This window comes from Quercus lobata, chromosome 10, assembly GCF_001633185.2.
Source record: "Quercus lobata isolate SW786 chromosome 10, ValleyOak3.0 Primary Assembly, whole genome shotgun sequence".
NCBI lineage: Eukaryota > Viridiplantae > Streptophyta > Magnoliopsida > Fagales > Fagaceae > Quercus > Quercus lobata.
In genome coordinates, this window is record NC_044913.1 from 65000640 (window position 1) to 65069422 (window position 68783).

The following is a 68783-nucleotide window of genomic DNA, read 5'->3' on the forward strand; positions in this document are numbered from 1 at the left end:
TCAACCTCTGAAAGCTTGGTTTCAGATTCATCTGTAGGTTTTTTATCCACAGATGGTTCTTCTTGTTTTAGTGGCTCCGCTGCTGGATTACCATCTCCCGTTGAGTCCTTCCCTTCCTCATCCTACAAACAAGGTAATTAAAAAAAAACTCTTTACATTTCAGAGTTTTGATTAAAAAAAGTTTTTCTCATTACATTTCTCATAGTGAGTTTCTTTCCTTTTATCCTTCACCTTCCTCTCTTTTTTTCATCCTTATCCTTTATTGTATTTGCTCCTTTTTCTTCTCCAGCATGAACCGTCCTTATTCAGTTGGATAGCCCTCTGTCCTATTGGGTACTTTCCTCATGAATAGAGACTTTAAAGGCTTTTTGTCTTATCCTAATCAGTTATTCAGCATTGAATGCAAGTTTATTAGACAAATTACAGTAGATTTATCTGGAAGTTTTTAAAAAGTGTCATCGGATAATCCCATTGGTTCTGAGATTATTCCTCAGATGCTCGAAGCTTAAGCTGACACACGGCTCGACAGAGGTATTTTACCATATGTGACTTATTGTCAGGCTCATAATGAGGCACCTCTTTAATCCGTGGTCCAAAGTATATGCCTTTTTAGAGGCTTTCGTTACGGTATCTCTTTAATCCATGTTCCAAGGTATATGCCTTTGTGGGGGCTTTCATTTGGGGATTGCATATTGAGTTTGTTCTTGCCTATGGCCCAATATTATTTAGGCCTCCCTAAATTTGTTATTTGGGTTTTCATAATCCATCTCCCTATAGTTGTCCTTGTCCAAATTTTAAATTTTTTTCTTTAAATTTTTTAAATTTTTAAAAATCCATTTAATGATTGAAAAATATTTTCCAATTTTTTTATAAAAAATTTAATGGAAGTTGAATAATAATATATATTATTTAATTTTTTTAAAATAATATATATATTATTTGGCTTTTAGTACATATTAATTAAAACCAATTAGAACTCATTGTTTACATGTTAGAAATTTAGAATAAAGCAACCCTGCACTACTGAAGTTTTAGTTTAATTACTTTTGGTCTTTTCTAAATAAACTCTAATTTAAATACATTACACATTCTTACAAATTCTTTTTGCTTACAATTACTTTTCGATAAATTTCTCATGCATTATTTATTAAAGAAAGCTTCTGGAAACTATTTTGAGAGAAAAATCTATTCTTGAATTGATTAGAATGAGAAAAATGAATTAATTAGTTTTACACTGATGCTCTGCCTTTATATACGAGTTAACAGAGCTAAAAGGGAAAACCAATAATCTAACTAACTCTTAACAGACTAACTAACTCTAATAATACAGCTGTACACTTCTTAATCTTCTCACGTGTTTGTTGTCCCACGTGCCAATCACTTAAGCCAAGTGATGTCGTTTTTCTTTCATCTTTCCTTTCTTCTTTTTCTTGTGCACTCTGTCGTTTAGATCATCACTACAGCTGTGTCGTTCTTCTTTCTTTGTCTTCATGCCTTCTTTCTCAATTACATATTCAACACTCCCCCTCAAGTCATGATTTACAGAATCATTGACTTGGCTAGTTGAAGTCTTCAGATTTGGGGAGTAAATATCAATCAAACCCAGACAGTTGATCAACTTGCTAAAAGCTGGAAATCCTAAAGCTTTGGTGAAGATGTCTGCTGTTTGAAATTGACTTGAAACATGAAAGGTTTTAATTACACCTTCTGTTATCTTGTCCCTGACCAAGTGACAGTTAACTTCTATGTGTTTTGTTCGCTCGTGGAAGACAGGATTTGCTGCTATATGCAATGCAGCTTGGTTATCACAGAAAAGCTGAGCACTGCATGGATGATCAACTTTTAAGTCTCTTAGTAATTGAAGAACCCACACAATTTCACAGGTTGTTGTAGCCATTGACCTGTACTCTGCCTCTGCTGAAGACCTAGAGACTGTACTCTGCTTCTTGGACCTCCATGAGATTAAAGAATCTCCTAAGAACACACTGTAACCTGTGATTGATCTTCTGGTGTCAGGGCAGCCAGCCCAATCAGCATCACAGAAAGCCTTTACTTGCATTGTGGAGTTGCTGGAGAAAAACAAACCTTTGCCTGGAGTGCCTTTCAAGTACTGCAACACTCTATTGACTGCTAGCATATGAGGCTCTCTTGGTTCAGCTAGAAACTGACTCAACCTATGCACTGCATAAGTGATGTCAGGTCTGGTTAAGGTGAGATAGAGCAGTCTTCTTATTAGTTTTCTGTACTGACTTGCATTTGGAATCAGCTTGCCTGCATCTTTTGAAAGATGTAAATTTTGTTCCATTGGAGTCCTAAGTGGTTTAGACCCCAAGAAGCCTGTATCATGCAGAATTTCCAAACAATACTTCCTTTGGTTCAAACTTATACCCTTTTCACTTCTAGCAACCTCTAAACCCAAAAAATACTTCAATAAGCCTAAGTCTTTTAAGCCAAACTTAGTGTCAAGCGACTGCTTCAAGTCAGCAATGCAGCTAGGATCATTGCCTGTGAGCAAAATGTCATCTACATATACTAGCAAAGCAGTGAAAGAAGCACCTTTAGTGTATGTGAAGAGAGAGTAATCTGCCTTGGATTGGATAAAACCAAAATTCAACAAGGTGGAAGAGAACTTAGCAAACCATTGCCTAGAGGCCTGTTTCAAGCCATATAGACTTTTGTTGAGTTTGCAAACCAAAGGACCAGAATTAGGACCAGAATTAGGACACTCCCCCTTGCTGTGAAAACCAGGTGGAAGGCTCATGTAAACTTCTTCATCCAAGTCACCATGAAGAAAGGCATTGTTCACATCCATTTGGTGAAGAGCCCAACCTTTCACAGAAGCCAAAGACAACACCATCCTGATAGAAACAGATTTGGCTACAGGGGAGAAGGTATCAGTGTAGTCAAGACCCTCCCTTTGTGTATATCCTTTGGCAACCAAACGAGCTTTATGTCTTTCAATAGAGCCATCAGATTTATACTTAGTCCTAAAGACCCATTTACAGCCAATAGGAATCTTGCCAGGAGGAAGAGAAGTTAAGGACCAAGTGTTGGTAAGTTCAAGGGCTGCAATCTCCTTATCCATAGCAGCTCTCCAATCAGGGGATTGAACAGCCTCTTGGAAGGAAGAAGGGTCAGGGGAGGTGGAATCAATGGCCATGACAAACTTCTTGTAATGTTTATTAAGGTTGGAATAGGTGAGACAAGCAAAAATGTCATAAGGGAGGCCAAGTGAAGGTGAAAGTGGGCTGGAGGTGACAGATTTGCAAGAATAATCCTTTAGGTAAGATGGAGGGTTATGTGATCTAATGGATTTCCTGAGAGGTCTAGAAACAGGCATAGAAACAAGATCATGCTCAGAATCAACAACAAGTGGAGTGACATGTGGAATTGGGGAAGGTAATGGAGAAATGGAAATCTGATCTGCAGAAGCATTATCTGCAGAATCAAGGAGTGTAGCTGGACTTTCATTTAAGAAGGTGGAATCTGAAAAACAAGAATCAGGAACAGAAAGAGGCAAAACAAATGAAGCTGAATCAACAGAGGAAGAATCATTAAGGTTCTCAATTGAAGAAGAAGATCCAGAAGCAAAAGGAAAGATGTGTTCATAGAAAATCACATCTCTAGAGACAAAAATGGAATTTGTTGCCAAATCCATGACCTTGTACCCTTTAATACCATTGGGATATCCTAAAAAAATACATTTTCTTGCTCTTGAGGCAAATTTGTGCCAGTTTTGACAAAGTGTGGAAGTAAAGCATAGACAACCAAAGGTTCTCATATGGACATATGAGGGAGATGTGTGAAAGAGCATTTCAAAAGGAGTTTTATTTTTTAAGTGTTTAGAGGGTAGCCTGTTGATGAGATAGACTGCAGTGAGGATGCAGTCACCCCACATTTTCAAAGGCAAGGAAGAATGAAACCTCAAAACCCTTGCAACATTTAAAATGTGTTGATGTTTCCTCTCAACAATTGCATTTTGTTGAGGGGTCTCAACACAAGTTAATTGATGCAAAATACCCTTTGATTTGAAAAAATCTTTCATAAAGAATTCTGTCCCATTATCACTTCTAAGACATTTGATTTTTGCACTAAATTGTGTTTCAACCATGTTAGAAAATTGTTCAACAAGACCCTGTGTTTCTGACTTGGATTTAAGTAAATAGACCCAAGTACATCTAGAGTGATCATCCACAATGGTAAGAAAGTATTTGTAACCTTCAATAGTTGGAACTGAAAAGGGTCCCCAAAGGTCACAATGCACAAGATCAAAGAGACAATTAGAGACATGACTGCTATTAGGAAAAGATAACCTCTTTTGTTTGGCAAAATGGCAAATGTCACAACAAGCTGCTTTATTAGGATTTAAACCAGATACAAACTTATTTAGTAATGACAATTTTGCATAAGAAGGACGCCCTAAACGAAAATGCCACAAATCAGCATTATTGACAGAGTTATTACTAACAGAGGGAATTGAAATAGGTATCTGTGATGAGGCAGCAAGGACAGATGAAGGTGGAGGACTTTGTTGCAGAAGATAAAGGCCTTTTGATGCTTTACCCAGTCCAATCATGTTCCAATTGGCCAGGTCCTGGATAAAGCAAAAAGAACCAAAGAATACAAGACAACAAAAACATGTTTTAGTGAGTTGGCTGACTGATATGAGATTAAAAGTAAAGGAAGGGACACAAAGAACCCCATAAAGAGTGAGTTGATCTGAGACATGAACTGTGCCTATGTGAGTAACTAAAGCTCTCTCTCCATTTGGTAAGTAAACATGAGTGTTAGTGGTAGAAGTAATGGATGTTAAGCAAGATACTGAATGAACCATATGATCTGAGGCATCTGTGTCAATGATCCATTCATTGGTTTTATGAGCATGCCTATCAACTATATGTGCAGAAAAAATGGAATGGAAAGAGTTTGGAGGCAACCAGAAGGGATTACCTGAAAAATTTGCAAGATAAGGCATGGAAGAACTGGGGCCTGTAGCAGCATTAGCACCATTCAATGGAGACTGAACTGAAGCAGCTTGGTGATGAGAAGCCTGAGAGCCATTTGACTGAGAGGTAAGGAAAGAAAGTAACTGCTCACATTGGCTCTGAGTGATAGGACACTGAGGTGCACTGAATTGAGATTGGGCTGCCCTAAATTGAGGCTATGGCATGGTCAATTGTGGTGCATAATGCATCTGATCAGGTTGGTTATGAAAATTGGACATAGACTGAGAAACAACATTCCCAAAGCCACCATTGTTGCAAAAGAGATTTCCAAATGATCCATTGCCACTGCTGGAAACCTGATTAGCCAATGCCTTCCCTTTGTGCTTATATCCTATAGGGTACCCGTGCAATTTGTAGCACTTGTCTGCTACATGACCAACAAATCCACAATGAGTGCACACATGCCTTTCCTTCTTTGCATTGCCATTCTTTCCCCCTTGATTACCCTGAGGTACACCCTGATTCCAGCCTTGATGAACTTGATTCCATCCTTGATGACCTTGATACCCCTTTGAATTAGGGTTATTAGCATATAAAGCTGTTGGTTCAATGACCAAATCAGCTTGACCAACTTGCCTGCGTTTTTCTTCTTGTAAAATCAAAGAATATGCTTTGTTCAAAGCAGGTAGTGGCTCAGTAATTAAAATATGACTAGTAACAGTGGAGTAACTGTCATTGAGTCCCATAAGGAATCGAAAAACTTGATCCTTTTGCTGAGCACACAATTGATTTCTTTGAGAACCACAAGTGCAAATACAAGTACAAGCAGAAAAGGACTGATAATGCACAAGTTCATCCCACAAAATCTTGAACTTAGTGAAATAAGAACTTACCGATAAGGAACCTTGTGAAAGTTTCGAAATTTCTTTCTGAATTTCAAAGAATCTTAGAACATTTGGCTGAGAAAACCTATCACGCATGTCAATCCATAATTCCCTTGCAGTGTGAATATACATAACACTGGTAGCTAGATCCTTGCTCAAGGAATTCACCATCCATGAAAGGATTGTGGTGTTTGCTCTGTGCCATGCATTATACAAAGGATGGGAGAGATCAGGTGTAGAAATTGAACCATCAAGAAAGCCAAATTTGTTCCTACCACTGAGAGATAGAAACACAGCTCTCGACCAACTGAGATAATTTTCTGGACCGATCAACAGTTGAGAAACCAGAACAACATCAGATGGTGGAATGAAATAAGGGCTCGAAGGATTGGTATTCACATCATCCATTGAAGGAGCTTGATTGGATGATCTGCGATTCTCAGTACCAGAAGCGTTTGGAAGAGTTTCAGAATCTGAAGCAGCGTTAGAGACGGAAGCCATTGATGAACTATTGAAGCTCTGATACCATATTAAAGAAAGCTTCTGGAAACTATTTTGAGAGAAAAATCTATTCTTGAATTGATTAGAATGAGAAAAATGAATTAATTAGTTTTACACTGATGCTCTGCCTTTATATACGAGTTAACAGAGCTAAAAGGGAAAACCAATAATCTAATTAACTCTTAACAGACTAACTAACTCTAATAATACAGCTATACACTTCTTAATCTTCTCACGTGTTTGCTGTCCCATGTGCCAATCACTTAAGCCAAGTGATGTCGTTTTTCTTTCATCTTTTCTTTCTTCTTTTTCTTGTGCACTCTATCGTTTAGATCATCACTACAGCTGTGTCGTTCTTCTTTCTTTGTCTTCATGCCTTCTTTCTCAATTACATATTCAACATTATTCGTTAAATGGAAGGCCTTGTGTATTAGAGAAAGTGCCAACCCATTGGGAGTCTGGGACAGCCAAGAATTTTGAGAATCACGAATGTCCCTCTAAATATAGTAACTTACAATAAGAAGAATTATGATCAGAATTGGAGATGCAAGAATCTGTACAAAAATAATGAAATTAGATAGGACTAGGACCATGATGGAACAAATAATCACCCAACGTTTTGATTTATGGATTTTGAATGGCGCAATATCTATCACATGAAGATTCTTTTTTTTTTTTTTTTTTTTTTTTTTTTTGAGAAACCTATCACATGAAGATTCAATGACATTTTTTTATTCAAAAGAGAAAATTCAATAACATTAAGGAGTACAAAGAAAAACCTATAAGCATATTTGGTAATATAATTTCAAATATGGAAAAAGGAAAACTAATTGGAGTACTAAAGTTAATTTATTTTAATTCTAAAAAAAAAAAGTTAATTTATTTTTTGTTAAAATTATTTTCCGATGGAAAACTTGTTAATTTCACCCCCCCAAAAAAAAAATGATATTGGCATTGCCTTGCTTTTAAAGAAATATAATCCGGATGATGTTGCACTTGAAATATATCAATATATATATATATATATATATATATGTGGAAAGTATTGTTGTGTATTCCTTACGTTTTCTTTATATAGAATGAGAATTATATCCCAGTCATGCCTTTGTTTTAATGATAAAAATTGTTTGTTGTATAATCATAAAATTAACACGATTTATAGGATTTCTCACACTTCTTGAAGCCTATATAAATCCAACCATTGCAAATCGATTTTTGCATACTGAAAAGTAAAGAAGAAAGATGGTGTACAACAAAACATTTTTGGAATTAGTGATTGCAATGTTGGGTGGTCCTCAATTCTGGAAGGTGTATTTCTACAAGGAATTCTGCATCAACAACTGAAGATGAGGAGGTTGTTCTTGGTATATCATGGACTGTTAAGTCCAAGGAATAATAATTAATATATTAATCAAGTGGTAGTCTAATGATAGTGACACCCTTCGTAGTATTTGATGTCCATGGTTCAATATTGCTTTCCCTTCCCCCACTAAAAATAATAATATTATTTGTTTTATTTTTTATGTATTTTGTAACAATGATATAAGTATTACGTCTTTCTTTATCTCAGTTTTGCTCTTCTCCTTGGATTTCATGGTTTTACCCTTTAGGTTTTCCATGGAAATAATTTCATTATAGAACCCTACGTGCTCTTATGAGATATTGCAGCTCAGAAATTTTTGCAATCCATGTATACATTTGAAATGCTATTCTCTTAGAGTTGCATAGTTTGCTTCCCTGGAGTAAGTCTTTCATGATCTATTAGTTGCAGGGCTCCTTATCCTTAATCCCTTTTGTAAAGGCTTTTTCTGGGATAAGGCATAAGGGAAAGAAAGAAAGATTGTTAAATTAGTTAAGAAATTCTCTATTCCTAAGCATTTTAACAATTCCACACCACCCCCCCCCCCCCCCCTTTCAAATTCATTATGAGATGCAAACCCATTGTTAATGGCCTTTTCAAATCCTATCATCTTTGGAAGTCTTTTTTTTTTTTGAGAAGAAATCATCTTTGGAAGTCTAGATATATATTATTCTGTTTTTTACATGAAAAAAAAAGTAATATATAGTAATATACATGGACTCTTCTACTGGAAATGGTAGCTATTTTAGAGAGATTTCAAGGCTGGCCATCGAAGATTATTTGTGAACATTTATTGGATGTTGTCCTCTCCTTAGATATCATGTGGTTGTCAATTTCATTAATCAATCAACAAATAAAATGAAAAAATGAAATAAAATATTTTTTTTGTTTATCAAAAATACATGCCAACTACTTGACCCAACTGGGGAAAGACCCACTAAGCTAGATGTCCTTCGGCAAATATCTTATTCAGATTAAATTCTATGAAGATTTTGTATAAAACCTCTAATCTTCACACCCTCCTGTAAAATATTGTTAAATTGTTTTTTTTTTTCCCCAAATAAATATAAACAGAGAGTGTCGCGTACAAAGTTTACAAACATCATCTAGAGATTCTAGAGACTTTTTTCTTCTCTTCTTTCCGGGACAGGGCGAGGATTTTATGAATTTTTATCTCTGGGAGTCAAAGATAAAATTTTTTTAAAAAAAGATATATGTTATATTTTATTTTTGGGGACCAAATACATTTAAGAATAATAAATATACTAAAATTATATAAATAAATTAGGGTTTGGCTTACCTCCAGTACTTTTTTAACTGGAAGTGTCATTTTGTTTTAAATACACAATAACAAGTGGTAATGAGTTTTAATTTCCACATTTTATTTAGTTAATGGGTGATGTGATAATTTCTCATTAAAACTATGGGTACGTACTCTGTGATATGCTTTTTGGCCTTTGGCCTTTTGCAATTTTTGGAGCAATATCTCACATTGAAGGCAACTCCCCTCACTTGCTGCCTTATAAGTTGTGAAGTTGAAGGAATAGTGTACCATCAGTTATTCTCCTTTTATTGTAGGTATGTACTCTGTGATATGCTTTTTGGCCTTTGGCCTTTTGCAATTTTTGGAGCAGTATCCCATATCGAAGACAACTCCCCCCACTTGCTGCCTTATAAGCTGTGAAGCTGAAGGAGTAGTGTACCATCAGTTATTTAAATTCAGGTTTTAAATTCCCGCCACCCTAACTATCGATCAAATTACACACATAAAAGACAAATTTGTTGTTTTTAACTACTTATTGAATTTTTATTTTTATTTTACAATTTTAACATTGTCTTTTGAAAGATAATTAATCAATAATTATATATAAATGAAGAATATATTTCAACAATATAATAAAAAATGAATAAATAACTCTATATAAATTAAACACTTTAATAATATAATCACAACTAAATTAAAAATTATGTATAAATTTAAAAATATTTTAATAATATAATCAAAATTGAATAATAAAGTATATAGAAAACAGAAAATAAAAAATTATTTAATTTTCATGACGAATGCATATAGTATGAAACCAAATTAATAATAAAATTATTTGATTATATAATAAGTTAAAATAAATAATAAATAATAAAATTATTTTTTCAATTTTCAATTTGATAATTAAGCTTTAGTTGGAATAGTTTTTATTTTTATTTTTTTATTTTATATAAAATATTTGATAATACAGTTTCACTTAAAGTAAAATATGTTAATAATTTAATATATTTATAGTGAATCATTAGATCAAATGTTAAAACTGATTATTTTGGGAGGAATGAAAATTTTAACTTTAAGTCACAGTCTCAATGGGTAAGTAAAGTTAACTCGCTAGGTTAGTTTGCCAAAAAAAAAAAAAAAATCAATTTGTTTCTTGATATCTAAGATTGTAAATGTGCCAAGTTTGTACGAACAATTTTAATGAGTTAAATCTACCTTATTTGGTTTAGGAAAAAAACTTGTTTTGTATTCATTTATTTAGCCAACGAGTTAAGATTAAGTCCAATTTTAGATTCAACAATTAAAGGATTCAAGCACAAATATAATAATGTATTCGTGAATAAAATTGTGAGCATGATACTCAATTTAAATATATAATGTTATATGTTTATAAAACTATCATATAGGTTTGATATTAAATCTTGTAGGATCCGGCTTCCCTCCTGTTTTGGAATCCTCTTGTTTCCTCGTGTTTTTATCTAGGGAAGTGATACGTGGCAAATGACGGTTAAAAACCACCCACGTCATCTATAATATTCTCTCAATTTTTTTGGGTCTCTCTCTCTCTCTCTCTCCATCCCTCGCCGTACAATCGACGAAATCCTCAACGCCTCCGATTCCTCCCATCGCTCCACTCCCGTCCCGGTTCCTCGAAGCCGTTACCGTCGCTTTTCCGCCGTGTGAGATCGAATGCGAAGCCGGGGGCAGCGCTTGCGGCGGCAGCCGCAGCCTCCAGGGCTCTCCCGACCCCGCACGCCGCCGCGATCAAGTCGAGGAGGGCTGCCTCCCAGTTCCAGAAGGTTCTTGAAGATTCCGATGCGGTTTCGGTCTCGGGTGCTATGGAGGTCGAAAGCGAAGCCCAAAATGTGGTTCAAGTAGATGGATTAAAGGTTAGTAGTAATCATGAAGAATTGCTGCAAACAAGTGCTGATTCAGTTCCTAATTTTGATATCATTGAGCCGCGGATTGGTTCTTCGTCCATAAGTGTTGAGGAGGAGGACGAAAACAATGTAAATGTAGATGAGAATGCTTCTGTGCTTGACAGGAGCTCTGAAATTTTGAACTCAGAAGAAGACAAGGTTGATCATTTGGAAGAGAAGGTAGAGGAGGAATCGACAATTGGGGCATTGGAAACACAGCAACAAGTGAATGTTTTGAAAGATACTGAGGTGGGTGGTGGCGATGATGATGACGCAACTTCATTGAGTGATATTACTGAAGAGAGAATTGGGCAATTGGGGAGCAGGAGGATTAGTAAGAGAGCGGAGAAGAAATCCCGGGCTGCTTCTATGAAGCCATTGGAGTTAGCTGAGGAGCTTGAGAAGAAGCATGCTTCTACTGGTTTGCATTGGGAAGAGGGTGCAGCTGCTCAGCCAATGAGGCTTGAGGGCGTACGGAGAGGATCAACCACATTAGGATACTTTGATCTTGATGCGGATAATGCTATTACAAGGACCATTTCTTCTCAGGCATTCAGGAGAGATCATGGTTCCCCTCAAGCTTTGGCTGTTCATACTAATTATATTGCAATTGGAATGTCAAAAGGGGTCATTCTTGTTGTGCCCAGTAAATATTCCGGTTATAATGCTGACCACATGGATCCAAAGGTTACTTTTGCATTAATCTGCTTATATTGCTCTTTCTTGTTAGCCTTTCATGTTCCTTCAGGATTCTATGTTTCTATATGTTATTTGTTCATCTTTTGGTTGAAACTTGAATAGATTCCAGGAAATATATTTTGGGTGTAATTAGAATCAAGGGAGAATGTTGTGCATGTGCCCTTTAAAATAATAGTCAATTCCTGGTGTCATCTTTGCAGAATTGCTTAAGTATCAACTTAATTGCTTATTTCAATCTCTAAAATGCCCCAATGAATTTCACACAAAACAGCAGTACATACTTGATTTTGTACAGGATGACTTCCATACACAAATAACTTGATATTATTGAAAAGAAACACAATGTATCAGCTTTAAAAATTAAAAAAGAAAAACCTTTGGTGTGCGTACTTAGTATGAGTATATTCTGTAAGGATGACTTATATACATAAATATAATGTGCATACTTAGCATGAGTGTGTTGGTACTTCCTCAACAAAGTTCTTATTCAGATATGCCCTTAGTATATGGTTATCCATTAAGATACCATTGATTGGTAATATCTAAATTTCTTCTGTTACAGAAATCGAACATGTTAAGTGAGGAATTTGGATTTTTATGGTAATTTCAGTATGCAAACATCTGGATGTTTAATTAAATTGTGAAGCTTCTAAGTACATTTGCTTTTGCTATGAGCCACATTGTAGTTACGACAGAAATAACTTTACTCAATAAACCATGCTGTTTATGTTCCAGATGTCGATGCTCGGTCTGCAAGGGGATAGGTCTCATGCCCCTGTAACTTCCATGTGCTCTAATCAGCAAGGGGACCTGCTCTTAGCTGGTTATGGTGATGGTCTTATTACTGTTTGGGATGTACAGAGATCATCATCAGCAAAAGTTATTACTGGAGAGCATACAGCACCAGTAGTACATACTTTATTTCTGGGGCAGGATTCTCAGGTTACTCGTCAATTTAAAGCAGTTACTGGTGATAGTAAGGGTCTCGTTCTGTTGCATGCTTTCTCAGTTGTTCCCTTGCTCAATAGGTTCTCCATCAAAACCCAGGTAAAACATTAGTATGCATCAATATGTGATTTATGATTGTGGCACTATGTATAATATGCTTGTGAGTTGACATCATCTCCAAACTAATGATCATATTGTTACTTGAAATAGTGTCTTCTTGATGGACAAAAAACGGGAATTGTGCTATCAGCTTCACCTGTCCTTTTTGATGAATTCTCTGGAGGTGCTTCCCTGTCCTCTCAGGGAAACAATGCAGCTTCATCCAGCAGTCTTGGTAGTATGATGGGAGGTGTAGTAGGTGGAGATGCTGGCTGGAAACTCTTTAATGAAGGCTCTTCTTTAGCTGAAGAAGGTGTGGTCATATTTGTCACCCATCAAGCTGCTCTGGTGGTATGAAGCCCTCAAATGATTGCACAAATTCCATGAACCTTTTGTCTTGTGAATTGATGTTGTTCTTCTTAGTGGTTATATCTTGTTCAAAATGTGTTAAAGCCACATTTGCATGTAACAAGTAAGGCTTACTCCTACTTTGGAAGTCTATTCGCAGCTTTCTAAGCCAGATGGGGTTCAAGAGGGTTCTATGCCTTATACTGCGTGGAAATGCATGACACAATCACGCAGTTTGCCTAGTGGTATGCGTTGAGTGAATTTTGGGCATTTCTGTTGAGATATTTCATCTTTCTAAGATATGAATTTGTTACAGAAAACGTTCCTGTAGAAGCTTCAGAGAGAGTCTACTTGCTCGCAATTGCTTGGGACCGAAAAGTTCAGATTGCAAAGTTAATCAAATCAGAGCTACAAGTATATGGGAAATGGTCTCTTGACAGTGCAGCTATAGGTGTGGCTTGGTTGGATGATCAGGTACGTATTTAGTTATTCATATATTGTTGATTTGTCTTTTGTTGTATTTAAATAATGTTATTTAGGCAGCGTTGCCTAGTAAATAATTGTAAATGCTTTGCATGTAATGAAATTTTTGTACTTGACCAGATACTGGTTGTTCTTACATCAACTGGACAACTCTGTCTGTTTGCTAAGGATGGAACTGTGATTCACCAAACAAGTTTTTCTCTGGATGGTTATGGTGGAGATGATCTTGTTGCGTACCATACCCACTTCATTAATATCTATGGAAATCCTGAGAAAGCTTTTCACAATTGCATAGCTGTAAGAGGAGCTTCAGTATACATCCTTGGACCTATGCATCTTGCTGTTTCTCGCCTTCTCCCATGGAAGGAACAGATTCAGGTTCTGCGGAAAGCGGGTGACTGGATGGGTGCACTGAACATGTCAATGACACTTTATGATGGCCAGGTGCATGGTGTTATTGACCTCCCTGGAACCTTGGATGCTGTACAGGAGGCCATAATGCCCTGCCTTGTGGAGTTGCTTTTGTCATATGTAGATGAAGTATTTTCTTATATTTCGGTGGCATTTTGCAATCAAGTTGAGAAAATGGAACCACTGGACAACCCAAATAGTAGAAGCAGTTCTGTGCACTCTGAAATAAAAGAGCAATACACTCGTGTTGGTGGAGTTGCTGTGGAAGTCTGTGTTCATATCAAGAGGACTGACATCCTTTTTGATGAAATTTTCTCCAAGTTTGTGGCGGTACGACAGAGAGGTATCATTACTTCTCTGAGTCTTCTTGTGTTGAATGCTTCAATTACTACGCAGTTTGATCTTTGATGTCCAGGTTGAAGTTCATTTTTTAAGTGAAACTTGGTAACTCAATTTGTGATAGCCCTAACTACATAACATGAGGCTAGAAAGTTTAACAAACTTTGAAGGTCAGACTGTTTGCTTAGAGAGCTTTCCTTGTGATGAAGTTTTTCTAATGCTATATTCTATTTTACCTTCGCCTTTTAAGATTGGGTTTGTTACTAGGAAGGGTGCAAGTATCATTCAGCTCTCCTAGCACCTTGAGAGTGATGTATTCTGTGTTGACACTTTGCTAGTACAAAATTAGGTTGAGTTAGTGTCTGCTGTGGTCTAATTGCCTGTGAAGTGTGTGTATTCTATATATATATATATATATATATATATATATATACATATATAGCAGCCCTTCACTTGCAATAATTTGTCAATATTAGCAGTCCTTATACATTACTCTTTCGGTGATTTACCTTTTGTTTCATTACATTTTTCAGACACATTTTTGGAGCTTTTGGAACCATATATATTGAAGGACATGCTTGGATCACTGCCTCCTGAGGTATAGCTTGATGTCCCAGTGCTTAGTCTTATTGGCAGCTTAATCATAAATTCTGATATTTCTTTTTCTTTTTTCGTTTTATTTTGTTAGATTATGCAAGCACTTATAGAACATTACAGCAGCAAAGGATGGTTACAACGAGTTGAACAATGCATCCTTCACATGGATATCTCTTCTTTGGATTTCAATCAGGTCTTACCTTCAAAACCTTTGTTAATCATTTTTGTTGTTGGAGTAAATTTATTTGTTATGATTTATTGACTTGATTGGATAATGATTATTATTTTTCCTTGTAGGTTGTTAGGTTATGTAGAGAGGATGGATTATATGGTGCTCTAGTGTATCTCTTCAATAAAGGATTGGATGATTTTAGGGCTCCTTTAGAGGAGCTGTTGGTGGTCTTGCGAAATAGTCAAAAGGAGAGTGCTGCTGCCCTTGGGTATGTATAATGTGTTCCTTGTATTCTTATTCATTGAATATGGAAGATTTTTTAATATCATGTTTTCTCATTCTAGTTTGCTTCTCTTCTATGAATGTTGTCATGTCAATATTTATAAATTGATTGGATTTAGGGTCTGTTTGGGATCTACTTATTTTGTTGAAACTGAAAACTTTTTGTTTAAAGTGTTGTAAATAAAGGTAAAAGTTAGTTAAAATAGTATAATTGGACCCATGAATAGTATCAAAAGTGCAGTGGGACCCATGAATAGTTGCAAAAATAAGCTGAATAGTAAAATTTGCTAGTTTTTTAATTAAAAGCCAAACGCACACTTATTTAGAAGAATATTTATGGGAAACATTTTCTACTTTTAAGGAACTGTAATCAATGTGCAGGTAATATTAAGAATGTAATTTTATAGGGGCTGCAAATAACCCTAATCTTAAAAGATTTCAATCAGCTGGTTTGAATTAGGCTCCATCTGGGCCTATGTGGCATGGAGTTGGAGACTTGGAGTCAAATTTCAATCAATGTGCAAGCTTGCTTCTTCCTTCTCCCTTTCCCCTTTTCTCCCTCACATTAATTTTCTTATTCTACTTTGTGATAGTATTTTTGTTCTCATTGGAAATACATGTATCTTAGCTATGCCTTAGTGAAGTGTTATTCATCAAATTTAAGGTTCCTATTAAGTCGGTTTTTATTTTCTAAACCGCAAACAAAAACTGTTAAATATTGCATCAAAAGCACACTTCTGGCTTGTTTGTATCTCAACTGTGCCTTAGTGAAGATTTATTCATTTGGGGGCATATGCAATTCAGATGTTACAATTAAAAAAAATTTCATATTCATTTGGTTATGATTTTTTAAACCATGAGCAAAAAGTGACAGATAGGAAAAGGTATCTCATGAGACCTCCCTTTCACATCATGTGTGGGTCTCACTTGTTGTGAGAGGTATCAGGTAAGTCTTATAAGATAATTTTCCATCAGATAGGGCTGGAAAACAGGGAGGGCTTATTCCTCTACTGGTTGGTAGTGTAAATAATTACCGGGAAGAAAAAGAGATAGTATGAAATATTTCTGGGGAAAGGTGGTTTAAAATTTTGATTGAATAAAACTTCTTGAGGCATTTGACTATATGGAATATCTTTAGTTGAAAAGAGGTTTCTTTATTCAATATGGTATTGATAGAAAGTTAGAAAATGTCTTGGATGGCTCACTTGAAATGTTCATTTTCTTTAGATTGGTTGCCCACCACAACCCCCACTGGGGCCTAGCCCCCTAAAAATAAATTAAAATGAGAGAGAGAACTGCTTTACCACTTTTTCTTATTTGCAGTCTTATGGTAATCGTACCGAAAGGTGTTACAAGCAGGATTATATTGTTTTATACCATTATTTATGTTTTATCTTCTTATAGTTGGTTTTTTATTAACACTTTGTAGTGTTAAGCTTTGCCTTTTGTTCTTGCTTATAGGTACCGGATGCTTGTTTATCTAAAATACTGTTTTTCAGGTCTTGCTTTTCCTCCAGGTAAGGAGTTATTATTGGTGGCACTTTCCAATTGATCAGTTTGAAGATCCTTTGTGCAAGTATGTGAAAATTTCTCTATAAATCTTGAATTGACTAAATTATAGAAAACCAAATATATGTGACTGTTTATCTTGTAACATTTGTTTTGGCCATTTTATGTTGTACGTATACATGTCATACTAATTTCTCAGAGTGTTATATTTTTGTTTAGCTGTGTTACTACTTTCTTACAGTTCTTATGTAATTCTTTAGGAGATTAAATTCAATAAGGATGTGATGTAAAAGACCCTATTTACACCCTCCAATAAAATATTGACAGTGTCAGATTTTTAAAATGAAAGCATAGTGACTAGTACATATGATAACAACCCATTAAAAGCTAATATAATCAAATATTTATTAAGAAAACAAACAAACTGATAAAAAAAATTACTGTCATCTGAAGACTCTGAACACACTGAGAAGTCGCTGGATCGATGTTGGTGTTGTTGGTGTTGTCTGAATTTCGTTCTATAGAAAAAACCTTTTGATGATTCCATAACAATCTGCAAGCATTTGTTGCAATTGCCATCTCCCTGCTCCAAACCCAACCACTGTAAACTCCATTTTTCTCATCCTCATAAGCCTTGTCAGAATCAGAATCATACTGTTCCTCCCATTGCATTCTTCAACACCCCATATTATTCCAAGTTCCCAAGAATCACACTATACCCTCCTCAGAATCACACTTTTTCTCTCATTTGCTGCAAATCCCCTTTCTCTCTAGTTAACCTCAGCCATCTCTCCAGGGTGACAGTCAAGGGGGTTCTAGGTGGGCAAAAGTAATTTGGCCACCGTGCACAGTGGCCGGAATTAATGGGTTTGTTTCATGTTATGGATATGGTGGAGGGTCCTGTTGTGGTGGTCAGTGGTGGTCAGTGATGGTTATTGGTCCTTATTGGGTGAGTTGGATTGCAGTCTTGTGACAATTATGATGTGGTCAGCGACTCCTCTATTCTAAAGGCTTTTATTTATTTATTTTTAATTTGAGGATTTTAATGTGATTTGGACTGTGTGTAGTGGGGCTTATGCTTGTTATCGCACAAATCTGATGTCACATTGATTGGATGGTGAAAACCATGGGTTTTGCACCACATCCTTATCAAATTCGGATTCATTCTTTAAACATGCTACTGTTATCTTTTCAAATGTGCGGTTTTTAAGTGGTGATATTAGTATCTGTATTTGTTTTTTCAGTAAAATATATATATATATATATATATATATATCTGTACCGGTCACTGACTCTGGAAGAACAAGGCCTTTTTCTAATAAGCCAATTCATTGTACAGCTTGAAACCAGTATTATGACTCTATTTGGTAAATTTATTTTATACAACTTACTATTGATAAAGAATGGCAACCTGTTTGGTTTCATCTTTTAGTGTTTATGGGAGTATACATAATTCTTAAATGGTGTTTAGATGCTATGAGATGAGTGTGAGGCATCAAAGCAAGAATACCTTGTTTCTTTTTACAATCCACATGTTTTGAAGCTGTATCACTTGTACAGCTTCATTTCAATGTATGCAGGATGGAACTGATTTAGAAACAGTGAAGCCAAAAGTTTCCCTTTTGCAGGACAAGGAACTCTGCCCCCTACATGCTTGCCATCTCTTAGAACAGAACTTCTGCAATTTCTGTTAGAACATTCTGATGCCCCTAACCCAAAAGCTGTTTCAAGCTTATCATCTGGAGGACCATACCTGAACCTGTATCATCTCTTACACTTAGATACTGAAGCTACTTTAGATGTTCTGAGATGTGCTTTTGTAGAAGATGAAATCCCAAAACCCAAACTTTCATCACATGATTCAGCAGATAAAAATACGGAGCCAAAAATAGAGAATGACAATGGATGTCAAAATATATTGGTCCAAGATACAGTGAGCTCTCTTATTTGTATTCTTAATAGGGACATTTCCCAAACAGAGAGGTCAGATAGTGAAGATGTCAGTGGATTGGTTGAAGAATGGCCTTCTAAGAAAGACATAGGTCATATGTTTGAGTTTATAGCATACTATGTTGCATGTGGAAGTGCTAATGTCTCAAGAAGTGTCCTGAGTCAGATTTTAGAATACTTGACATCACAAAATAATTTTCCAACTAGTGTTTCCTCACATCACATAACTTCAACAAGAAGGGAGAAGCAGGTGCTTGCCCTTCTAGAAGTAGTGCCTGAGATTGACCGGAATGCTTCTTCTGTATTAGGCCTATGTGAGAAAGCACAATTTTACCAGGTATATTTAAATACATTTCTTATGTGTTTACCTGGGAAGCATATTGCTGCAATCTAGAAATCCTCTGTTTTTCTTACCTGTAATATTAACTTTGTTGTAATTTTATAGGTTTGTGGCTTCATTCATACTATCAGACAGGAGTATCTTGCTGCTTTGGATAGCTACATGAAGGATGTAGATGAACCCATTCATGCTTTCTCCTTTATCAACAAAACATTATTACAGCTGAGTGATAATGAACGTGCTATTTTTCAATCAGCGGTCATTTCTCGTATGACTGAGCTGGTTGATTTAAGCAGGTAATGCTTTTTTTTTTTTTTGAAGTTACCTGGGGATCTTGTTTAAATGGTACATATGATCTTTTGTTGCGCAGAAATTAATTTATTCTGCAATCTCATGCATTTGTTTATCCTTTGCAGAGAGGGAACATTCTTGTTGTTCATCGGTCATTTCAAGAATGAAGGTTTGCATATCCTGTCTAAACTCCGCTCTCATCCAAGAAGCCTATTCCTTTATATAAAAACGGACATTGAGGTTCAGTTATCTGGCACTCTCAATTTTTCTTCTTTAAGATGAGATGATTTTTTGGATCCTTCTGATGGAATAAGGTTGAAGGATCAGTCAAAAGGACTTGAGGCTTACTTGGAAAAAATCTCTGATTTCCCCAAGTTAATGCGTAATGATCCGGTTGAAGTGACTGATGATATGATTGAGCTTTATCTGGAGGTGAGCACTTTTACAACTATATTTATAATTCAAGCTAGAATTCGGTTTACTCCCTTTAAGTTCAGACTTCTTGTCATTTTGGTCCCTATAGTTTTGCTTTTTGCAATTTCATCCGAAAAGTTTTAGGTTGTTGTCAGTATAGCCCCCTGTCTAACTCAGTTAAGGGTCTGTTTGAGATCCACTTATTTTGCTGAAATTGAAAACTTTTTGCCGAAAATACTATAGATAAAGGTAAAAGTTAGCTGAAATAGTACAATAGGACCTAGAAATAGTACCAAAAAGTGTAATGGGGCTTATGAATAGTAGCAAAAATAAGCTGAATAGTAAAATAAGTTGGCAAATATAATTTTTGCCAAACACACACTAAGTGTCATCAAACTATATGTCATCTTGGTGAAATTTTTTGTAACGAAAAAAAAAAAAAGATTCTTGAAAAGAAAAAAGATACTGTTAGAGACAATGTAAGAAAACAAATTGCTAGCAAACCAAGGATTAAAGTTATTGTCAGGACCTCTCTGCCATGGTACTTCACATCCTGCTTGATCTTAATGAATGAAACTCAAGGTATGGAGGAAAGGCAACAGAATATGCAGTTACCATGAATAATTTTAAGAACTTACCCCCTTCCCCACCCAAAAAAGGGAAAAAGGGGAAAAGGGCAAGGCATTGTTCATACCAACCAAGAAGATGGTGGTCCAAGTGAAAAGCATAGAAGCAGCTGAAGGCACCTATGTGAACAAAAGGAATTGGAGCACAAGGACTATTGAAGTGTTCTAGATGTGAATCCACTTGAACTGAAGCGAGGCCTAGAGCTATCAAGAAATTTGTCTTGGTGTAGAAGAAGGCAGTGAGGATGGTGAGAGAGATGGAATTGAATGAGAGGCAGAAAGAAGAATCAAAGAAAAGGTGATCTAGGCGAAGAGAAGGGAAAACTTGACTGCAAAGAAGGTTCCGGGACTGGAGTTGAGGGAATCGAGGATGTTAGAGAACATGACGCCTAGGAAATTTACCGTATTATTTTCCTTAAAATTCTGAGTTTTTTGGATTTACCTTCTCTTTTCTTTTCCCCTCGAACTTCCTCTCTCTTCTTCTTTTTTATAGCATTTTTATATAGTTTTTCTCACAAATTATTATTATTTTTATATGGAATTTTCACTAAAACATTAACGGCAACGTTTTGGTGTTACATACAGCTCATGACATTTGATGGCACTTGGTTAAAGGAATTGGAACTACGACATTGATAACAGTTTGAAACTTTAGGATGAAATCGCTCATAGTGTCACTGTAGAGACGAAACTCACAACAAACTCAAACTTGGAGGGACCAAGATGTAATTTAGCCTAAATTGAAATATGAAGCGGTTGAATGTTTTCTTTCCCCCAATGTCAAATGAATGTGTTTGTTCAGTCTTATCCTATGGTCTTTGAACTTCTTGTTATATAGCTATTGTCAACTCTAAATGTCTTCCCCCACCCCCATTTTATATGTGACAATGATTTTGGGTTGGCAATAAACTAATAAAGATCTTGTTTCATCAGTCTGCTCATCATTGGGCCATATATCATACTCCTTGTATACATATTTCTAGACTATGCAGATTCTGCACCATAAAGGGTGGTTGTTGTTATGGCCTCTTAATGGCCTACTTTAGTTTTAGTTATTGCTCAGATTTCCTGGTAGCACTTCTCTATTTGGTGATAGCACCTAAGGTACTGAATGTTTTGCATATCACTTTTGCAGCTATTATGTCAGTATGAACCTGGTTCAGTTCTCAAATTCCTTGAGACCTTTGATAGCTATCGTGTGGAACACTGTCAATGCCTGTGTCAGGAATATGGGATTATAGATGCTGCTGCCTTCTTGTTAGAAAGGGTTAGTGATGTGGGGAGTGCTCTTTTACTTACACTTTCAGGCCTTGACGGTAAATTTGTTGAGCTTGATACTGCTGTTGGAAATGTGGTTTCTGATGTGGCTTTGAGTTCTGCTGCTGATACAATGCATCTCAGGACTGTATTAAATATGAAGGAGGTCTGTCGATATGACTTTTAATGAGATGATATGTTTAAGCTTCTTGTGTGTGTGTACAATTGTTTTACAACTTTATATTACCTCTGATATTTCCCTTACAGGTGAATGAAATACGCAATATATTGAATGCCTGTATTGGATTATGTCAGCGGAACACCCCTCGCTTGAACCCTGAGGAGTCAGAGACGCTCTGGTTCAGATTACTTGACTCGTAAGTTGAACATCAATCTTTCTTTTGCTTTCTTTATTATGGTAGATTTACCGTAAGTTTTCTTCATTGCAAAATTGTCAGAGCAGTATATAATCACTATAGCAGTTTGCCTCATGCTGATTAATTGATTATCATGATTATATGACAGACATCCATTTGTTTGTTATATAATGGAGTAGATCTATTCTTGCAATTAAACAGGAGGGGTATATTGGTACTTTATCAGAAGTACATATATTCTATGACACTGCATTTATTTCTTTTAAGAAACAAAAAATTGAGAATGCCAATGAGCTATAGCTCAGCTGGCGCTTCCATTGGGTGCATGTGTGACTTATCATTGAAAAAAAGGAGAAGAAAAGAAAAAAAGATTTAGAAGAAATTACATTTATTTCTATGATTATGTTGTTTTGAGGAACATAAAGTTCTACGAACTGTTATGTTCTGTACTTATAAAAAAAAAAAAAAAATGTTATGCTCTCTATTCTTTTTGTTTAATTGTGGCACAAACTCATACTAAGCTTCTGTTCCTCAATCTTGTTTCCTGGATTTAATTGCTCCTCTTAACGCCTAAGCACCTGGTGTTTCTCTTTGATCATTATATGTTTTATGTCATATTTATGCTAGTGTGTGTGTCTTGTGGTGGGGGTGGGGTTTCATGTGATTGGTATGAAACATTAGCAAGTTTCAGTCACCAATTTTGATTCTTCCAAGAATCTGGAAACTATATAAATTTTTTTTACCAAGTGAACTTGAAAACTATCAAATGACTGATATCCATATACTTTGGTAGTAATATTAAATAATTTTTGTACAATTCCAATATGTTTACCAATATTTTCTTATGAGTAGTTAATGCAGTCTAAGATATGTGAGCTTATATGATTTATTTGCATTGCATGTGAAATGGTAGCAATGAACTTTAGCTCAATTGGAACATCCTCCCCCTCCCCCCATAAAAATGGAATGGAGGATAAGGTGTGGGTTCAAGATGTACTGTATTTCTAACTTAATAATAGTTGAGTTGTAAAATATGAGAGATTAGGGTTACATTAATATGTTCCTCACCTTAGCATATATTTATTAGAGAAATAGTATGATTACAAAAATACCCTTACACTAATACAAAACAACAAGTTGATATAAAAGAGTGATGCAGGACAACCTAGGCTTCCCACCTAGATTAGTCCTATAGTAGAACCTTAGGCTTCCCACCTAAGGTGTTTGGATTCACCACCAAACAAATGCAATGCAATTTTGCAAATAATCTGAATAATAATAATCATAGTCTGAAAATACAAAAGAAATCAACTGGAGCTTTAAATGCAGCTTCCAGGAATCACAATGATAAGGATAAACTCTCCTAAACAACCTCAAATGCTAATCCGATAGTCCTAAACAATCTCAAATACTAATCCGATAATTCTAAACAATCTCAAATACTAATCCAATACCAATCAAATAACTATGTTACAATATGAAATTATCCATTGAAAATCTAAAATAAAATATCGAAATAACTTCTGGTTTGCTCCTACATTAAAGAGTTTCTTCTTAGTAAAACAAAAGGTTTTGAAATGGTGAACTGCAGTTGCTCCAGGATAAGGTAGCCTCTAAAAGATTAAAAATAAGGTAGTGGAGTAGGGTTCTCTCTCTCTCTCTCTCTCTCTCTCTCTTATTTTTAATTTTTGTCAGGTCAGAGTGAAGATTGAATGAGATAGTAGCTTCTAGAAAATCAACAAGGATGGATATAACTAGGAAAGACTTGAATATGTAATTAAGGCTCAGGTTGTCATCATGTATGGTTTGTTTGGCTTTTACATGACCTTGAAAGATACTAAGAATATATTTCCATATGCTTAGTTTCACTTGCTTTATTTGCATGTTAACAACTGTTCTGCTCTTTATAAAGTTGCTAAATAAGCAACTTCTCTTAGGAGGAAGTTATTATATTGTTAAGAATTAAGATAAATATATATATATATATATATATATGCAGGAAAAATAATAAATAGTGCTAATTCTTCTCAAAAATTCATTTCAGGTTTTGTGAACCTTTGATGGATTCATATGGTGATGAAATGGTATCTAGAGGAGAAAATCATGTTCCACTGCTGACCGAATCATCAGTCTCACATGAAGATGAAGCATGCATAGTTAATTGGAGAATATCAAAATCGCACAGAGGGGCTCATATCTTGAGGAAATTGTTCTCTCAGTTCATCAAAGAGATTGTTGAGGGAATGATAGGATATGTTCGCCTTCCAACCATCATTTCAAAACTCCTCTCTGATAATGGCAGCCAGGAATTTGGTGATTTTAAACTTACCATACTGGGCATGCTCGGAATATATGGCTTTGAAAGGCGAATTCTGGTAGATATACTTTTTAAACTCATCATTTGCTTTAGTCATGTGGTCAGCCTTGTGTATACTTGTTGCATTAGTTTATATAATGGAAATTATTTTTGCATCTTTGTTGAGATTTAACTATGCCAACATGCATGATTAGGTCATAAAGCTTCTTCTCGTGAATTTGAGTTCTTTAGTGCGATTCTAGGACCTTTGTTTAGGATCATGAATGAACTCTTCTCCCATCTTTGGGATATTAATGTCTTCTCATAGCTAATGCAAAGAATTTGAAAGTTGCTTATATAATTGTTGCAAACGGTTGCATGGCACGTTGCATTTAGTATTTCTGCTGCACTGAAGTGAGCAGCAAACTTGCATCAAGGCATCTGGTTTTAGATACAAGCTACTCTTGTACAATGCTCAAGCACACTTATAGTGATATTTTAGTTTGATTGTAATTTCCGATTGCATGTGCATATTAATTGTTGACATTCTAGTGGATAAATGACTTTCTTTTTAAAGTTAGATATAAGGCTGACTCACTCCACTGTAATTATAAAATATTGCAGAGTATAAAGTTTTCTATTGATTATAATTATTTAATTTGTTGTTTTAGGACACTGCCAAATCCGTAATAGAAGATGATACATTCTATACCATGAGCTTACTTAAGAAGGGGGCCTCTCATGCGTATGCACCCCGGAGTCCTATATGTTGTATATGTAATTGCCTTTTCTCGAAGAATTCTTCTAGCTTTAGCATTTGTGTTTTTAATTGTGGTCATGCAACACATCTTCAATGTGAAGTTCCGGAAAATGAGGCATCAAGTAGAGGTGCCTCATCTGGATGCCCAGTTTGTATGCCAAAGAAGAAATCTCACAAAGCAAGAAATAAATCGATTCTTGCAGAAAATGGTTTAGTAAGTAAATTTTTGTCCAGGCCACAACAATCACATGGAACTAGTATTCTACACCCCCATGAAAGTGATGCATTAGAGAATTTCTATGGGATTAGCAAATTTCACAGGTAAGCATCGACTTGTAATTGTCATTATCTTTTCCATTTCCTGGACTTCACAAACATTGAAAATTAATTAAATGTGAATTGAGATCTTGACTAATTTGCAAGAGGACCAGAGATTAGTTCAAATAGAACACATGCCTCAGTTGAGGCTTGCACCGCCAGCTGTTTATCATGAAAGGGTAAAGAAAGGAACAGATATTTTTACAGGAGAAAGTAGCAATGGCCTTGCGAAAATAGAGAAACAAAGTAAAAGCAAGCAATTAAGGGAGCTAAGAGTAAAAGGATCATCTCTTCGGTTCCCTTTAAAATCAAGTATATTTGGTGAGTTGTGTTATAAATTCAATTCTAGGGTTACTAAAATTTTGTGATACTTTCCAATTCTAACATATGGGAAACTCTGCTATAGGCAAGGAGAAGACCAGCAAGCGGTAATGGAGTATCATGTATAGAACATACTGGAGATGATGAAGACCATTTCGGCTGAGATTTTGAGTTACTTTATTCTTCTTCTTTTTTCGTTTTTGTATATTTTCATAATTGATTTGTTTATATTAATTTTGGGGGGCTTGGTTGTTGCTGGTTGTTGTATCTGTTTATATCTTAAGAGTAAAATTGTACATGAACCATGAAGAGGCACTTGTAAAGAAATTGAAATAGAATGCAATCAAATAATGAAGGAATATTTTCACCAGCCTTTCTTTCAGAATGTGGACATATATATGAAAAGACGGAAGCTGAAATGTATCAGAAATTATAGAAGTTAAAAGATAGGGGTAATTGCACTTTACCCACCTGTAGTTTGGCCTATTTTAACAGTGCCCACCCGTGGTTTAAAAGTTATCACTTAACCTACCTAAGGTGGCCTCTGTTAGATCCCCGTTATCCATCTCTGTCCTTTTCGTTAGAAAATCTCCTTTACTATATAAGCCAAAATTAGAACCCAAATAGAACCCTAAAAAGAATAACGAGCTCTCTCCCTCTCTTTACTTTAGAATCTCTAAAAATCCCCAAACTCATAATCCCTTTCTCTCTTCACTTAGATTGCCAAGTGAAATTTGAACACTCGCAAGCAACCTCATATATAAAGCAACCTGATCCTTTTGTGTGTTATATTTTATTAAGCTCAAGCACCAATTGATTTCCGTGTAATCGCAATTCAAACCCATAAAGTTGGTTTCCTTAGACTTTCAAAAATAAAAATTTCACAATATTTAACACCAATTGTGGAATTAAAAGAATAAAGAAGAAATTATATTAATAGGTTTTTCTTTTTTTTTGGCTGAATTATATTAATGGGTATAGTTAATACCATGATAAAACATCGCATGATGTGAATGAATGAATAATGAATAAATACAATAAAACACCTAAACCCAAAAAAACATAGAACCCAGATTCAGCAAATCCAGCAGCGAACCCAGATCCAAAATGGCAATGAACCCAACTCTGTTCAAAATGGCACCATTTTGAGCCAGTCTAGGAGCTTCAGCAGGTGGAGTACCAGGCAATGGCGCTGAAGCTTTAGGAGCATGTGCTTGTGTTGGTGACTTTGATGGAGAGTGTGAAGGAGACTGGGCTAAAATTAAATTTACTCACCTCAAATCTTGCGGCTTTGAACAGTATTTCGCATCAAGGCCTTCAATTTGGGACTTGAGGGCCGATATCTTGAAATTCTGAGACGCGATCTTTTGGTCGAGTATCAAGAACCTTTGCTCCATGGCCCTGATATTTGCGTGCTGTGACGCCAAGACCTAAGACTTGCTTGCTTGCAATTCTCTCTTTGCCTGCAATCATTTTTTTTTTTTTTTTTTTTGGTGTGGTGAACACAGGTTGATAAAATTAGGGATTTACTATTGTTTGGTTGGTGAGAAGATTTATAGGAGAGGAAAACCCAAGCTTCAATATAGCTCCTTGCTTGCAAGTGTTCAGATTTCACTTTGGCAATCTAAGTGAAGAGAGAAAGGGATTATGGGTTTGGGGATTTTTAAGGATTCTAAGGCAGAGAGAGGAAGAGAGCTCGTTCTTCCTTTTTAGGGTTTTAATTTTGGCTTATATAGTAAAGGGGATTTTTTAACGGAAATGGCAGAGGTAGGTAACGGGGGTCTAACGGAGGCCACCTTAGGTAGGTTAAGTGATAACTTTTAAACCACGTGTGAACATTGTTAAAATGGGCCAAACCACAGGTGGGTAAAGTGCAATTACCCCTAAAAGATATGATAAAAAGGAAAAAGTCATCTTGAAGAAAAAAACAATTGCAATGGTAACGAGTACCGACCGTGTGGGAAGTGGAAGACCGAAAAAAAAAATTATATTAGAGAAATAAAAATGGTGGAGAGATGGAAAATAATATAGAAAATTAAAAAAACAGGAAAAAAAAAAAAAACAAAAAACCTAACAATAAGGGCCCTATCGGGTTCAAACCGGTGACCTCTTGATTTGCAGTCAAATGCTCTAGCATTGAGCTAAGAGCATTCCCATCAAGTGTGTTAAATGCTAAATATTTGGCATTTGACACATCAAACTCTAAAAAACCACTTTCATCAAGTGTTTTAAATGCCGTAATATTTGGCATTGATGAACAGTGCAATCTCAAATTTGAGACCGTATTGTTCACAAATTATAAAACTTATATTTTTTTTTTTATTCAGGTGGGCCCATTTTCTTTAAAGAGGGAGAGTGAGAAAAAAAAAAAAGAATAAAAATATTAAAGAAAGAATATTTAAATGAAGTTGTAAAAAAATAGAATGTTTGATATTTGGTATATTGCAAAATGAGGTGTTAAGAGCAACCACATCAGTTCGTCTAAAAATTTCCATTTATTTTACATTGAAAACCTACTTTTTCTATTTTACACTACCACATTTTCAAAACACCGACATCAGTTAATCTATTTTACAAATCTATTCTAATTAAATAATATTCTTTATTGTTTTTTTTTATTATTTATTAATAACCGTTTCTCTCTTTCCCTCACCCATTTTCTCTTTCCCTCATTCTATTTTCCTTTTTCAGCTCACTCATCCATTTCTCTCTTTCCCTCACTCACTCTCAGCTCGCTGCCGCCACCACCGCCGCCTCAGCCATCAGCCGATTCGGCCTCCCTTTCGCTTTCGCCCTCCTTCTCTCCCTCGCCCCTCCCTCTCTCCTTCACCACTGACCCTTTGCCTCCCACCCCCAACCAACGACAGCAATGCAAGATCCGGCGGCAACAATGGAAGACTCGACGGCAGCAGATCGAGCGGCAACAGTGGAAGCAGATCGGGGGGCAGATCCGGCTTCGTTGGGCATTTCACGTTTTATTATAGGGTGATAGTGGAAGTAAATAAATAAGTAATGGGTTGCATTTATAGGGTTGAAAATTGTAAAAACCATTTAAAAATTGTAGGACAAATTATATTTTAAAAAAGAGAAGAAAAAAAAGAATGACGTGGCAGCTGATATGGCGTAACGTGAGAGTAGCAGTATTAAATGCTACGCTTTAGCTTTTAGTAATATATAGATATAGATTATTATATTACAATGACATGTTCCTTTGTAAACTTGTATACCTAGATATATTGAAAAAAGAAAAAAATTAGATGCAAAAAGGTGGAGGCTAAAGTGTCCTGATGGTGGTGGAATCAAAGCTGTAAAAGAAAATGTGTAAGGGGTTATGGAGATTACTCATTATTTTCATCATTTTTTACTCTCATTGGATCAGATAAGCGGATAAAACAAGAAATGGAAATTAAGCAGACCAAACCAAATATGTAATTTTTAGATTTTTAGGATAAGAGTCACCTTTAATGTTGTTCAGTCAAATTAGGGTTTGACACGCTTTCCTAGTTGCTCTAGTCTTTCTAATTGCTCTAGGTAACACATTGTAGCAAAGGTAATTCTGTTTTAATATTAATAAAATTCAGATTTTGTCTATTTCTTTCTTTCTTTGGTGGATTTCAGAAAATTATTACATTGTGGATTCAAGAAACCTTCATTACCAAAAACTAATAGTTTATTTTCTATTCTATTTTTTTTTTAATTTTTTTATTATTTTTAAATGGAGTTTCAACCTACAGCGCGTACACTCCTGATGATAGACACTAATAAGTTTTTAGTGTAGGTTGAGATTGTACCCTTGATAAAGTTTGATAGTTGTATTAAAGACTTTATCAGTTGAGCTAATAGGAACTCATTGTTTCTATTCTATATAAGAGAGTATTGTGTGTGCTTTCTTCAAATACTATTTTTAATATTAATTTAACAAAGTTTGGTTAGTGGGATGTCAAGGGGAAAAGTGTTTATTCCCTTCAATTTTAGGGTGGAGAGTGTCATTTTCCCAAATTTCAAGGGAGGGGAATGTAATTACCTTTTTTTTTTTTTTAACGTGTGTTTTGGTTTGTGTTTTTTAATTTGCCATCACAAAGTCTTCTCTCTCTCTCTCTCTTTTTTAGTTTTGGTTGAATTTTGGTTTGGGTTAATACTTACTTTTTTCTTCTTCTTATAAATAGGAATTTGAGTTTATATCAAAACGCATTTTTCATAGTTATGAATTTGAATATGCCTACCAATTGTTTGAGTAATAAATTATTGCAAAGTCGACCTTTTATTCCTTTGGTTTCATTTTAATGCTGGTTAAGGTAATATTTTAATTTTGTGATGATTTTTGATTATCATGATAATCTAATTATTTTTTTAGGAGATGAGAAATTTGAATAATAAATTAAAATTTTTTTAAGTATAATTTTATATTAGGAAAATATAGCACACTACAATAAAACTTAGAAGAAGATGGTTCACCTTAAAAAAATATTAATCAAACACCAAAAAAGAAAAAAAAAAGAAAGAAAAAAAACATGTTCTTCTCCCCTATTAGTACACACTTACTAGTTACACTTCCTCAAACTTCTACCCTCTCTCTTTGAATCTTTATCTCCACACTATTCTCTACTTTATCATCAGACTTCCTTCATTCTTTTCTCTTTCTTATATTTCAACTGTTCTTGTCTCTATTTTATTTTGTATAAATTTGATATCATTTCTTCTGTCCAATCCATATTTTCCCACACAATTTTTTTACTACTCTCTCTCTCTCTCTCTCTCTCTCTGTGGAATTTTGTTCTTTCTTGTAACTCTCTAATTATGGTTGATGAGTTTTTTTAATTTTCCATCACGAAGCCTTCTTCTCCCTTTTATAACTTTGGTTGAATTTTGGTTTGGGTTAATATTTATTTTATAAGAAAAAAAAAATTGAGTTTATATCAAAACACAATCTACATGGAAATGAATTTGAATATGCTTACCAATTGTTTGAGTAATAAATTATTGGCATAAATACATTTTTGGTCCCTACATTTTGGACTGATACCATTTTGGTCTCCACTTTTCTTTTTTCTTGGATGCAGGTCCCAAAATCGAAAAATCATTCTTATTTTAGTCTATACTGTCATCTCACTAACGAATATTGCCTACGTGGCAGACATAGTGCATTGTTGGCACTTGGCACACTAAATACTGATATGACCATTAAAATAATGATATATTTGTAGTGATAAAAGGATAAAAAATACATAAATGTTTTTTTTTATTATAAAAAGAATAGAAAATACTTGAAGTAATTGTTTTTTTTTTTTATATACATACATACATACATACATACATACATATATTATATACATACATACATACATACATATATACATACATACATATATTATATACATACATACATACATACATACATACATACATATATTATATACATACATACATACATACATACATATATATATATATATATATTACACCTTACTATGTAATATTTCTATATTCTCATGTATTGTGTGGGTCTGTGGCTATTATTTTTAAAATCTAACCGTTAAATTGCATATTCTTTATGTTTTTAACACATAAGTCAAATTTCATGTCAAGCAGATGTAATTTTACTGTTTGATCTATAAACTTATTTTTTATGCATAATCTTAGATTACTAAAACTTGAAAGTTAAACATTTGATTGATGATATAACTATTAATATTTAATTTTCTGAAAATTTTGCAAACATTAAGGATGTAAGAAGAAAATATTATCTAATAGTGGTTTTGTTAAAATTTACTTCCAATAAAATATATTGAGTGGAGTTGTCTAAGATTACAATTAAGTTTATAGTTAAATTTTGTCCATCATGTAATTACATTTAAAGAAGTAAAAAAATAAATTCAAATTCCATAGTTATACTAGTTGACATTTATAAAACTATTATAAAAGTAGTGATGTTTTGGATTGAAATGACTTTGAGAGAGAGAGAGAGAGAGAGAGAGAGAGAGAGAGAGAGAGAGAGAGAGAGAGAGAGGACGAATTCGGGGATAGTAAGTGGATAGTACCAAACTTGCTTTGCATGCGTAACACTTTTTTACGTGCCTGCTTTGCAGTGGAGGTCCAGAGACCATTATTTATGCCCTTAAAGATTGCCACGAAGCCCAAGTTTTTTGGAAGTCTTTTCCTCCCCTTATGGTAGACTCTCTTTTCTATGGGTCTAACCTTATTGAGTGGCTAAGGTTAAATCGTTGTAGCTCCAAAGTGTTATCCTCCTCGGGCATCAACTGGGAAATTATATTTTCATTCGGTATCTGGTCATTGTGGTTCCGTAGGAATAATATAATATTTCGAAATGAGAACTATCAAAGGAATTTGAAAGCGAAGGTTCTTTCGAAGGCCATCGAGTTTGCATACATTAGTATCAGCGGGAAGCAGGCTCGTTCACGTACCAAAATCTAGGTGAGATGGACCAACCCTCCTTTGAGTTGGTATAAACTTAGATGGATCATCTCTTGGCAATCCTGGTTTCGCAGGAGTTGGAGGTTTGATTCGGAATGACAAGGGAGAATAGATCAAAGGCTATGCTAGAGCTATTGGGCATACCACCAGTGTTGCAGCGAAGCTGTGGACTTTAGGGGACGGAATCAGACCATGTATGTCTCTAAAAATCATTGATTTGGATGCCCAGTTTGTTGTGGACCTCCTGGAAAAGAATGATGGCCACCCAAATGGTATTGGTGCCTTGGTCAGTGATTGTAAGGCTGGCCTAAGGGAGATTTCTATGCTCCAAATCTAGCACTGTTACGGGGAAGTAAATAAATGTGCTGATGCCCCTTGCTAGAAGGGCTGCTCTCTATAATTTTTTTAAATTTTTTAGACTCCATAGTAGATGTTTTGTTTTTGCTTAATTTAGATGCAGCTAGGTGTGTTTTGATCAGTTTGTATCTGGTTCCTAGTTTTAATTAAATGCCTTAAATAGTTTTGATTAAATGCCTCTTTTAAGAGAGAGATATATATATTGTTGATATTTGGTTATTAAAATATTTTATGGAAACTATGTATTTTAAATAAATTAATTTGTGAGCTTTTGACGTTGTTTTGCTGTTGTGCCATGACATGGTGATTTACCTTGTCTGTGTGACAATCAGGTTTGTGTGACTTACTTTGGGAGTATTTTTAAAGAAATTATTATGATAATTTTTTATATTGGTACTTGATATATGAATTATTTGGATTCAATTGTCAAAAAGAAAAAATCTACAAGTATATTTGAGATATTTTTCTCATGTTTTGGACCCTTTAGTTTTATTAGGATGAACAAATGTTTTTTCCTACTCCAATCTCTATTCCTTAATTATTTGTTTCCTATTATACTAAGAATTTCGATGGGCTAACGTAATTTATTAAATGTAAAATTCTTTTAATAATCAAGTTAATCAAACCACATTCTCCAAAAAAAAAAAAAAAAGTTAATCAAACCTGGTTACTGATACTAAGGAAAAAAAATTACTGCTAAAATCCTCACCATCCATTTTACTTGTTTTAATCTTAACCCTCTATTAACATTAAAAATGAACATGGAAACTTGATACAGGATATCTACTTATCTACATTAAAAAAAGTCTTACAATCGGGACGGAGCCATGTTATTGGCTAACAACAACCCACCAATGTATATGTTGTTTGCCATCTCATGTCAGAAGCTAAACTAGGATGATGATGAGAGAGAAATTTCTCATCCAATGAATAGGAAAATTACTGCTCTGCTTATATACAAGGAACAGAGGAATTGAATATAAAACATTTTTTTTTTTAATTTTAAATTTTGACCCAAATCAAGTTCTCGTGCTGCACCTTTTTTTAATATTCTAAACACCAAAATTAGCCCAAATTCTCACTCTGCTCTGTACAAAGGCTGCTCCCACTCCCAGCTTGATTTTTTTTATTCTTTCAATATCTTGATATTTGTTATGACCACACTGGAGGAATGTTAGTTTGTAATATTATTAGTGATGTTTATTGTCCTTATGAAAATCAGTTAATGATATCCAAGAAGAGATTGTAAAGCGGTTAGAATTTGTCAAACCAAAGTGTCAAATACTTAATAGCATTCAAAAGTGTCAATTGGGTTTTAAAATTCCTAGCTAATTGTGACAGAATATGAGGCCAGAAAACGCGGTCATATTAAAAAAATACCAATCTCAACCGTTGACACAAATAGACCATTCATAAAATCTTAAATGAGCCAAGCTAACAAGTGCCCTTAGGGCATTGGTTAAGAATCCAATTTAGGAAAATTTTGACAACACTTTTCTGGGAAATGAAAAAAACTATCAAAATATTAATTTTTTTTTTTTCATAAAAACTTTCTTTAAATAAATTATTAATGAATGACCTAAGGGAATTCGTTAGCATTTCTCATAGTAAAATTGACCCCCCCCCAACCCCCCCCCCCCCCCTCAAAAAAAAAAAAAATAAAAAAATCCAAACCTTAGCTCTTGCTTCCTCCCTGCCCACAGTTCTACACTTGTATTTGTAGTTGTAGACATTTATAAAATGAGTGATTTTTTCTATGTTGTTGGGTTGAAATGACTTTCAATTTTGTTTTTGAATAATTGGATTTCTTGAAAACGAAGCACTTGAATTTGGCTATCGGTCTAGATCTTGAAAGTTGAAGCATCCTATTCCTGTGTAAAAGAACGGTGAAGTAGAGATAATATTATAGCCAATACTTAATGGCCGTTGTGTTGTTGTATTTTAAGCACTTGATATCTGGTTGTGTTTGTTATCAGTCTGTTTTGTTAGCTGAGTGCCATTTTTTGAATGTAGAGAGATTTTCACATGGAATAACTACTAATGACTTTTCTTTAGAAAATAATTCCACATGATATATTATCAAGTTATTTAGTTCTGATTGCTAGCAAACAATTCTATTGAACTTAGTACTTAACTGCTTACATCAAAATTATATCATCATTTTACACATCATCATCATTACTATACAAGAAATAAAATCAATAAACCAACTATATAGTATGCATTTGAACAATTTTAATAAATATGTAGCATATATCAAAACACAACTATTCCTAAATTCACCTTAACTTCAACAAGTAAAAAACACCCGGCTAACTACAAGAGTTTTGAGTGAGACTATGATGCCCTTATCTATGTCCACCGTAGAGAGTTGCAGCTGCAATCTCTCCTGCATTGCCTTCTTCCATTGCAGATACTTCACTCATCTGAATTGCCAAAGGAGTAGTTTCTTTTGGACTCATTTGGCTGGATGCATGAGTAGTAGAACCCTGACTAGTAGTCGTAGTTGAGCCATTAGCAGCCTTTCTCAAACCCCTGTTCTTTTTTGCCGTTTGAGCCCAACCAACAAGCCCTTCTTGATTGTGTTCTTCAAATATAGCCTTTTTAAATGAACTTCCCATCTACATTATAAGGAATTCAGCATTCTTCATCAGCCTAAAATCCCAACAAAAATTAATTGATCATAAAGAAGGTGAATTCTCAGTGATGATCCAACTCACCTGTGTGACAATTGCATAAAGTGGTAGGGTACTATAACTGCAGATGAACTGAACGAATACCCTATGAATAAAAGTTGACATTTAACATCAGATTGGTTCATCAATAGAAACACATGATTTCAAGAATAGAATAATTACTATCATTGTTTTACCCTATAACAAGTCTTGGGATGATATAGTTGATTTTTCCCATTATGCATGAGTCAAATCCATATTGAACCTGTAACATATTGAAGCATCATAGAAATTCAATCCATAGTTTTCATTTCAAATTTATCTTTGTCTCATTAGTATGTAATGAATATTGAATTTTAATTGGTTTACCCATATCCAAAAGAAAAATGCCAGTTCAAATGAATTCTGAAACAGGATGATATGAATCAGCAAGAGAACAATCCGGGGCCTATGGAACCAGAAGTGATCATCTGAAGGTTTAACTACCAAATCACCTACAATCGCTGTATGTTTCTCGGCAACCTCATGGGCCAACTGGATAATTACATGCTCTAACTTAGTGCCCACAGCAAGTAGAAGCTGTAAAATATAAAAAACAATATCAATGTTATGGCCCTTACCCTACATGTTATCCAGGACATTTACAAGATGAACATGTAGTTTGATGATTTGAGCAGACACACAATTATTATGAATCATTTATTTGATTGTTATTTTCAACAAAAGAACATGGTAAGTTAAACAAAAGTATGGAAAAGACACTAGAAATGAGCTAACACATTTTTCTTTAGAAGGTGAAAAGCCAGAAATCCATCTATTCAACTACAACTGTATAGATAACATGTAGCTGCTAGGTGGCATGGTTGACTGATGAGGGACATATCATAAAGTGGTATACAAAGTCTATATCCAGTCTTCCTTCTAGTGTAGAAATTGCACACACTCAAAATTGAACAATTCCATTTAAATAGTGCATGCAATCTTCCTTTTATCTTTGACACACACACACACACACACACACAAACATGTGTTAGGACTTGATGAAATGGGTTAAAATTGAAGGGTACAGAATTTAATCTTGACAACATAATTGTGAAATTTAATTCATATAGACATAACAAAATCCCTAACCAATATCTCTAGCAGATTAAAATTTTAAATACTAGTATACAAGTACTATTTAATGAAACCAGGAATAACATCCTTCTTGACATCTTTTGGCACATGTTCCATTTGTCCTCAACAGTCAACTATAATGAAAACAGAGCTTTTGCTTGTGTATTGCTACAGTTTGAAGTCAACTGAATGAAGGATCACCTTAACATCAATGACGTCAATTTTAGGAATTTTCTTGCTTTTTATCATATAGAATTTTATTTAAAAATAATCTTGGTTGACTTGGATGATTAGATAAGGTGGAGATTATGATCTCTATGTTTTACCAAGTTGAATATGATAGAAACTAGTGACATGCTTGCAAAAATACAGTTTAATATAATTATTATCTTTCACAGGTTCCTTTTTAGGGAGAATGAGCATGTATATACCAAATTCTTGCCCAAAAATTATCTCGTACCACTGAGAGCTCCTTGAATTTCTGGAAGTGCCTGTAAGATTGTAAGACTCTTTTTATAGAGCCTAAGCTTGGGTGAATTGTAGTAATACATAATTGCTGCTACAAGAGTTGTTTATGATTTGGTCCTATATAAGCATGTCAAGCTTTTGAGGGGACATATGATGGTTTCTATGAATTGATGATTTACACTAGGTGTAAAACTGTAACATTCAGCTTTAAAATATTACAAGCTCCTTGTGATAGGTTAGAAGTGTTCAAAGGAAGAAATAGATACCAACTGTCAATGACACCGCTTTATTAAGTTAAAAACCAAATATATATATTTTTACATACAAAAGCCACCTTCTATATCAAAAGGAATTTAACTCAGAAAATGCAATTAATGTAAGACTGGCTAGTTCCTTTTAATCCAACATTATTAAAAAAAAAAAAACATAAGCACAATCTGTCATGTGAGCTAGTGGGCATCAAGATTTAAATTATAGGGTGAGCTAGTGCACAAACAAACTTTGCTCTTCCGGCGCAAACGAAAAACAAAGGTTGGCAATCAAAATGTTCTTACAAGGTATAATCTTCACAAAACTGTGACTAATAAAATTGCATAAATATATAAGCAATTTAACAGGTAAACTATGACGTAGAACTTACAATGAAGGGTATGAATGCAATCCAGAAGTACGCATTCCAACCTGCAAGAAAAGTCAGAATACATGATGGATTGGAGATAATGATCTTCATGTGGTTGAGCCTAGAACAGAGACAAGGACTATGGCATTATGGTCATTGGAACTCAGAAATTTTGATGAATAATTCATAGAACATGACGTTCAACTCAACAGTAATTAGATTTAGAAATGTGAGTCAAATGGACAAGAACTTGAAACCTCTACAACGAAAATTTCTACACTGTTTTCAGAACCTGGGTTAGGACCATATTATAAATGCAATTCAGAATAGAAAAACTGGGTTGCTAAGGATGGTCTTAGGGCCATACATTCAATTATGTGCGAAAAACCTGTTACACTTTGTTAATGTGAGTCTCACATTGTGAGAGGGAGAGAGAGAGAGAGCTTACCAGCCACATTCAGCAACAAGAAAATGACCACAAATAACCAAAGATACCAACTGCAATTGATGAAGTTAGAATTTAGTAGGATCTATCAACTAAAAGGAATCAGATTAGAAAGTACTTATTGCACGGAGAGCTAGTAATTGTAATAAAATACATGGAAAATAGAAGTACTACCATTTTTCAAACAAAAGAGGTTGAGCATAAGCACAAACCTTCTATGTCAGTACTTTTTTATCGGTTTAACCTTATAAGATGTACTCCACATTAGGAATAATAAAGCTCAAAATATAGCAAATAAGATAATGAGTGCACTTGGAATGTCTTTAATTATTGTGACTAACCTTATTCCAACAACTTTACTGAAATCAGCTTCAAGGGCACGAATCATGTAATTGTGGAAATTAAACTCTGGGTTTCCTCTGCAATGAGTCTATAGAAAATAAAGATACTAAAAATCAGAAAGATTATCTAGTGAAGTAAAAAGTAATGGGGTTTTGAAAAAAAATAAAGAATAATAAATTGAATACATGTAGAACTTTATATAACTTACCATAAGGAAGCCCCGTCGCATTGTCAGATAATCTGTTTTGGTCAAAGACCCATAAAATTGCTTGAAAAATGATTGCTGAAAATGATGATGTCATGAAAAAAAAAAAAAAAATCATTTGTTTGTAATAGTAGAGAAGAAAAATTAGTGTATTTTGTTGTAACTGCCCAATTCTGATGTCCATTACAAGTCAGGCAAGCATCCCAGAATGATCTCTGTCTTTTATATATATTATGGCTGTAGAAGTGAAATTCTAATGTCATAACTGAAATATTTCATTCTTGATTATTATACATAAAATGCACAGGAAAGGTGATCTACAACATTTAAATTTTCAGAGTGAAATCATTTTTTGTTAATCTCTTTTTCTTTTTTCTTTTTCTTTTTTTTTTTATTTTTTATTTTTGTCTTGAAACTGACCTTTCCGTATGCATTTCAGGCTTGTTAACATTTGAGTAGTACATGGGTTTAAAAAAAAAAAATTAGGTGTAGTCTAGCATATAAGAAGAGGTAAAAGATAGTGGTTTTTCTTTTTCCTGATATTTATAAAACAACCTGGGATACAGTTGGAAACTATTAAGTTATGAATCTTAGTAAGCCAACTTTTAATCAAACGAATTTAAAATGGAAATGGTCAGTATGGTCAATTTGTAATTTTTCACAAATTTCATCAATGAAATTTATATTCTGAAGAAGTGAGACCAAGAAACCATGGTGAAATGAATGCTCTCCATCATGAAAACTATTGATAAGTATGATCATTACATTATCCTTTTAATAACGTTGATGAATCAAATTATTAGCGGTTGTAATCATAGTTGGTATTAATTGTCAAACAGGCAGATTGACTTGATTATAAAGGGTTCTATAACTTACCACCCATCCTAACAAAGTTGAATCTTTGCCAATACCCAGAAAGCATTTCCTGAAAAAAGTGTGATCTTGGACTTGTGTAATGTATGTTTTCAGAACTGCAAATACAGTATTTTCATGAGAAAAGATGTAAACAACGGCAAGTAGTTGTTGGATACTAAAGAAAATGCACACACTTCAGGGTGAATGATGAAATTTCAGGCCATAGTGAAAAGTTCTGAGTGACTCAATTCTATAACATTCAGTCCAAAAGAATTGAGGTAAGGAAAAAATTTATTTTATGATCCGGGATTCAGCAGAAGGAAACATAACACAGGAAAGCAAGTAGACTTAAACTTTTAATGAGAAATTGAGATTTACCTTCTTCTGGATCGTTTTCCTCCCAATGTTTCCATTGACGTATCTACACCATTAAAACATATTATAGAAAAATTGACTCCAAGATTAATGAATAAAAATACTTGGTTATAATTAAAAAAAGAGAAAAATAGACAGATAATTATAAGAATAGGGACAACTAACCTTTGCTCCTCCGAAAAGAATGGTTAGAGCACAGAAATTCACATGCGCAACAGCTAACACAAAGATAAATATGTGAAGATGATGCAGTGCAGTAAAAGATAACAGTGGGACCTTTCCCTGAAAAAATGATGTAAAGAAAGCAAAAAACTAATAAGATATTTCAATTCATAAATGCATGTGCAACCTTAGTTAACAAATTAGATTTTGATTACATTCCTAGAACATTCTTTGAAGACCTTAATAACTTTATATGATGCTGAGTTCAGTTATGCATGCTAATAAGTTATAACCCACAAAGGTCTCAACTGGGAAAAAAAAAATTACATAATTCTGTCCACACTAGAAGATGTTGATCTATTCAATTTCAAACAGTGAAGAGTAAAAATATTTTGTTTGTATTAACAATTTAACATTAGCTGACAATTTTGTAATACGGGCCTCCTACCAGTAAGATTTAGCTATTGCAGAAGATTGAACAAGAGTCTATAATACACAAAGACAATTCAAAAGAAGGAAAAAGGAGGAGAAGAAAAGAACAGAACAGAAAAGAAACTGCTAACAATAAGGAACAGTAACTAATGTCGGATTCCAAATATGTGACATTTCAAACAATCCACCCTGCCCGTTGATTTAACTAGTATGTAGATAAGAAGAGCATATGCATTTGCAACCAATGCATTTGCTTTGAGACGACTGACCGGAAGATTCCACCAATCAATAATATATTTGTTTTTATAAAACTTCAAAAACTAAATATTATTCCAAGTCAAGTCATGATTAAAAAATTTATCTGTGGTTTGCTTAAAAAAAAAAAAAAAAAAATCATATGGGTCCTTTCCCCCCAATAAACAGTACTCAATACACTACAAACTACAAACCAAAATACAAAAATTGTTTTGGTGCGTTAATAAAGTCAACTAACTCCACTAAAAATTGATTCCTTTGTGATATATTCGTATCTACTTTGATTAAAATAAACAACAAAACTAGAAAACCCCATTAATCAATCACCAATAGCCAAAATAGTAATATGGATACAAGCATTGATTGCGGTATTAAGTACCCCCATCTTAGCACAATATTCTTCGGGAGTAATTGTTGCCTTGGCGAGGAGGCGACGGGGAATAAAAGAAGTGAACAAAGTTTGGAAATGGGTAGTAGTAGAAGAAGAAGAAGAAGAAGATGCATCTGTTAATTTACAAGGCAACCACTGGTTGGCTAAGTTCTCGGATATGCAAAGTTTTTCAATCTCTGATTGGAACACTGAGAGTAGCAGTGATATGAAGCCCAACAACATCAACTCTGCATTCATTCACACCATAAAACGATATGATCAGGCATACCCAGAATATATCGAACTCTATATGTATGTAAATGTAATAGCGAGAGAAAGAGAGTTGAGAGTACTGGTGACCTTCTTTGATCTTCTCTAAGGCATGAAAGAGAGGCTTCTGGTTCTTTTTCTTGAGATACTGCAAAGGAGAGAGAGAGAGAGTCAAATCTTCTTTCCCATTTTGTCTGTTCCACTTTATGTTACACCTATATCCATCTATTTAATTAAATTTGACTTTTCTTATTTTAATTATCTAAAATAAAATAACACCTCACACCGGCCATCATCACCGACCATCAACCTTCGCCGGCACCGTCCTCCGGCCGCCGTCCGCTACTGCCGGCCTCCGACGTCGTCAGCATCGCCAGCCACGGCCAACCCACCTATTAAATTAAATCCAACCCCATCCCCACTGTTGCTTTCAAACCGACCAACCAGAAACCCATGTTTCAAACCCAAGCCAATATCATCAAATCCTAATAACCAAACTCCAAAGAGAAACTAAATCATTGAATCAACCAAAGACAACAAAATAAATCAAAGAGAACTAACACAAAATGGGTTCGGTAATAGTATAAAAATCGGGAAATAAAAGAGAATGAAAATGAAAATTAAAGAGCAAAAACAGAAAAGTAGTCCAGGAGACAAGGAAGAAAAAAAAAAAAAATGAGAATGAGGAATGGGCTTGAAACGTGGGTTTTAGCTATGGTGATGAAACATGGGTTGGAAACATGGGTTTCAGCTATAGCGGTTGGTGCGGACCGGAGATGATGTTTGGCAGTGACCAGAGATGTTGGTGGCGCCGTCGACTGGTACCGATGGTGGTGGTGTTGGGTTGAAGGTGATGATATTGGCCTGGGTTTGAACTTTGAAACATGGGTTTCACCTAGTTGATGGGTTTGAAAGGAACAGTGGGGATGGGGTTGGCCGTGGCCGGCGACGCTGACGACGTCGGAGGCCGAGGACGGTGCCGGCGAAGGTTGATGGTGGGTGGTGATGGCGGTGTGAGGAGTTATTTTATTTTAGATAATTAAAATAAGAAGAAGTCAAATTTAATTAAATAGGTGGCACGTCATATGTGTTTATTGTTAGAGTATAGAGTGAAACAGACAAAATGAGATAAAAAATTTGAACTCCGTTATATGAATAAGGAAGGGGTGTGCATGGTCAGTTGGACCAAATTAAAAAGATTTTTTGACCTAACCCATCATAATGGATAAAATAAAATTCAACCCAACATCACATAAGCCCAACCCAACTCACATGGGTTGGGTTGAGTCTGATTGAACCCATGGGTTAAATAAATTTATTATTATTATTATTATTATTAAATTGAGTAAAAAAATATATATTAAAAAAATTTAAAGATTAGTATTAATGTGATTTCTTAAAGACAAACAACACTAATGACTAAACAACAATAGTAATTTACTAAAGTTTTTGTGAACTAATTAGTTTTTACATAAGATAGAAAGAGCTAGTTATTTTAAAATTTTTATTAATTATATAATATATATTTTAAATATATGGATGGGTCAAGTTGGGTTTGGCGAGTTTGAAATTTTATGACCCAAACCCAACCCAATCCGTTATCAAAAAAAATTTTGTAACCCAACCCAACCCACCAAACTCTAAAAATCGACCCAACCTGGCAGGTTGGATTTGGTCGAGTCGGTTTTGGCAGGTTGGTGGGTTGGCTGCACATTCCTATTAGGGATGGAGTCAGAGTTTTGAGTTAAGGAGCCGGTTTAGTGTTAGCTGTGTACAACGATTTCAATCTTTGTTTTTGCTTACTACTTAGCTGTTGAGATTTTTTTTTTTTTTTTGTCAGTAAAAACAAAATTATTTTTGTTTATAATTTTTAAATGAGAGGGTTGTTCATTTTAAATAAAATTGGCTAGTTGAGTTTAATTTTTTTCTTTTTTAAGTTTTACTATTGGTAATTTTTGTTGTTGAATTATTTCTTTTGGGCTCGTATATTTTGTTTTAGATTTTAGACCTATAAATTCTTTTATAGTCACTAAAATGAGGAAAATACTAACGCTATAAACTTTTTTATAAATGATTGATGTAATAAGTGGTTACTTGTAAGTAAAAAAATAATGTAAGTAGTGGATTCATATGTGAACCAATAAGAATTTGCTATCAAAACAATTTGTAAAAATGTTGTAAAAATTTTTGTGAGTATAGCATTACTCTTAAAAAAATAATGATATTGTTTAAAGGAAAAAATTGTAATTTTATAAAATAAAATTACTAAAATTAGTATACATATGTATATAATAATATTTTTTAAAAACAATTTAGGGGGCCGTTGCCCGCTCAGTCCAAAGCTAGCTACGTCGCTGATTATGAATAATTAATGATGATTAGTTTACCAAAGTAGTCTAAGACTAATAAGGAAATTGAAATGATGGATGCAGAAAAGAGATTGACATGCACAAATACTAGACATGCCTTGCCAGTGTAGTGAAGGAGACGTTCAGCGGCGAGAGAGATGGCGATGATAACAAAGCACACAACAGCAACAACCCACGTTGGGGTGTACTCCAAAATTGGGCCTTCTTCAGCTGCCATCTTTCTCTGTCTCTCTCTCTACCTAAAATCTAATTAACCAAAAATGATGATATTGATGATATATGTAGTGCAGTACTCTCACTCTTTTCTCTCCTACAAATAATTCTTGTCTTTGAAACAAGAAAATGGAAATATAGAATCATAATAAGAAGAGTGGGATGGAGGAGCTGGAAAGCAGCTGGTGGGATTATCAAGCTGCCACTGCCATTTTAGAAAAACCTTATGGGCCAAAAAGAAAATTAAATGTGAAGATTTATGGGGTTTGGCCCTTTAAAGCCTAAAGATTAAAATATGCTGACCGAGACCGACCGCTAATCAGTGCAAACATCAACTCCAAACAAATGAAAAACTAGGTTGACCCAACACAACAACACATGTTACGTTTATATAGGCAGTATGTAGATACCAACTGTTGGGTCCCACACCCACCCCGCTCCTAATAACCATGAATCTCACCAAACTCTCAAAAGACTTTTTTTTTTTTTTTTGGGACTACTTCTGACCTAGGATTTTTTTTTTGGGCAAAATAACATCATTTTGCTAAAATTTTGTTAGTTGGTAGTGTTTCCAAACTATTTAGGGAACTAACATTTTGAGATTTTTAGACTCAAGTTCATTATAACAACTCAAGTCTTGAAAACTCGAGTTCCATGTGCTTGCAGAACTGAGGTAGATTTAAAATCCACGTGGAACTCGAGTTCTTGCATTGAAAAACCCAAGAACAAAACCCACTCTCCACTTCCTTCTTCATTCTTCTTCTCCAACCCAAAAATCATGATCCCAACATTGACACCAGAGTGGCTCTTAGAATTTTTTTTAAAAAAAAATTGAGAATCGGAGAAAAAGAGAGAAAGCAAAGACAAACCTGCACCAAGAAGAATAGCCACCTTCTCAATCGGGAGAGCCATCACCGATTCGTCACTAAGATGAGAATAGGTGGGGTGAGTTTGGTTTTTGCAAGTGACTTCACGGGGTGGGTTCGGTTTTGCCGTGGGTATGGGTATCCTTTTCTTCTTCTTTCTTCTTTCTTCTTCTTCTTCTTCTCCTCCTCCTTTTTTCCTCTTCTTCGTTTCTCAAAAATGTAAAATTAAAAACAAGACTCGAGTCTTTGAGACTTGAGTTCTACGTATATAAAAATTTCCACATCAACCTTCTAGAGCATCAAAATCGAGTGTGTGAGACTTGAGTTCATTCATTGAAATCAAGTCTAAGAAACTCAAGATGCTAATTTGCTAAAATGTTTCAAAAATATGCTGACTAACAAAATTGTTGCTAAAATAATGCTAAATGGCGAAAAAATCCTCTAACCGAAGGTTACCAATTACCAACAACGAAAGAAGGGGAGTGTATGCAAATTGCAAAGGCATTATTAGGCATCATCACCATTCAGCATCGTGATGATGGAGAAGGAAGGAGAAAGAAAAACCATTAGGATTAGGTTTATATTCTAAATAATAATAAAAAGAAAGACAGAAAAGAACACGTATCATATATATTCATTTCACCCATAGTTCATTCGAAAAAGAAATGCATATTCATACATGAACATAAACACGAACATTTAATGATGCCTACACTACACTTTGTGTTTCCTTTTTACTCGTTTTTCCATTTTCTTCATTATAAAGTATTTGACTTTGTATCCATATCATATTTATACATACCAACACATATATCTTCACATGTTGGTTCTTAATTTCTGATATGCTTAGATATTTTATAGAATATATATGGTTTGGGTTCTAAGTAAGCATGGTATAACTCTAACCCAACTTTTTTTTTCTTTTATAGTAACTCCAACTCAACTTTTATATATATAAAAGCATATTATTCATGTTGGCATGTGTATTATTGCCCTTGTTGCTAATATTTTGTCTTGTTTATTTGTGATTATTAGGCAAAGATGAAACAGCTTATGACAACGGGGTCACAGTTGCAGGGAAACGACATTGAGGCTGGCATACTTTGGTAGCCCAACGATGCATTTGGACAGGTCATCGATGCAGAGAGAGGTGGCTGTGTTAGAGGAGTAGGCTTTGGTCTAACCCCCTCTAGCAATCGTGCGAGGTCAATGGATGATAGTACGCCACCTCCAACATCTACTGAAACTGACCAATGGGTTATCAAGTTGTCTACTCAAGTAGAAGCAATGAGGTTAATGCGGAGGATGTTGACTTCACTATGCCCATCGTTTCCCAATATGTCTATGGTAAGAAGTTTGAATACAAAGTATATGCATTTTTGTTCATGTTTGCATGGTGATTGTTGAGTTGTCATGAAGTTCTGTGATGCAAAATAATCAAATGAAATTTTGTTTGAAAATGGTTTATGGATAATTTATGAAGTTAATGGGTTATTGGATAGTATATGATGCTTTTTTTGTGTGTGTCTGTGTGTGTAGGTGATTGGTGAGTTTTGATTTGATGAATTTTGCTGTGAAATTGGTTAATTGAGTGGCCATGTCTTTGGAAAACTTTTTCTGTTTGCTAAATATTGTTGGTCACCTCCTCTATCCAAATAAAGATTCTTTTTAGTTATTTTACTAAAAAAATAATAGTAATAAAGATTCTTTTTGTTTATCATTTATAATTACTTCTTTTACTGTCTAATTTAGATTGTATTAGTGTTTATTTATTTATTAGTGGAAGGGTGTCATGTCAGGTTAGGTCTATTTTGCTTGATGGGTTATGACTTGCTGGATTGATTAGTAGTGTGATTGAAGATGAGAATCAAGTGTTGTAATGAGGTGTAGGAATATACCAAGGTTGTAAGTAAATGAGTGATCAGAGAGAGGACAATATGCCCAAGTAGCGGCCTAGAATTTGACAAGAACTTTTAAAGAGAAAATATCTATGTGTAGCATATAGGAACAGCTAAGTTACCCATTGAGTTAATCTAGTAATTTTCAGGTTCATATGATCTAATGTCCTGAATTTAAGTCTTTTAACCGACACTTTAAATCATCCCAAAACAAAACTTTCTTGTAATTACCCTGATGTTAGTATGGTATTAAAAGACTACCTCAAAGAGTCTTATACACCCATGTTTATAAGTATAAAATAAAAATAAAAATAAAAAAAGGTTTAACATCCAAGTAATCAACTGATCATTCTGGCGGTCTTACAACGCTTGATTATTACAACCACCTCAAATAGAGGAAAAACAAAATTATTTGTCCCTAAATTATTGCAAGCAGCAAAGTGAGGTAAACTCATTCATTCCAAAAATGAAATTAAGCTTGTCTAGAGTTTAGACTCGGGCTTATTAATACAATATGGTAAATTTATGGGTTTTTTGAAGTTATCTTGAATTTAAAGTCACCCCATAAGTATTTTTTTGTAAATATTTTTTTATGTTGTTTATTAAATCCTCATTTTAACTTATTTTAGTTATTAACTTTATTGTGGTTTTGTGACTGGGAGCTTGGAAAACATTTTCCTTTTCTTTCTATTGATGGTTGTTTCGTACTTATTTGTAAGTAATCACTTATTGAATCTTTTGCATAAATTGCTCACCAATCACTTTTTGAGAAATTTATTGAGACTAATACCCAATTGATATGCTTAATTAAAATCAGTCATTTTGAGTGTGTTTTAATTGCTAATGTGGCACTTGGTAGTAATACTAGTGATATTGTGTCATTCAGCTACTAACTCTGTTGTTTAGTACACTAATCCATTGTGTGTTTCTTAATTCGTAGGATGAGGATGAGGATGAGGATGGTGATGGTGATGGTGATTCTGCAATGATATCCAGTCTCACGGTGCTCAGCACTTATCATTTGATGATATGTAGTAGGCGGTACTTTAGGCACCTATTTTGGAGTAGTTACTATGACATTTTGATATTTATAATAAAGTTTCAAACTTTGATATATATATATATATATATATATACACACATTATAGTTGGAAACTTTATTATAACATTCTAGACAATTAGAATGTATTCTTTTGTGCAGGACATTCTATATAGTTAGAATGTATTCTTTTGTGTAGGACATTGTACATAGTTGTTTAGAATGTATTCTTTTGTGTATAAAATTCTAGACATTTGGGATGTAATATTGATATGGTGTAATTAAATATATTTAGTTTCTTGGTTTAATGTGGTATTGTATTTGCTATTGAAAAATATGAATTGTGGTTCATTACAGTTGCTATAAAATAGGTATTGGAAAATATGTATTTTAGGTATATTACAGGTGCTAAAAAAGTTATAATTTAAAAAGAAAAAGAAAAAAAAGACCTATACCAGTGCTTTTGAAAGCGCTGGCATAGGCCTTTTAAATTATATTCATTCAAGACCTATACCAGCGCTTTTGAGAATGCTGGAATAGGTATAACCTATGCCAGCACTTCCAAAAGTGCTGGTATAGGCCATTTAAATTTATTCGTTCAAGACATATACTAGCGCTTTTGAGAACGCTGGAATAGGTGATGCCTATGCCAGCACTTTCAAAATCACTGGTATAGGTCTTTTAAATTATATTCATTCAAGACCTATACCAGTGCTTTTGGGAACATTGGAATATGTGCTGCCTATGCTAGTGCTTTCAAAAGTGTTGGTATAGGCTTTTTAAATTATATTCATTCCACACCTATACCAACGTTTTTTAAAGCGCTGTCATAGGCAGTACCTATTCCAGTGCTTTCAAAAGCGCTAGTATAGATCTTGAATGAATGTAATTTAAAAGGTCTATACCAGCGCTTTCAAAAGCGCTGGTATAGGGCATATGCATTTCCTGGCGCTTTTGAAAAGCGCTGGTACAGGTTTGGCGACCCTATACCGACTTTCACTATGCGGCGGTTTGAAGTGTCAGGAAAAAAAAATGCCTAGATAGGAATTTTGACCATATCCTAGCGCTTTCTTGGGCAATCCCAGTGGTTTTGAAAACGCTGGGATAACCCCTTTTTTTAGTGGTTGCTTTGCTAAACAACACAGATGCTCCCATCGCTACTATAATAACATTTTCTTTTTTGTTTCGATCATATGTTTATATTAACAAATTTATCGAATCATATGAACACATCAATGATCTTCCAATTTTTATTTTAATATATAAGAGCATTGTTAAATCAAAAGAGTGCTAGCTAGCTAGCCGTTTTAATATATTATTATTTAGTGTGTGTATATATATATATATGGAATTATATATGATTGTATGACAAAGCAACATACACGTACATAGAAACCAGATTCTTCCCGGTTACACTAATATTCATTTCAATTTGCAAAAGGACATGTTTCTCAATTTTTTTTTAAAAAAAAAAAAATTGTAATACACAAGTGTTCTTAATTCACAATTCATTTTAATACCCAAAATCTACCCCTTTTTACATCTCCACAAACATTTTATTTAATGAAAAGCACAAACTTTAGATGTTGTTGGATGCAGTATATTAAATTCAAACATGCGGTTACATTGACCAATAAGTTGTATGGTTGAATTTAATTTTCCTTAAATAAAAATAATATCGTTTCAACTTTATTAGCTCAAGTTAAATTCAGTGCATTTGTCCCATTCTTTTCCTTGTTTGCTTTTCTGACGAGTTGTTTTCTAATCTTTGAACACCCTACCCTACCGACCACACATAGATATGAAATCTCCCTACATTATATATAGGTCCAAGGAATCCCTAAAAAAAATGGAATTACCAAAAACATTAGGGCTTTTTTAGTAAGTTACTGATTGCAAACATTTCATGATTCTATCTTGATAGGCTAAAAACGTATTGACCCCTTATGATAAATTAATTAATTAATTAGCCAAGTTTATTAATTAATCAAATTAACATGCAATGTATGTGGCAGTACAAACAAATCACTAATTAAACTAAGTATGCAGCAGAAAATAAATTGACACGGTGATTTGTTTACGAATGGGGAAAACCTACACAGCAAAAACCCCACTGGGTGATTTTAAGGTCACCACTCTTGAGAATCCACTATTATCAAAACAAGCGGCTACAAGTAAAAGAATCACAGTACCTTATACCAACTTACAGTTGAACCCTTACCCCAATACCCAATTGGACTTGTTTTGTCGTGACAATCTCTTTTTTTCAATGCACGACTCCCTATACGTGACTAACCAATTGCGCAGATCCCAATACGTGTCTAGATCACCAACTTGAGAAGGATGTTGGTTGCAAAGTTCTTCAGTTCATCACACGATGAAGATCATTAAGTTGCTTGGTAACAAAACCCTATGGTGTACAAACACAGAGCTTCTTCAAAAGAAAGAATAACTATGGCAAACTAGATTTCCACTCACAATTTGCATGAACAAGACTTGTGCAACTTGTGTGTAACCTATTACGGCCCACAAAATAATCCTTATATATGTTTAGGGTTGTGAGAAAAGAAAGCCCAAACATATCTCCACAGATTGGATGAAAACAGAACAGAAAATCTGAATTTCATAAACCTCGATAGATAGCCATCTATCGAGCTAGTTGTCGAGTCATGGGTTTCAGCGGCTTTCAAATCTCAATAGATGCTAACTGTCGAGTTTTAAAATCCTACACTTTCTCACTTGATTCTTGGATAGACTTGCATGGCTTTAACACTTGAACTTGAAACCTTATTTCTTGAAGCATTAAACACATCCTAGATCTACCTAGATACAAGTAAAGTAACTACATTTTTTTTTCAAGAAAATGAATAGAACTCTCCCCTCATGTTCATGCTGATTTTAATGTTCATATTTGTATCTTTTGCAATACTCAATAAGTTGTTTACTCATTTTGTGAATTATCAATTGTAGTTAAAAAAAAGTATAATCACAATACAATTCAATTAAACTAACATGAAAAATTAAATCTATTAGACACAATAAGAAAATTGGGTTTTGTTTTGAGCTAAATAGTGTTTTGGCGCTGCCGAAATAGTATAACATTTTGCTTTTTTAACTTATATGTGGCAGATTTTTAGACTGGCAGTTATCCTATGTGTCAGCATGGCCTTAATTGCAGGAAAAGACTTCTAGTATTATATATAGTATATGATATATAAAAGTGGAAAAAAAAAAAAAAAAACCATGCCTACCTTCTACTAAACCCATATATTTTTCAAAATCCTAGAAACAGTAATTGAATAGAAAACAAAAAAGGGGGAAAAAAACATGCCTACCTTCTGAATTATTTGTCATTGTAGAGAAGGAAAATGATAGCTTCTGAATCACCTGTTGTTGTAGAGGATGAATAAAGTTTTTTAGTTGTCACTGTTGCAGAGAACGAACAGAGTTTTTAAGGTTTCAATTTTTTTTCCGCTTCCTTTTGGATTTTCTTTTTTTTGTATGCTTGTTGGTTTGGAACACGCTATTTTGATCAATGTGTATATGGAGTTGCAGTGAAGAGATGGAAGTCAGAATGAGTCTGAACTTTCGATTGGGAAATATGGCGTTTGGGTTTTTGGGTTTTGGTTTGGGTTTGGGTTTTTTTTTTTGGATAAGCAGGTTTGTGATTTTATAAATACATTTGATGAAATTGAGTCTCTCCAAATGCACCATATGGAAACTCTATACGTGGTTGCTTTTTCCCTAATCACTAACAAGCATGAGTCTCAAAAAACTTTGTGATAGGACTTTATCATACGTACAAAAGAATTTAAGCACAGATTAAAAATTCATTATTTTTGACAATTTTTCTTTTGATTCCTATATAATTGATTTGTGTAGACATCAATTTTTCCCCTGCCAAAAGTCCGACTTATTTTAGGTGGAAATTTCATTGATTAATACCTGTTTACAAAATTCAAGGATCATTAAATTGGAATAAGCCCCTTACTGACCTAACCAATTGAAATAAGATGAAATTTCTTCCCATACACACTAAACGTTGTGTACACACCAAACTTTTTTTGCATCTCATAATGATACGTTGCAGAAAGGTGTCAGCCAAGTCCAACATGGTTGAGAGTTGTAGTTGAGACAATGGCTGAGAAGCTATACTATTCAATGCTTTGCAAGAAAAATTCAAGACTCATTTGATGTAACAGGAAAAAATGGAATTTGACACTATCTACATTGGGGTTTGTTCTTGATGTTGTGAAATTGCTATAGGTACTAAAAACTCTAGTTTTATTAGTTTGCCAGTCATGTTCTTTAAGCGTGACAAGTCTAAAATGGAAAACTTTTAGGTTCCTATAATAAATGTTTTTGAGAGAAAATTGTGAGCCCCCTCATCCTATTGGGACCCTCCTATTTATAAAAAGGAAAAAGGGTCCAATATTCTTGAGTGCGACTTAGTTACATGGAAATTTTGTGCAATTGTGCCCAAATTTGTTTTAAAAATTTAATTATTATTTTAAACTATAATTTGGAGATTTTTATATGATTTTAGTAGACATATTAGCCACAAAAAAAAAAGAAAAAAGAAAAAAAAAAGCAGGTAGTGCTATTAAAGAAATTTGTACTTTCAAATTAGAAATTACATATGGGCAATGCTGGGTTGTCATTTGTGGTTGTGGTATGAATAAGTGGTTCATTGTTTGGGCGACTGATTGAGGCAAAGCAATTGACCATATTAAAGGGGTTTAGCAACTTTTTCTTTCTCCTTTACCATTAATGGTATGCTGTAAGTACATTTTTTCTTCAAGAAAATGAATAGAAGTCTCCCTTCAAGTTCATGCTCATTTTAATGTTCATATTTGTATCTTTTGGAATACTCAATAAGTTGTTTACTCATTTTGAGAATTATCAATTGTAGTTAAAAAAAATTATAAACACAATACAATTCAATTAACCGAACATCAAAAATAAAATCTATTAGATTAAAAAAAATGGACATGAGTAAACGTTGTGTACACTCCAATTTTTTTTTGCATCTCATAATGATACGTTGTGGAAAGGTGTCATCCAAGTCCAACATGATTGAGAGTTGTAGTTGAGATTATGGCCCAGAAGCTTCACTATTTAATGCTTTGCATGAAAAATTAAAGACAATGGAATTTGACACTGTATACATTGGGGATTGTTGTTGATGTTGTGAAATTGCTATAGGAACTAAAAACTCTAGTCTTATTAGTTTACAAGTCATGTTCTTTAAGTTTGACAAGTCTACAATGGAAAACTTTTATGTTCCAACAATAAATGTTTTTGAGAGAAAATTGTTAGCCCTTTCATCCCTTTGGGACCCTCCTATTTATACAATGGAAAAATGGTCCAATATTCCTGAGTGTGACTTAGTTATATGGAATTTTTGGGCAATTGCGTCTAGATTTGTTTTAAAATTTTAATTATAATTTTATACTCTAATTTGGATATTTTTATATGATTTTAGTAGATATATTAGCCACAAAAAAAAAAAAAATGCAGGTAGTGCTATTAAAGAAATTTGTACTTTCAGATTAGAAATTACATATGGGCAATGCTGCGTTGTCATTTGTGGTTGTGGTATGAATAAGCGGTTTGTTATTTGGGTGACTGATTGAGTCAAAGCAATTGACCATATTAAAGGAGTTTAGCAACTTTTTCTTTCTCCTTTACCATTAATGGTATGCTGTAAGTACATTTTTTCTTCAAGAAAATGAATAGAAATCTCCCTTCATGTTCATGCTCATTTTAATGTTCATAGTTGTATCTTTTGCAATATTCAATAAGTTGTTTATTCATTTTGAGAATTATCAATTGTAGTTAAAAAAATTATAAACACAATACTATTCAATTAAACTAACATGAAAAATAAAATCTATTAGATTTAAAAAAGATGGACATGAGAAAACGTTGTGTACACTCCAAATTTTTTTTGCATCCAATAATGATACGTTGTGGAAAGTTGTCGTCCAAGTCCAACATGATTGAGAGTTGTAGTTGAGACTATGGTCCAAAAGCTTTACTATTCAATGCTTTGCAAGAAAAATTAAAGACTCATTTGATGTAACCGGAGACAATGGAATTTGACACTGTATACACTGGGGTTTGTTCTTGATGTTGTGAAATTGCTATAGGTACTAAAAACTCTAGATTTATTAGTTTGCAAGCCATGTTCTTTAAGCGTGACATGTCTACAATGGAAAACTTTTATGTTCCTACAATAAATGTTTTGGAGAGAAAGTTGTTAGCCCCCTCATCCCATTGGGACCCTCCTATTTATACAAAGGAAAAATGGACCAATATTCCTGAGTGTGACTTAGTTGCGTGGAATTTTTGTGCAATTGTGCCTAGATTTGTTTTAAAATTTTAATTATAATTTTAAACTCTAATTTGGAGATTTTTATATGATTTTAGTAAAGACATATTGGCCACAAAAAAAGAAGGTAGAGCTGTTAAAGAAATTTGTACTTTCGGATTAGAAATTACATCCAGGCAATGTTGTGTTGTCATTTGTGGTTTTGGTATGAATAAGAGGTATGTTGTTTGGACAAATGATTGAGCCAAAGCAATTAACCATATTAAAGGGGTTTAGCAAAATTTTCTTTCTCCTTTACAACTTGTGGTATGTATATGCCTTTTTCATATATGCTCAAGTGAAGTACCCATTAGGATTTTCCTTAATTATGATATACATATTAATTTTTTTTAAAGGAAGTCCTATATTTATTAAATGATATATATATATATATATATATATATATATGTCGAGAGCCATGTAGCAGAAATGGCACCTCCCCAGGCACAAAGTGCTTGGGGTCTAAGAGAGAAAGGTTCAAGTTGCGGGATTAACAGTATATTATAATTATTTCAAAAAAAAAAAAAAATGATAAGTGTTTTCCTTGACCAAAAGCAGTTGTGATGGTAGTGTGGAGTGGATGGTTTTTTTTTTACTCCTTGAGTATTTTGGGTTGTTTCAAATTAGTAATGGCTCCTCTTAGGGTCCAAAATTTTTTGGTTTATTGATTTTGCTATCTATAACTTGATTGTTCTTTACCTAATAAAGTTTGGAATTTTTTGCAAGTACATTTTTTCTTCACGAAAATGAATAGAAATCTCCCTTCATATTCCTGCTCATTTTAATGTTCATATTTGTATCTTTTGCAATACTCAATAAGTTGTTTACTTATTTTGTGAATTATCAATTATAGTTAAAAAAAAAGTATAAACACAATACAATTGAATTAAACGAACATGAAAAATTAAATCTATTAGATTAAAAAAAAATGGGCATGAGTAAATGTTGTGTACACTCCAATTTTTTTTTGCCTCTCATAATGATACGTTGTGGAAAGGTGTCATCCAAGTCCAACATGATTGAGAGTTGTAGTTGAGATTATGGCCCAAAAGCTTCACTATTTAATGCTTTGCATGAAAAATTAAAGACTCATTTGATGTAACAAGAGACAATGGAATTTGACACTGTATACACTGGGGTTTGTTCTTGTTGTTGTGAAATTGCTATAGGTACTAAAAGCTCTAGTTTTATTAGTTTGCAAGCCATGTTCTTTAAGCGTGACATGTCTACAATGGAAAACGTTTATGTTCCTACAATAAATGTTTTGGAGAGATAGTTGTTAGCCCCCTCATCCCATTGGGACCCTCCTATTTATTCAAAGGAAAAATGGACCAATATTCCTGAGTGTGACTTAGTTGCGTGGAGTTTTTGTGCAATTGTGCCTAGATTTGTTTTAAAAATTTAATTATAATTTTAAACTCTAATTTGGAGATTTTTATATGATTTTTGTAAAGACATATTAGCCACAAAAAAAGAAGGTAGAGCTATTAAAGAAATTTGTACTTTCGGATTAGAAATTACATATGGGCAATGTTGTGTTGCCATTTGTGGTTTTGGTATGAATAAGAGGTATGTTGTTTGGGTGAATGATTGAGGCAAAGCAATTAACCATATTAAAGGGGTTTAGCAAATTTTTCTTTCTCTTTTACCATTTGTGGTATGTATATGCCTTTTTCATATATGCTCAAGTGAAGTACCCATTAGGATTTTCCTTAATTATGATATACATATTAATTTTTTTAAAGGAAGTCCTATATTTATTAAATGATATATATATATATATATATATATATTTATATATTTATATATATGTCGAGAACCATGTAGCAGAATTGGCACCTCCCCAGGCACAAAGTGCCTGGGGTCTAAGAGAGAAAGGTTCAAGTTGCGGGATTAACAGTATATTATAATTATTTCTATAAAAAAAAAAAAAAAAATGAGATAATTGTTTTCCTTGACCAAAAGCTGTTGTGATGGTAGTGTGGAGTGGATGGTTCTTTTTTTAGTCCTTGAGTATTTTGGGTTGTTTCAAATTAGTAATGGCTCCTCTTAGGGTACAAAATTTTTTGGTTTATTGATTCTGCTATCTATAACTTGATTATTCTTTACCTAATAAAGTTTGGAATTTTTTGTAAGTACATTTTTTCTTCAAGAAAATGAATAGAAATCTCCCTTCATGTTCATGCTCATTTTAATGTTCATATTTGTATCTTTTGCAATACTCAATAAGTTGTTTACTTATTTTGTGAATTATCAATTATAGTTAAATAAAAAAGTATAAACACAATACAATTGAATTAAACGAACATGAAAAATTAAATCTATTAGATTAAAAAAAAATGGACATGAGTAAACGTTTTGTACACTCCAATTTTTTTTGCATCTCATAATGATACGTTGTGGAAAGGTGTCATCCAAGTCCAACATGATTGAGAGTTGTAGTTGAGATTATGGCCCAGAAGCTTCACTATTTAATGCTTTGCATGAAAAATTAAAGACTCATTTGATGTAACAGGAGACAATGGAATTTGACACTGTATATACTAGGATTTGTTGTTGATGCTGTGAAATTGCTATAGGTACTAAAAACTCTAGTTTTATTAGTTTGCAAGTCATGTTCTATAAGTTTGACAAGTCTACAATGGAAAACTTTTATGTTCCTACAATAAATGTCTTTGAGAGAAAATTGTTAGCCCTTTCATCCCTTTGGGACCCTCCTATTTATACAATGGAAAAATGGTCCAATATTTTTGAGTGTGACTTAGTTACATGGAATTTTTGTGCAATTGTGTCTAGATTTGTTTTAAAATTTTAATTATAATTTTAAACTCTAATTTGGAGATTTTTATATGATTTTAATAGACATATTAGCCACCAAAAAAAAAAAAATCGCAGGTAGTGCTATTAAAGAAATTTTTACTTTCAGATTAGAAATTACATATGGGCAATGCTACGTTTTCATTTGTGGTTGTGGTATGAATAAGCGTTTTGTTATTTGGTTGACTGATTGAGGCAAAGCAATTGACCATATTAAAGGAGTTTAGCAACTTTGTCTTTCTCCTTTACCATTAATGGTATGCTGTAAGTACATTTTTTTCTTCAAGAAAATGAATAGAAATCTCCCTTCATGTTCATGCTCATTTTAATACTCATATTTGTATCTTTTGCAATATTCAATAAGTTGTTTATTCATTTTGAGAATTATCAATTGTAGTTAAAAAAAATTATAAACACAATACAATTCAATTAAACTAACATGAAAAATAAAATCTATTAGATTTTAAACAAAATGGACATGAGTAAACGTTGTGTACACTCCAAAATTTTTTTGCATCGAATAATGATTCGTTGTGGAAAGGTGTTGTCCAAGTCCAACATGATTGAGAGTTGTAGTTGAGACTATGGTCCAGAAGCTTTACTATTCAATGCTTTGCAAGAAAAATTAAAGACTCATTTGATGTAACAGGACACAATGGAATTTGACACTGTATACACTTGGGTTTGTTCTTGATGTTGTGAAATTGCTATAGGTACTAAAAACACTAGTTTTATTAGTTTGCAAGCCATGTTCTTTAAGCGTGACATGTCTACAATGGAAAACTTTTATGTTCCTACAATAAATGTTATGGAGAGATAATTGTTAGCCCCCTCCTCCCATTGGGACCCTCCTATTTATACAAAGGAAAAATGGACCAATATTCCTGAGTGTGACTTAGTTGCGTGGAATTTTTGTGCAATTGTGCCTAGATTTGTTTTAAAATTTTAATTATAATTTTAAACTCTAATTTGGAGATTTTTTTTTATGATTTTAGTAAAGACATATTAGCCACAAAAAAAGGAAAAAAAAGAAGGTAGAGCTATTAAAGAAATTTTTACTTTCGGATTAGAAATTACATATGGGCAATGCTGTGTTGTCATTTGTGGTTTTGGTATGAATAAGAGGTATGTTGTTTGGGCGAATGTTTGAGGCAAAGCAATTAACCATATTAAAGGGGTTTAGCAAATTTTTCTTTCTCCTTTACCATTTGTGGTATGTATATGCCTTTTTCACATATGCTCAAGTGAAGTACCCATTAGGATTGTCCTTAATTATGATATACATATTAATTTTTTTAAAAGGAATTCCTATATTTATTAAGTGATATATATATATATATATATATATGTCGAGAGCCATGAAGCAGAATTGGCACCTCCCAAAGTGCCTGGGGTTTAAGAGAGAAAGGTTCAAGTTGCGGGGTTAACAGTATATTGCACTTTGTGCCTGTGGTCTAAGAGAGAAAGGTTCAAGTTGCGAGGTTAAAAGTATATTGTAATTATTTCTATATAAAAAAAAAAAAGAGATAATTGTTTTCCTTGACCAAAAGCAGTTGTGATGGTAGTGTGGAGTGGATGGTTTTTTTTTAGTCCTTGAGTATTTTGGGTTGTTTCAAATTAGTAATGGCTCCTGTTAGAGTCCAAATTTTTTTTTGTTTATTGATTCCGCTATCTATAACTTGATTGTTCTTTACCTAATAAAGTTTGGAATTTTTTGTAAGTACATTTTTTCTTCAAGAAAATGAATAGAAATCTCCCTTCATGTTCATGCTCATTTTAATGTTCATATTTGTATCTTTTGCAATACTCAATAAGTTGTTTACTTATTTTGTGAATTATCAATTATAGTTAAAAAAAAAAAAAGTATAAACACAATACAATTCAATTAAACTAACATGAAAAATTAAATCTATTGGATTAAAAAAAAAATGGACATGAGTAGAGGTTGTGTACACTCCAATTTTTTTTTGCATCTCATAATGATACGTTGTGGAAAGGTGTCATCCAAGTCCAACATGATTGAGAGTTGTAGTTGAGATTATGACCTAGAAGTTTCACTATTTAATGATTTGCATGAAAAATTAAAGACTCATTTGATGTAATAGGAGACAATGGAATTTGACACTGTATACACTGGGATTTGTTGTTGATGCTATGAAATTGCTATAGGTACTAAAAACTCTAGTTTTATTAGTGTGCAAGTCATGTTCTTTAAGTTTGACAAGTTTACAATGGAAAACTTTTATGTTCCAACAATAAATGTTTTTGAGAGAAAATTGTTAGCCCTTTCATCCCATTGGGACCCTCCTATTTATACAATGGAAAAATGGTCCAATATTCTTGAGTGTGACTTAGTTACATGGAATTTTTGTGCAATTGTGCCTAGATTTGTTTTAAAAATTTAATTACAATTTTAAACTCTAATTTGGAGATTTTTATATGATTTTAGTAAGAGACATATTTGCCACAAAAAAAAAAAAAAACAAAGGTAGTGCTATTAAAGAAATTTGTACTTTCAGATTAGAAATTACAATTGGGCAATGCTACATTGTCATTTGTGGTTATGGTATGAATAAGTGGTATGTTGTTTGGGCGAATGATGAGGCAAAGCAATTAACCATATTAAAGGGGTTTAGCAGCTTTTTCTTTAGCCTTTACCATTTGTGGTATGTATTTGCCTCTTATAACATAAGCTCATGTGAGGTACCCACTAGGATTTCCCTTAATTATGATAAACATATTAATTTTTTTTAAAGGAAGTTCTATATTTATTAAATGATATATACATACATATATATATATATATATATATATATTGAGAAACATGTAGCTGAATTGGCACCTCTCCATGCACAAAGTGTTTGGAGTCTAAGAGAGAAAAGGTTCAAGTTGTGGGGTTAACAGTATACTGTAATTATTTCTAAAAAAAGAAAAAAACAATTGTTTTCCTTGAGCTAAAGCAATTGTGATGGAAGTGTGGAGTGGATGGTTTTGTTTTTAGTCCTTGAGTATTTTGGGTTGTTTCAAATGAGTAATGGCTCCTCTTAGGCTTCTAAAACACAATACAATTTCTCCTCATACGCTCCTAAAATTTTTGGTTTATTGATTCTGCTATCGATAACATGATTCTTCTTTACCTAATAAAGTTTGGAATTTTCTATAAGAACATTTTCTCTTTAAGAAAATGAATAGAAATCTCCCTTCATGTTCATGTGCATTTTAATGTTCTTATTTGTATCTTTTGCAATACTCAATAAGTTGTTTACTCATTTTGTGAATTATCAAATATAGTTAAAAAAAAAAAAGTATAAACACAGTACAATTCAATTAAACTAACATGAAAAATTAAATCTATTAGATTAAAAAAAATTTGACATGAGTGAACGTTGTGTACACTCCAAAATTTTTTTGCATCCAATAATGATACGTTGTGGAAAGGTGCCGTCCAAGTCCAACATGATTGAAAGTTGTAGTTGAGACTATGGCCCAGAAGCTTTACTATTCAATGTTTTGCAAGAAAAATTAAAGACTCATTTGATGTAACAGGATACAATGGAATTTGACACTGTATACATTGGGGTCTGTTATAGATGTTGTGAAATTGCTATAGGTACTAAAAACTCTAGTTTTATTAGTTTGCTAGTCATGTTCTTTAAGTGTGACAAGTCTACAATGGAAAACTTTTTTGTTCCTACAATAAATGTTTTTGAGAGAAAATTGTTAGCCATGTCGTCCCATTGGGACCCTCCTATTTATACAAAGGAAAAATGGTCCAATATTCCTGAGTGTGACTTAGTTACATGTGCAATTGTGCCTAGATTTGTTTTAAAAATTTAATTATAATTTTAAACTCTAATTTGGAGATTTTTATATGATTTTAGTAAAGACATATTAGCCACCAAAATAAATAAATCAAAAACGAAGGTAGTGCTATTAAAGAAATTTGTACTTTGAGATTAGAAATTACATATGGGCAATGCTGCGTTGTCATTTGTGGTTGTGGTATGAATAAGCGGTTTTTTTTTTTGGGTGACTGATTGAGGCAAAGCAATTGACCATATTAAAGGGGTTTAGCAACTTTTTCTTTCTTCTTTACCTTTAGTGATATGCTGTAAGTACATTTTTTCTTCAAGAAAATGAATAGAAATCTCCCTTCATGTTCATGCTCATTTTCATGTTCATATTTGTATTTTTTGCTATACTTAATAAGTTGTTTACTCATTTTGTGAATTATCAATTGTAGTTAAAAAAAAAAATTATAAACACAATACTATTCCATTAAACTAACATGAAAATTAAAATCTATTAGATTTTTTTTTAAAAAAAAGGACATGAGTAAACGTTGTGTACACTCCAAATTTTTTTTGAATCCCATAATGATACGTTGTGGAAAGGTTTCATCCAAGTCCAACATGATTGAGAGTTGTAGTTGAGACTATGGCCCAGAAGCTTTACCATTCAATGCTTTGCAAGAAAAATTAAAGACCCATTTGATGTAACAAGAGACAATGGAATTTGACCTTGTATACACTGGGGTTTGTTCTTGACATTGTGAAATTGCTATAGGTACTAAAAACTGTAGTTTTATTAGTTTGCAAGTCATGTTTTTTAAGCGTGACAAGTTTACAACGAAAAAATTTTATGTTCCTACAATAAATGTTTTTGAGAGAAAATTGTTAGACCCCTAATCCCATTGGGACCCCTCTATTTATACAAAGGAAAAAGGGTCCAATATTCCAATATGTGACTTAGTTACATGGTATTTTTGTGCAATTGTGCCTAGATTTTTTTTGAAAATTTAATTATAATTTTAAACTCTAATTTGGAGATTTTTATATGATTTTAGTAAAGACATATTAGCCACCAAGAAGGAAGGATAAAAAAAAAAAAAAAAAAACGAAGGTAGTGCTATTAAATAAATTTGTACTTTTAGATTTGAAATTACATATGGGCAATGCTGCGTTGTCATTTGTGGTTGTGGTTTGAATAAGCGGTTTGTTGTTTGGGCGACTAATTGAGGCAATGCAATTGACCATATTAAAGGGGTTTAGCAATTTTTTCTTTCTTCTTTACCATTAGTGGTATGCTGTAAGTACATTTTTTTCTTCAAGAATATGAATAGAAATCTCCCTTCATGTTCATACTCATTTTAATGTTCATATTTGTATCTTTTGCAATAGTTAATAAGTTGTTTACTCATTTTTTGAATTATCAATTGTAGTTAAAAAAAATTATAAACAAAATACTATTCCATTAAACTAACATGAAAATTAAAATCTATTAGATTTTTTTTAAAAAAAGGACATGAGTAAACGTTGTGTACACTCCAAATTTTTTTTGAATCCCATAATGATACGTTGTGGAAAGGTTTCATCCAAGTCCAACATGTTTGAGAGTTGTAGTTGAGACTATGGCTCAGAAGCTTTACCATTCAATGCTTTGCAAGAAAAATTATAGATTCATTTGATGTGATAGGAGACAATGGAATTTGACACTGTATACACTAGGATTTTTTCTTGGTGTTGCGAAATTGCTATAGGTACTAAAAACTCTAGTTTTATTAGTTTGCAAGTCATGTTCTTTAAGTGTGACAAGTCTACAATGGAAAACTTTTATGTTCCTACAATAACTGTTTTTGAGAGAAAATTGTTAGCCCCCTTGTCCCATTGGGACCCTCCTATTTATACATTGGAAAAGGGGTCCAATGTTCCTAAGTGTGACTTAGTTATATGGAATTTTTGTGCAATTGTGCCTTGATTTGTTTTAAAAATTTTATTATAATTTTAAACTCTAATTTGGAGATTTTTATTTTATTTTAGTAAAGACATATTAGCCACACAAAAAAAAAAAAAAAAATGAAGGTAGTGCTATTAAAGGAATCTGTACTTTCAAATTAGAAATTACATTTGGGCAATGCTGCAATGTCATTTGTGGTTGTGGTATGAATAAGCGATATGTTGTTTGGGCAACTGATTGAGGCAAAGTAATTAACCATATTAAAGGGGTTTAGCAAATTTTTCTTTCTCCCTTACCGTTTGTTGTATGTATAGGCCTTTTTAATATATGCTCAAGTGAAGTACCCATTAGGATTTCCCTTAATTATGATAAACATATTAATTTTTTTAAAGGAAGTTCTATATTTGTTAAATGAGATATATATATGTCAAGAGCCATGAAGCTGAATTGGCACATTCTCATGCACAAAGTGCTTGGGGTCAAAGAGAGAAAATGTACAATTTTCGAGGTTAACAGTATATTGTAATTATAATTTTTTTTAAAATAGATAATATTTTCCTTGAGCTAAAGCAATTGTGATGGAAATGTGAAGTGGATGGTTTTCTTTTAGTTCTTGAGTATTTTGGGTTGTTTCAAATGAGTAATGGCTCCTCTTAGGCTCCTAAAATTTTTGGTTTATTGATTCTGCTATCTATAACTTGATTCTTCTTTACCTAATATAGTTTGGAATTTTTTGTAAGTACATTTTTTCTTCCAGAAAATGAATAGAAATCTCACTTCATGTTCATGCTCATTTTAATGTTCATATTTATATCTTTTGCAATACTCAATAAGTTGTTTACTCATTTTGTGAATTATCAATTATAGTTAAAAAAAAAAAAAGTATAAACACAATACTATTCAATTAAACTAACATGAAAAATAAAATCTATTAGATTTAAAAAAAAATGGACATGAGTAAACATTGTGTACACTCCAATTTTTTTTTTGCATCTCATAATGATACGTTGTGGAAATGTGTCATCGAAGTCCAACATGATTGAGAGTTGTAGTTGAGACTATGGCCTAGAAGCTTTACTATTCAATGCTTTGCAAGAAAAATTAAAGACTCATTTGATGCAACAGGAGACAATGGAATTTGACACTGTATACACTGGAGTTTGTTCTTGACATTGTGAAATTGCTATAGGTACTAAAAACTCTAGTTTTATTAGTTTGCAAATCATGTTCTTTAAGCATGACAAGTCTACAATGGAAATTTTTTATGTTCCTACATTAAATATTTTTGAGAGAAAATTGTTAGACCCCTAATCCCATTAAGACCCCCCTATTTATACAAAGGAAAAAGGGTTCAATATTCCTGTGTGTGACTTACTTACATGGTATTTTTGTGCAATTGTGCCTAGATTTGTTTTAAGAATTTAATTATAATTTTAAACTCTAATTCGGAGATTTTTATATGATTTTAGTAAAGACATATTAGCCAAAAAAATGAAGGTAGGACTATTAAAGAAAACTATACTTTCATATTAGAAATTACAATTGGGCAATGCTGCATTATCATTTGTGGTTGTGGTATGAATAAGTGGTATGTTGTTTGGGCGGCTGATTGAGGCAAAACAATTAAGCATATTAGAGGGGTTTAGCAACTTTTTCTTTCCCCTTTACCATTTATGGTATGTATATTCCTTTTTCACATATGCTTAAGTGAGGTACCCGTTAGGATTTCCCTTAATTGTGATAAATATATTAATTTTTTTTTTAAGGAAGTTCTATATTTATTAAATGATTTATAATTAAAGCCAAAATGGGGGGAAAATTCAATTTGATTCTAAATTGGATTCCAATTGTTGTATAATTTTGCGCCACGTATCCAATTTAAGGTTTTTTTTTTAAAAAAAAATTTAAAATAATGGATTCCAAATACCGATGGACTCATCATTCAAAATACATTGCAATATATGAGACTGTGATTTCATGTACAACATGAAATTTTAAAGAGTGACGATAGGTTGCTATATATGTTGCCAAAACTAAGAACGAATTCAATTAAATTCTAAATTGGAGTCTAATTTTGCGCCATGTATCTCATCTAATTTTTAAATTTGTGTGTCAAGTGAATTATTAGGTGCAAAAATCAAAGAGTCTAAATTTAATTAGATTCTAAATTGAATTTTAATTGGAGTTCAATTTTATGTCATGTTTCCCATCTAATTTTTTAATTATTGTAGTAAGTGAATTATTAGATGCAAAAACCAAAGAGTCTAGATCCAATTAGATTACACACACACACACACACACATACACACACAATTATGATTGTTTTTAGATGCACTTGTGCATATGTACGGGATTACACACTAGTTTTATTAAATGGATGTATCAATTTTTAAACACCAAATAGAAAATAATTAGGAAATTGATTTATTACCTTGTTCACATGACACTAATTATATTCATTACCATGTTAGTTTACAATATTTTTATAAAATAATTGGTAATAACTTTAACTTCTTAAAAAAATGATAATGTAAAAAATTGACATTTGGATTTTTGTTTTTTAAAAATTTCCATTTTAAAATTAGGTAAATAGTATGTTTTTTAGATGATGTTCATGAGCACTTTAACTAACAAGTCAAGAATTAAACCCCATTTGGTTGCCGAGAAAGTAGAGGAAAAGAAAAGAAAAGAAATTTTCAATTTTTGCTAATAAAATGACATCTCATTTACTTATGGAGATGCAAATAATATATTTTCAAATATTTTATTTTATTTTATAATTAAGGACACGTGATAATTGAAAGGCTAGCTTAGATGGCATAAGGACACAAGATAATTAAGGACACCCTCTTATTCCAACATACCATATCATTTTATCATATATTAAAAAATAAGCACAACCATACTTAATCAATTATAATACTCATCTGAAAATTCAACCAAAATGGGAGATTATTAAGATGTTATTAATTGTAGGATGATGTACTGAGTTTTAAGTAAAAAACTAATGTGACAGTCTCTTAGTGGATGGTGTAAAATATGAATTTTACACCCTCATTTTTACCAAATTTAGACTCTTTTTATTAATATCCTCTAAACACTTTCTTTTTTTATTAGTTGAATTTGGAAACTAATATCTTGTTTGGTTGTAAGGGAGATGACTGAAAATGATGGAAGGGAGGAAAAAGTAAGGGAAATGAAAGGGAAGAAGAGAGAGTGGTATATAAAAGGATTGCATTAATACAATTTCTTCAAAAGAAAGGTCTTCTTTGGAAAAATAATGAGAACCATTTGAAGGATTGTGCTAAGAAAATTTCTAGAACACAAACTTTACTCAAAATTATGGGTTGTAAGAAAAGTATGAAACGTCATCAAAACATCAAAAAAAAAAAAAAAGGTTTGAAATATTGGCAAATCAATCAAATTGTGTATTCTCATTTTTTTAATAGAAAATAGAAAAGTGAAAATGCGTGGGACCATCACAGCTCATATTGATATAGAAAAACTCAATGAAAGAAGAAGTAAAAAAAGAAAAAGAAAAAAAAAAGGTCAAATATAAAATTAGAGCGTCACTTGGAAAGATCTCATGCACTCCCACATGAGATCTTTGCTTTTATATATACTAGCTTTTAACCCACGCAATGCATAGAATCATTTTACATATTAATAAACTTTACCTTCAACATAAACTTAGTTCTCATTCTTTCATTGCATGCATTCAAACCTAAATAAAGGAGTATATTTAAACATATAGTATCCAATATCCCTTAAAAAGTTAAACATTAGCCTCTTCAAATCACTTCATATGTGTACTTTCCTTTCTCAGAGAGTCCACTTGGAGAGGAACATTTGAAATGAGCAACCACCATTTTTATTACTTTTGTAAAGTTGAAATGATTTTAAACGAAGGGAATTATCCACAATGCTCTTCTATTTTGTATATAAAAATGTAATATCTTCCAAACCATCCAACATTTCCTATCAAAGAATATTTACGCTTTTATGAGCTATCATACCTAAGAGAAATAAAAGAATGTGAGTTTAAGCAAATAAAACATGTCTAGCTTTTGCAATGCAAGAAGATTGACATCACCTGACAGATATCTCATAACTTACTTAGAAATAAGGGATAAACAACTTAAACTTCAATGAAGCACCAATGCTGTATCTAAAATGTTTTGCCCCAACAATTTTTCGGTTCATCTAAATTTTGCAATATTGGTTATATTTTTTGTAAAGCCATCTTTTCAGGTTCATGAGATTCTTGCCTCTAATTTACCCTGTATGCAATTGCTGCGAAAGATGAAAAATACACGTAAATAAGTTGAAATATTAAAGAATAGTCACTCTCCATTAGGCTTTTAAATATCTTATTAGATGATTACCATAGAGGATCATTATGGCATTTGAAATATTAACTATGTAGTATAGACACATTTGTTGACTCTAGTAATGTCTTCCCCCAATATAAACTTTGCAAAACAGAGCAAATTATAAAAGGTTTTTAGATAATTAAATACTTGTTGATAATATTTTAGAACCAAAACCCTGATATATAGAACTTGGATTTGCTGATGTTCAAACCATCACACATGTTTTTCTTTGAAAAAGAAAAAAAATAAGTGGCTTCACTTATCACCAAGTATCTAAATGAAATAGAGAGGAAATTTTGAAAAAATATAGAAGAATTAATTGTTGCATGCTAAGATCTGGGAAAAAGATCTAAAAGATACAATCTTAAGCTAGTAGAAGGATAGCTTGATCACTGAAATGCAATAGAAAAATAAAAGCACTCAATGGAATCAACCCACCTTTTGCAAAGACAACCAACCATTTAGTCAAACTTGGAAAGGATGCTTCAACTCACCCAAATAAATAAGTGGAGCACGATCTAATATACCTAGATTAACTTCACAAACAAAACAAACACAATCAGAACTGATTGAGATCAAATACTCTTTGCCCTCCCAAATCACTCTTAAACATGCAACTTAGAATAAGATACGAATTTTCACTTTGTAGAAATACTGGAGCAATTAGAAATATTTCTAATTTCCTGTAACTTGCAACTTGTTGACTATATTTTAAAACTAAGATAACCACACGATGAAATTATGTTGAGCAATTTTATTACTCAAATTTGCATGCAAGCATGGTCCACACATGCACAAAAACAGAAAAGGACCTGATGAGAAAAGATGAAAATAAATGCAAACCTTCAATGTAAGCCCTCAGAGGTCCACTGTAAAGTGGAGAAAAATAAAACACAGGACATTAAGACTATAACGGGTGAGATTGGAGATCAATATTTCACATCATCATCACAATAAAACTCAACACTATAGCACACAACACCATTCTCCATGCTTACAACTTCAACCATGGGTTGTGCATGAGTGACAACCATACCAACAGATCAATGTAAAGAAAGATAGAATATATACTAAATACTTTTATGCTATGAGAACCTTGTAAGGCATGCATTAGAGCAATATTTGGAGGAAAAATTTGAGAAAATTTGGTCATTGGCAATATTAGTATGTAAAAATCCCCAAGTCCTCACTGAACCTTCTTTCTCCATCCGTAGAGATCTAGGATTTAGGGGTTATTTAAGGTGATAAAGCAAAATTTTGAATTATTTAAAGTAAAAATTAAGCTAATCAAACTATTAAATAAATCTCAGTAAATCTATGAATTAAAAACCTCAAATTTCCACTACAAACACACAAAACTCATAAAATCCAATTAAATACTAAACCCATAAAGCCAGAAGTTCACTCAAAACTAATGAAAAACTCAACTTGGTGATTGGACGCTGTCCGGGGAGGTAAGGAGAAGGAGGAGCAGATGGAGACGTTGCTGGAGGAAGAAGTGGATTAGAAGTTTGATGCATTGGGTTTAGGTTTTGTGAGAAGAAAATAAAAGAGGGAGAGGCAAATTGTTGCGCGTACATTGAGGTTGTTGTTGAATGGAGCCGGAGAATATGGGTGGTGCTAGTTTAAAATTGAGAAAAAAAAACGTTATGACAAAGAATCCAAAAACCCAAAACAAAAACGAATCAAATCTAAACCTATCCAACAAAAAAACTCAATCAAAAGTAACATTTCATACCCAAATCTAAAAAATGGAAAAAAAAAAAAAAATTGTACGGTGCCTAATTGATGCAGTGTTTACCGTTCTGCCTCTTTCTCTGTTTCTTTCTTCGTGTCCCAGGCCTCAACCTCTCTCTATTTCATCGCCTCTCTCTTTCTCAGCCTCTCTCTGTTTCATTGCCTCTCTCTATTTCTAACCCAAAATACCAATCTAAATCATAATTAACACCCAATTGATTATCCAAATAAAAACCAAAAACCCTAAATTTTTAAATTTAAAACAGAACT

General features: G+C 33.3%; 2 protein-coding genes across 4 annotated transcripts; one reads left to right on the forward strand and one right to left on the reverse strand.

The window, feature by feature from the left end:
- Window positions 1-10535: 10535 nt before the first annotated feature.
- Window positions 10536-25577, forward strand: LOC115965413 (vacuolar protein sorting-associated protein 8 homolog; the record flags this gene model as incomplete). Its single annotated transcript, XM_031084629.1, is given in 17 exon segments — window positions 10536-11564; window positions 12312-12623; window positions 12735-12974; window positions 13096-13216; window positions 13288-13445; window positions 13575-14208; window positions 14738-14802; window positions 14893-14994; window positions 15099-15241; window positions 16717-16772; window positions 18393-19051; window positions 19160-19350; window positions 19471-19777; window positions 21521-21808; window positions 21910-22019; window positions 24064-24394; window positions 24987-25577. Coding segments are annotated over 17 exon segments (5160 nt in total), but the record flags the coding sequence as incomplete, so codon positions are not given.
- Window positions 25578-34595: 9018 nt separating this feature from the next.
- LOC115965417 (MLO-like protein 1) lies at window positions 34596-43991 on the reverse strand. 3 transcript variants are annotated; one of them, XM_031084634.1, is made up of 15 exons: window positions 41988-42064; window positions 41372-41843; window positions 41183-41240; window positions 40832-41070; window positions 39769-39885; window positions 39607-39649; window positions 39250-39344; window positions 38377-38451; window positions 38168-38256; window positions 37830-37879; window positions 37403-37443; window positions 35548-35757; window positions 35376-35443; window positions 35224-35284; window positions 34596-35124 (listed from the first exon to the last, which is right to left on the reverse strand). In XM_031084634.1, the coding sequence occupies exons 2-15, from the start codon at window positions 41396-41398 to the stop codon at window positions 34852-34854; spliced, it is 1446 nt and encodes a 481-aa protein (XP_030940494.1). In that variant the 5' UTR covers window positions 41399-41843; window positions 41988-42064; the 3' UTR covers window positions 34596-34851. The 3 variants fall into 3 exon arrangements, with proteins under 3 accessions (XP_030940494.1, XP_030940493.1, XP_030940495.1); XM_031084633.1 differs by lacking the exons at window positions 41372-41843; window positions 41988-42064 and adding an exon at window positions 43559-43991; XM_031084635.1 differs by having other exon boundaries at window positions 41396-42066.
- Window positions 43992-68783: the final 24792 nt, after the last annotated feature.

Coding starts and splice junctions, on each gene's coding strand:
- LOC115965417 (XM_031084633.1), bottom strand. CDS start 43,678: ATGGCAGCTGAAGAAGGCCCAATTTTGGAGTACACCCCAACGTGGGTT. Junction 41,241..43,558: donor TCCTTCACTACACTGGCAAG/GCATGTCTAGTA, acceptor TCTCCTTTGCAG/TATCTCAAGAAAAAGAACCA. Junction 39,650..39,768: donor TTCTTTTCGGAGGAGCAAAG/GTTAGTTGTCCC, acceptor TTAATGGTGTAG/ATACGTCAATGGAAACATTG.